Consider the following 60,948-nt stretch of genomic DNA (forward strand, 5'->3'; position numbering starts at 1 on the left):
GTAAGGTGGAAATCATAGAGAAAAGAAAACAAATAATAGGTCTAAAAATGTTTATGGATAATTTTATATGAGACAGTACTTCTTACCCGAAGGAGAGGGATATGATAAAAGTGATGGCTGGAATGAGGTTGGATATGGCGGTTGTAAACGTTACTGAAGTTAAAGCAATCGCTTCCATGTTTAAGTTTTGAGGCAATACTCCACTGCATATATATGAATTCAACGTAAGTACTCTACGTACATATATTCGTCAAATTGATGATAAACAAATATAGTACATCAGACAGAATAGGACACCAAGACCTCTAACGCAAGCAATACTATATCATTTTAGGAACTTTTTTTTTTTAACTTATGAGTGAAGTAATCATTAACATGTCGTTCCAACCTATTAATTATTATATAAAAGTTAAAATAAAATCGATCGACACCATGAATTTGATAATGCATGCCTTAATGATCACAACTGAGATATGAAGGTAAATTCACTCAAATTCGAATTAGATCAGTACAAGTTAATTTAGTCTAGTCAATCGGTTGGTCATGGGATGAAGTCAGTCCAAAATTGAAAGGTATACTATACACTATATGGCACTCCAGCCTTGAGCATGAAGATGAATGAGTCTAAAATGACGTTAGGTACAACATATATTCTATAATAATTTCAGCCTTTATTTATTCCTATGGCATCACACGTTTACAGATCATTCAATATGTTGCTCTGATTATATGAACAACGTTAAAGTTGTCGTCTCGTCGATGAAAAGAAGGGCAAAGAGATCTAGCTTTGAAAATCTAGATACGTGTTGTAAATCATGGCTACATGGAACAAATAATAATTGATATATAGTCCACAGCTGAATTTTAAAAATGATAATTAGGGATAATAATTAGACCTAAACTTAATAGATTCTCGTAAAAATTACTACATTGAGAGAGAATAATTGCCTACTTAATAAATGTGAGCTTGAATAAAAGAGATGATACGGTACGGCTACAATCTAACATATCCCATACTCACATTATTTTCAATATTTTTTATAATCAAAATGAATATATTATTAACTTAACATCAAATTTAACACAAGATGCGGCAGAGTTTAGAAACAAGAGGCATAGATACACATTATTTTATATATTAAATTCAGAATTAAAACTAATATTATAATTTCTGCCTTATAGTTATAGTCGTTCGGAAATCTAATCTTAATTACTAATATTTTGGCCTTAAAAAAATTGAAAACTACTCCCTCTATTTCAAAATTATAGTTATCTTAAGATGTTTTACATAACAAAAATAATAATAAATAGATGAAAAAAAATATTAATTTATAAATTTTGTTGTTCGTCATTAATATTATAAGACATATAAGTGAAAAACATAATTAATGATATATTAAAAAACAAAATAACAATTATTATGGGATAATTTTTTTCTCTTATTTGATAATTATAATGAGACGGAATAAATAACGCATATTGTTGTCAAATATATTTGTCTTTATTGCTATGTATGATGCACAACTGCTACCATATTGTTTTCTAATTTTCCTAGTACCTTGAAGCAGTTTAATAACTTTTTTTTTGTGAACTAAGGGTGTTTCTTGTCCTAAAGTTTACAAATATTTAAGGGATACATCTTTCTAAAAAGATGTTTTTTCATACATACAAGTTAATAATAAAACTCATACTCATGATCACATACTTAAATAAATAATAAAGTTATTTATTAATTATGTCATGTCACATCATATTAGTAGTTGTTTAATAACTTTATCTTTATTTGAGATATTAATAACAAAAAAATTGTTAACCAAAGTGTGGGTAGATTCATGATAATTAGGTATCCATAAAATACAAAAATAAATACCATAAAATAGAAGAAAAAAAATAGACACTAAAGTTGGTGCTACGTTGACTTAGAAATGGAAAATGGAGCATGACTTAATAAATTTTTTCCCTATAATTTTTTTTAATAATTTATCTCACAAATAGGTGTTGTATTTAAACTCGGGCATGCATGTACCCTAGCCAAATATGTCTCATCCATAACTTGGCCAATTCCTTTCCGAAAACTTTATGTAAAGAGAAATGAAAAACCAATTAATTGACTGAAAGTCCTAAAGAGTTACGCACGGTTACGAGTCTACGTGGACTCGTTGGAAGCCAAAGTGAACAACAGTAAAGAAGAGTAGTAAACGATACTGGAGGAGCATATCAATAAAGAACACATTACTTACCCAATTAAGCCGCAAAGAAATGCCTGAAACAGTATCCTCCAAGTCATCTTTGTCCTCGTCTTCCTGCAAATCATTGTCAACAAACACCACATCGATTTTATTATTATTTATCTTCATCCCTATTTCTCTCTCTCTCATTTCATGATGTTTGACATTTAAACATCTTCTTAGTTTCTTCGAGTAGGTACCATTTAACTACCATTGCTATTGCTTCTGAATTTATGTCAAACAGTCATGAAAATGAAAAGACACGTCATACAAATAAACTTCTCAACTCCTATGTATGTATGCATCTTAAGTGGGTTGATTATATTCTTCAACTCAAATAGCAGTCTCCACTAAAACTTCTAAGGCTTTTTAACTACAAGTAAAAGCAAAACAATCATTATCGAATCTCTCTATTTGACTGTGAAAAAAATAATCATTCTTTCTGTTTCTATCATTCTCCATATGTATGATTTTCATTTTTTACAGAAGAAAAAAGTAATAATAGAGTAAAAGTTGCCATCCATGGCTTGCTTTATTCAACTTATTATATATATATATATATGATAGCTAATTAAAACATGCACAATCATAAAATAAAAAATTGATAGTATTATATATACAAAAGATGAACCAGTTAAAATAAGGAACTAAGCATGTGGAATCTACAAGAATATTCTATATATATAATTTGCAGCTGATCATGAATGATATTTGTCTGTAATATCGATCATTTGAATAACCGTAACGTAAAACCAAGAGCAGAAGAAGAACCTTTCAAGAATGAAAGCAAGTGGAGCAATGAAAGCAGTTGCAAAAACATAACGGTAAGCAACAATGACACTCAAGTTCATGCCATCGTTAAGCGCGAGCTTGTAGAGAACATTGACCCAAGCATTTGCAACCTGCACCAGCACCATTAGCATAACTGGTTTTAATGCATGCACTACGTTACACATATCCATCTTGCTGTCACCGCCACCCCCACAACAAACGGCGGCGGCGTCACAAACTGCTGCAAAATAGTTTAAATTGATGACTTAGAGGACACACAAGAGAAAGAAAGAAAGAATGAAGAGAGACACGTTAATTCGTGTAAGGCACTTGCAATCACAGCTGTGAGGAGTATTATGTATTTATGGGCAGTCTAGAACTGTAGATTCCAATGCAGAAAAGATGTTGCAAGAGAAACAAATGATAATAATATTTCTTCTGTTTTCTTTAAGGATATTTAAGGAAAAAAGTATTTGGATACCCATACACTTAAAAAATAAAATAAGTGATTGATATAATTTCTTCTGTTCAAATGTCATAATTATTTCTTTAAGCCTTTAAAAGAAAATTGTACTTTTATTTATTTATTTAGAAGTATAAGATAAAATTAATTTATTATCATAATATCACTCTAAGATGTAATAAATACAGAGAATAATTTTTAAAATATTTTATCTTATCTTTTTTCAAGTCAATTTTTTTTAAAAATTATTATTTCTTTAAATAAGTTATTATAAAAATATTAAATTCTACAATTTATTTTAAATTTACTCTTAATCAATAATAAATTATGTTAAATTATTTTGTATTTTTAATAACTTTTCTACTACTTTTTGTGTTGATTACATCAATCTATTCTTATATATATACAGTATATTATTTATTTTGTCAAAATTATAAAAGTTGTTTATTTCGTATTATGTATATAGTATCATAAACATACAATAAACAATCTGTTTTTAGTATATTTTTTTTAACTTTATCTTCTATATTAATCCTTAACAAAGCAAGTTATTTAGTATTTAATCCATGTTAAAGACATTTATGAATTAAATAGGTAATTTTCATAGTACAAAGCAAAAATAGCAACGAGTGTAAGTTACATAAACTAAATTGGTCATTTACCATTTAATTTTTTTTATAGAGAATTAAAAAAAACAAATATGTGCGTTTATCATCAGTTGTAAATTTAGTTTTATAATAAATATATACTTTATCAAATAAGTAGTATTGAAATATGGTCGACCAAACGTGGTAGTTTTAGAAGAAGAAAAAAAGTTACACTACGCACTATTATTATTGATTTCTTCAACGTTATCCTTTGCACTTAATCTATTAGGTTGATTGATAATTTAAAGGATAAAATACTAGTTGTTTATAAAAAAAATCAGAAGGTTTAAAACACTTATCTTTCTAAAAAGACGTTGGCATAATACTAAATATACTTTAAAACAGAAACTTAATTTCAACTTCTTGACTATGATCTTTGACCCAACGATAGCTTGTATGGTTATTTCGAGCAGTTGCCTATCCAGAACCTCGTAATGAGTAAAATTGAAAGTAAACCAAAAGCAAAATGGTGAAACGCATAATATTAATACCTATCAAGAGACAGAGAGAAAGAGAGATTTTGCTAACTAGTAATAAGTAATTTTTGTCAGAGTGTTGAATAAAGGTTGAGAAAATTTAAAATTTTAAGAAATGATGATAAGACAAAATTACTCTTATATAAAAATATGGTATTAATATTTTATTTCTTAAAAACAATAATTATTAAGCACTAATTTAAAGAAAGACGATAAAGTTGAAAATTAAAAAAATATTTTTATAATATTATAACATACGATAAATCATTTGAAAAAGTTTTTTTTAAGAAGCAAACAAAAGATATTACTAAGAAAAAGGCTAACACACAAGATCATTTGAAAAAGAAAATGTCAATAACAAGTGGAAAAATGACCTTGTGCGATCAACGTCAGTTCTCTACAGTGCAAGTCAACAGCAGCTGCATGAATCTCCATTATGAATTATTGAGAGGTCTCTCTCGGCACCTCATCTCTATTCGGGTTCAACCTCAAATATCAAATGAGAATATTTTGATACGCTTTGTTAATTGTACATACAATTCACCATGAAATTATATTATTCTCCAGTTTAAACAATTTGAATGAATAGTTATTATTTTGATAAGTTAATATAAAACCTTTTCAAGTGCGTGCCACGTAAAATATTTTATTTAATCGCCGAGTGTTTTTTGGACAATAGTTAGAGGTTGTCACTTTCAACATAGTCTACTGTGGAATCTAAAAGGAGAAGCTAGCAAATGCCAATCTGGATCTTATATAGTAGTACTTTGTTAAACCACAATATACTGTACACACCAAAGGGTAAAGATCGACGTGTAAAGCAGCAGACAAAGGCTGAGGTTAGTGGGGATCTCAGAATTCCATTATTTTGTTTCTGAATAAACTAAAGAGAGGAAAAACTTTTTGTAGCCTCTAGCTAATGTGCTTCCAATTAGAGTGGCGTTGATTGTGATGCAAGGCGGTTGTAAATGCCAATAAGTAATACATATTGGTAAATTCTAGTTAAAAAGAACTAAGATGGGAAAAGCTGTCTAACTCTTAATCATACACGTTTAATAACTAAGATGGGAAAAACTGTCTAACTCTTAATCATACACGTTTAATATATAGAACCGGAAATGAGTTGATTCCAACTGAATTTCAATTCAATCCGATTTCATTCGAGTTTGATATAAACTCTTCTTTAAAATTCAAATTCAATTCAAATAATGTTTGCAAACAGCTTATTTAAAATTGATAGCCTGATTCGATTTATAATTATAATTATATTACATGTTTTATTTATTTATTAATATTAGAATAATTCAAAGTTATATGGATCAATGATGTGAGTATACTATTCAATAATAAAATTTATTATTTAATAATTTATATGAAATTAATACCTAAATTAAACAAGTGGAATTATACACATGACTCAAATTCAGTTTATTTATTTAACTATCTCAATTTTTAGTTCATTAGTTCCATAAACTAAGTCAACAAATTAATTATTAAATTGAGTTTCAAACAAATTTTGAATTAAATAGGTTCATCATTTTTCTTTTTAATGACCTTTTAAAAAATATTTAATTTTTTTTTATTTTGCAATATAAATGAATAATTTTTTCCAATTCTCTTTATTAAGTAACTATAATATATATATATATATATATATATATATATATATATATATATATATATATATTAATTGTTAAGTTGTTAGTTTTTTTGTTAGCATAAAATTGAACCAACAATCTATCTTCTTTTTGTTTCTTTCTTGATCATCTTATATGTTATTAAAAAGATTAGTGTATATATCGGCCGGGCAGCCTTCTTTTAATAGCATATATCAATGCTGGTCCTTCACTCATACGTACCTTTCCTCTTTCGGTCAGCATCCACTCGCCACAAAGGAACCCTATTTAAATGGACTTAATTTTCTATCAATTCCTGATGCACGAGCAACTACACCCACAAAAGCAAACTTAGCCTATTCCATTACAAGCAATAACTGTTTGGTAAATAGTTTAGTGATCAATTGCCACCTAAACCTTATGGTGCAAATGAATGACAAAGCCACTTGGCTTCATGCATATATGCATGTACACGAGTGGAAAACTTAGTGCCGCAACCCCAACCTCCAATTCCCTAGTCTATTTTTCCTTTCAATATTCATTAATTTCTTTTGCCTTTTTATCCTCCTTAATCTGGTAATTAATTGGCTTGATTCTGAAATCCTAAAATCTAGTTAAGCTGTATATCGTACTGATCCAATCATCCATGCATGCGTCACAACAAACAGCCACTAGTTGATGGGTTTGAACTTTGAAGAGCCGTGGAAGAAAGGTGAAACAAAAAAAAAGATCAAAAAGGACAAGATCAAATTATGTGATCGAGAACATAAGGTAACTATAAGATCAAATTTAAAAATAATAATATACAGTTCAGATTAAAATACTACTTAAAGACTTCAAATTAGAACATAATGTAATTATCAAATTTATGAAAGATTCTCTAAATAAAAGTTCAATTTATAAAATACCTTAATTATTATTTTCTAAAATATCTCAATTATAACATTAATTTCTTTTAAGATTGTCATTAGTTCGTTATCATTATAGTTGATACTAATTATGAGTATAATTGTGCGTTAGATTATATAAGAATTTGTAATTTTTCTTTCATAATTTTTTCTTTTTTAGTAAATAATTGTTAAATTAATATTATTTAAGTTTTTGTGTAGAGAATATTAAAAGTGATAGATTTATAATGCTTAATCAAGGTCGGCCAAAAATAATCCTAATGAAGGTAGGTTAAAATTGATTGTAGATGAAGTCAGCTCAAAATAACCTTGGTTGAGGTCAACAAAAAATAATCCTAGTCGAGGTTGACCATAATTAACCTTAGTTCGGTCAACCAAAAAAGAGGCTCGTCAAGGTTGGCCAAAAACAACCCCAACCGAGGTCAGTAGAAAATAACCATAGTCAAGGTCAACTTAAAATAGCATTGTCAAGGTGAGTCGAAAGCAACCTCAACCCAGCTCATCCAAAAGTAGACTTGGCCTAAGTCAACAAAACACAATCTCAATTGAGGTAGCCTAAAAATAGTCATGATCGAGGTCAATTGAAAATAGTCATAACTGAGGTTTATAAAAAATATCCCCTGCCAAGGTCAACCAAAAACAACCCTAGCAAGGTCAGTCAAAAACTGCCTTGACAAAGGTCAATAAAAAATTTCTGGCTGAGGTCAACTAAAAATAATCTAGCCGAGATAGAGAAAAAAAAATTCATCAAGGTTGTTTGAAAATAACCTTAGCCGAGATCGATTGCAAATAACCCTAGTTGAGATTGATTGAAATTAATCCCAACAAACTCATTTAAAAAAAAATTGGACAATTAAAAAAAATCACTTTTTAAAATAACATGACCAATGAATTAGTCCTAACTTTGACCCATATGAAATGAGATTGTCTTGATTTGAATCCTGTAGGACCCCTCATTAAGGATACTAAGTCCCCATTGAGTCATTTATGTAAGGTCAAGTGGATTGGTCCAATGATCTATAACCAAAATGATAATTCTAACTACACCATGATCATTATCACAATTACCATTGTACTTATAAATAAAATATACTTACATCAACTATACTTATAGAACTAAGATGTTTAACATCTCATTGCTCGTACGTACTTTCAAAACATCCTTTCTAATGCATATAGAATGGGATAGTAATGCGCGTGCTTATGACAGGGGCTTCCCCACTCCTCTTATACATGTTCTTCCTAATTGTCCTAGCCACTTGTATGTGTTTAGTTAAATCTTTTGATGTTTATGGTTTATGCCCTCACCTGGTGCCTAACTGAAGGGTATTTGTCGTATCTGATGGTTATAAAACTGTCGTCCCGTTAAATATTTTTGAGAGATGATATTGTATGAAAAATCGGCTCTAACCACTGGGCAGAGAGGAACATCCCCTCATTTGATTTTTTATGATCCCGTCCCATCAAGATAACAGACATGAATTTCATCTCCTCCCAAGTCGTATACACACTTTCTAATTAACCCTTTTATATTGCCATTATCTGAAATTAACATGCTATGACTATGCATCATTTGTCACTAAATGTCCATCACCATAAGTTTTTTGTATTAGATAGAGAAATATAATCAAACTGGTTTAGCAAAAGACCTTGACTTGCTAGAATAAAAAAGCATTTCCCTAATAACTAGATCGATTTGCAACTAATTGATAAAGAAAAATTGAAAATAGGAAAATTGACAAATAAAGTATTTTTGGATCGGCCGTGAAGTTTAAAAAACCATGTCGTCCCACCATAATTTTCTACCATACTAGAAAATAACTTTATTTAAGGGTGCCACGGTTTTTTCAACGTGATCACAACATTTCCAGACATTCACAAAACAACATATTGGGATATAACTCCAACAATAATTTTAACATTAAAATATTGTTCACAACTATTTTGTTTGTACAATGACAATAATCAAGTTCATACCTAAAAAATAATTCAAATTATCCAGATTTCTTACCACTAGACCAATTCTAGTGAATACATATCATTACCAAATGGTTATGATAATACAAATGTGAGCATCTACAAAGATTAATAACTTTGTTGGTGACTAAATGATCAATTTAGTTCCTAAAATTATATCTTGCTGTCACATTAATATTTGAAACTAAAAAAAAAATCAAACAAATGACTAATTTTTTTAAGGTTTCATGTAAATTCTTAAAATTAATCACTTTGCTTCATTTTTAGTTTCTAACCATATGTTATTATCATTTAAATCTTTGGATTAGGGATCAAAATGAAAAAAAAGTATTTAATTTCAGAGGCCTCTTAAATGAAATCCTACAACTTTTCAAGATTTTTTTTTAGTTTTATGGGCAATACAACAATGCAATGCAATTTTAGATACTAAATTAGTAATTCACTGTTAATCGGTTTAGGAATTTTCCCAATAATAAGTTACTTCTCTGTTATTTCAAAATATGAAAATAAAGAGAAACTACGCATGGAACATTAAATGCATGATTATACATAGTTCTTTTAACTAATCAAGTTTCTTGAGAGAGTATGGGTGGAACAAACAAATTAAAAATAAGAAAGGATTAATTGCTAAACTGATGCTTCTATCCCGTCGCTTGGTAATCTCCTCAAAATACCAAAATTTCCAACTCTCAAAATACACAAAAAGATCGAAGTCCCCCCCAATTCTCTCTTTTCCCTGAAATTCTTTTTGTTTGTTTTTTTCTTTAGATAATAAAATGTTCAATGGAAAAGGAAAATCAACTCCTCTTGTTTACTACATTCCTTCTACTTTTTCCGGGATTTTGCATGACTCCTCTTCACCCTTAAAAAGAATCATTTCCTTTCTTTTGTTGTGTGTACGTCTTCTTTTCAAAACACTTTCAAGAATGGGCCTTGACCTTTGTGGGAGAAGAAAACCAATAGTGGCAAAGCCCCAATCCACGTATAACGTGTCTTCCTTCTTTACACTTTTCCTTCCTTTCAAGCTCAACCACACTCCATTATTGTAGCTAGGGCATCTATGTTGTGTTGTGTGTTCCTTTGCAGTGGCAGTGGATTACTTGGATAGGCTTCAAGTCGTGTCTTGATAAAAAAATGTAATTGAAAGTGGAGACTTTGCAGGGACACGGAAGCTTGGGCTTCATGTCATGTTTGGCAGAGGTTCAGTTATAAATGCTGGGTTTTGTTGATCCTCCTTGGTTGTAAATATTTTGTTGATTGGTAAATAAGAATTTGGGCTGCCTTTTTTTTTCATGCATTTTTTCTTTTTTAGTTTTCATCCTTTTTTTTCTTCATTAGTTTTTTTATAAGATTAAAACTGATTTTTAATGATAATAAAATAAAATAAATACTCAGATAAAATTGAGTATTCATATTACACAAAAAAAAAACTGAACAATTAATCCGATATTGAATTGACCAGAAGTTAGCACGTAGTTTATCTCCCACATTTTTTTCCTAATTCTTTGGGTTTGGATATTCAGATATTAAATATAATCAAAATATAATTTAGGAACAAAATATATGCATGATTGACATCGATATGAAAAGAAATAACTATATATTATGTAAGAATAAAAACTAGTGAGAAAAGTAGAGACAATGTTCTCCAACTATTTTCTTATACACACAAGTTTCTTTGAACAAGTTTAATTAATTTGAAAAATTAATTTTAATTGGAGTAATATTAGCACAACTAAAAAATATTTGTAAATGACACTACAATTCATGTATATGTAAAAAGTTATAAAAAATTTCAATTATAAAATTACAATTTGAAGTAAAAACTCAAAAGTAATGTTTCCTCTTGATATATATAAATTTCTTTATATTTTTATAGTACTGTAATTTTTTGTCTATAAATAACATAATATATGCACACACATACATATATGTTTATATATAATGAGTGATTTATCAATTGTAAAATTGAGTGAATTTTGATAAGGCTCTATCATCCTGTCTTATATACTCCGTATTTTGATAAAAGTTATTGTTTAGTATATATGTAAAAAAAATCGCATATAAAATTTTTTTTTAAAAAAACTTGAGAATTAGACCATAGACCTTAGAGTGCAAAGGTAGCTCCACCCCTGTATATGCCTACTTATATAAAGGTTTCTTGTACCGTGATTCTATAGCATCAAATAGACTAAAATTATGAGTGAAAATAAGAGAACTTCCTCTCCATAAATGAGAAAATTAACAAGAGCTCTTTAATTTATTTTAACCTCTCTCAATCACATTGTCTCGTGAGATCTTAAAGAGATTCACAAACTGGGTGTGCATGAGATTGATTGAAATTTTTTTTATCAAGGTCGTTTAAAAATAACCTTAACGGAGGTCAACTGCAAATAAACTTAGTTGAGATTGATTGAAACTAACAAACTCATTTAAATTTTTTTTGGGACAATTGAAAATAAATACTTTTAAAAATAATATAACCCATGAATTAGTCATAACTTTGATCTCATATAAAGTAAGATCGTCTGAATTTGGATTCTGTAGGATCCCTGATTAAAGGGACTAAGTCCCCATTGGGTCAATATATAAGGTCAAGTGGATTGGCCCAATGATGTAGGACCAAAATGACAAGATTTCTTTAATTTATTTTAATCTCACTCAATCATATTGTTCCTGAGATCTTAAAGAGATTCACAAGCTGAGTGTGCATGAGAGGTGTTTTGTATCTCATCCCTTTAAAAGGTAAAAGGCAGATAGAGAAGTCTTCTGGGAAGAGATAGAAAAACGAGAGCCCGTCGTTATCTAACCCCATAATTTAGCATCATCATGCGTTTCAAACGAACCTGGATATGGACTTATCCACCTGATATGGGACCCATTTGATTCCCCACATCAATTGGCCCACTGCTTCTTGTACCTCATCCTTTTGCTAGCAGCACCTCCTTATTTTCAAATTTCCCAGGACTGTCATCCGTGGAACCTCGGTCTGAAACTGTTACTCCTTCTTCCTCCTCCATGGGTCATGATTCGATGTCGTCATCTTTGTGTCAAAGAGGTAAGTTTCAAGATATTTTTTCCAGATTCGGTTATAATTTTCATTCTAGATTGATCATTCTCAAATGCGAAATTTTGCATTCCAAATTATATTCTGAAAAGGCTATTTTGGAATGTCAAATTACATTCTAAATTAGTCTTTCTAAAAGGTTAAAAAGGTGTAGGAAGAAATTATGAAGGTGAGGAAGCAATTGCCTTTAGTTTGATGTTTGTCTTGGGCCTTTAGATTGTCATAAAAACAATAAATCCATCCCATCATTTGTATCCCATTTTGTAATTTTCCTTTTTCTCCTTTATAATTACGGCTACTTTTCTATACTTAATTGATTTTTGGTCCTTTCTTGTAGAAAAGAAAGGTCTCATCTTAGAGGATCACATATCTTATATCTTATATGTAATATACACTGGATTTTTGCGTATTTCTTTTGAGATAAATGAAAGTAACTAAGAAAGAGAAAAAGTACATTTATTACATACAATTTCACTTGTCAAAACTAACAAGCTCTTGTTTAAAACAATGTAAACTGGTGTTCTCCTAATACGTTATATTACTTGTTTATTTTATTCATTTCTTAATATATCTAATCGTAATTGTATTTAATTGTCATATTAGTAATGATATCAAACAAGCACAAAACTTAATTGTTAGATTAGTAATGAATCATTTAAGTAAAGCCATTAAGCCATGTGTGAATATTTAAGCAATGAAGATATTTTAACTTACTGATTAAAAAGTGCTTTCCATCTTCCAACACTACCAAAAATGCTTAGCACGTTGGTTTGATTGGAGAAGGATGGCAAGCTTTCCTTTGTTTTTTCTAATCTATCTATTCGTAGAATTTAAAATCATATGTTAAAAACTTGGGCATGTGAAGCATTAGAATTTTCTTCTTCTCCTCCGTTGTTTCCCTGATTTTGTTCATGTGAACAAGAGCAATGCTCTTGGTGTCCATCCGCCAATGAATCGTTATTATCCCTACCTACTTTTGCAACAATTTCATGGGTTTTATTTCGGTTGCTTTTATCTTCTTGTGCAGACCTCACCACTATTTCGACCGTATTAGATTCATTGTCATGGGGGCTTTGTGCTGGCACTAATTGATTCTTCTTCTTCATCTCTTTACTTTTACCCCATAATACCACATATAAGCCACACACAATCAGCACTGTTCCAATAGCGCTGAAAACAAATTCATTTATACAAAACGGTCATCGATCGTGGATATAAATTAATTTCTAAACATGAAAATTTGAAACCATAGTATAGTACTTAATCCCATCCCTTAATCATAAACGTAAGTGAAAAATAGTTTTAGACAAACAAACACACACACACACAATTTGATGAATGAGGAATTTTTACATGAATGAAATGGCTAATCACTAATCAGGTCCCCACATCTTCAATTGAAGGTTATAATAGTGCACATGAATTATTTTAGATATAAGAGATACTATTTATGTACATACGCAGTATTAAGCTGTCATTTTCTTAAGACTATAACCATTAAATGAATAATTATCAACCGTACGTAACTACTAATTAATTGCCGGCCTAAGCACTTGTTAATTGCACTTTGTGGGTGATAAATTAAGTTATAAGGCACTGTTTAAAACTAATTACAATGATTGCAATTCTGAAAATAACAAGGCACACATACCATCCAAGGTGTAGCTTCTCGTTCAACATCGTAGGACCAGCCAAGGCCACCATCACGAGCATCAGGGGGCTAAAAACAGAGACAAACAATGGGCCTCTCATGTGGACGCACCATGAAATCACAACCACCATCACCCCAGAAACCACAATACCCTACACCAGACGTTTCACAAGATTCATCTTTAGTCATATAAAACATAACCAATAATGATATTTCTAAATTATTTTCATTACACACCATTTTTACATTATTCTTTTAGGTAATGATTTTTTAATAAAAAAAACTCACGTACATTTCAATGCACATGCTTTTTATCTTTATTTTGATATGAAAAAATATAATTATATAGCATTATATAAACTTATTATTAATAAGCAAATAGCATACCGTATATGCTGCAGTCAAAAGCCTAATATTCCAACCCAACCTCCACTGGCTCCAGTCCCTCTCAACGCAAAGTGCAAACACAATGGACAGCAGTGACCCCCAAAGTGACATCAACGCCGTGCTTGAGTAAGGACTAGGGTATCTTTCAATCATCTTGGCCTGCACAAAAGTAATTCAAAATAATGTAAAAAAAAGTTAAATAATACTAGTAATGGCTAATTATTTGCCCAACATCCTTTGATAGAGTTGTGACCCGTGAGATTTTTTTTGGATACGTAAGAATCAAAGACAGTGTAAGAGGATTTAACTCACACATCCTACTTAAAACATCTTAACTGTGACTTTGACAGATAGTTGTATAAGTTAAGCACGTAATTAAAAGAATGAGAAGTGAACAAGAAAAGGGTTTAATTGCAAAATGAAAATGGACCTGAATGATGAGCCACAATGCATAGCTGATGCCACTACCCAGGGCGCACAGAGAACCCAAGAGGGTATCAGCCCCGGTAGTAGCGTGTGCGTGCGTTCCGTTTGGGGGATGCAAAAGGTTCAAATGAAAGGACCCCAATTCGATTTCCTCACCTTTAACGAAAGTAAGTACCATTGCTCCACCAATTCCAATTAATGTACCCACTATTTTGGCCTTCCCTGCTGCTGTTGTCAAATTTAATCTTTCTAAACTGATAACATTTCAATAACATAACACAATATTCCATTTAGCAAAATATATAAATTTTGAAAGAGAATTATTCGAAAAATAATAATATTTGAGGCTATATATACTTACCCGAAGCAAACGGCCAAGATAAATGTTATGCCTGGTAAAAGGTTAGACATTGCAGATGCAAACGTTGCAGAAGTTAAAGCCAGGGCTTGCAAGTAGAAATTTTGAGCTAATGATCCCCTGCATATTAAATCATAGGCTAGCACCTCGTCACTTTAAGTGAAATAATATAGTCAATTATTAAAAATAAAAAATATCCCCTGTTAAAGACAAGGAAAAAATATGTTAAGGTAGTGAGAATTTTTGCATGTCATGTGTTGGTTGACTCTTGTTCAGGGGAAGTGGTTCTTTTTTTTTAGTTTTTAACAAGTTCATTTTATTAGTTTATAACATAAATTACTTTAGATATATAAATTAAGATTTTTAATTAATAAGCATTCTTCTTTACTAATCTTTTTCTATTATTAAAAAGTACACTCACACATTTCGACGACTGATCTGATATCTAAGAAGAACCCAAAAAAAGAGTAATATGTTGATTTATTTTATAAAATATAAATGGTGTTTTAATCGTAGAAAGTTCCTGAAAAGTTGCCGCGTCATGGGAGACAAATGCAGAAGCAAATATGGTTTGATATTGAAACTCTAGACAAGAAGGATCGCGTAAATATAATAAAGCTACAATTACAGAAACTGATGGTGCAGAAAGAGTCACGCATGCTTAATTAAGAATTCACCCACCAACTGATATTGAAATTGACTTTTGTTTTCGCTGAAAATTAATTAAGTTTGATTAAAACTAAAGCCGAAAGAAGAGCATCCTCAAGGAAACGATAATGAAGGAGCAGATCAATAAATAAACAAGACATACCCAAATAAGCCGCAAAGAAATGACTGAAACAGTACCGTCCAAGTCATCTTTGTCCTCTTCTTCCTGCCAATCACACATGCATCAACGACAAAATCAGTTTGGTATTTGTCTTCATTATTGCTTCTTATTCGATCACTTTTTTCAACCAGCTATTAGCTCAAATAATCCATTATCAAAACGCATGCACAAAGTGAGTTTAATAATTCCATCGATCAACTAACAAATTAATTAAAACATATAGCGGTGCCTAATTGATATATATTTCTAAAACAAATAAAGATGTTGTGAGAATCTAGCCAGCTAATGAATTAATGAACCTTTCAACGATGAGAGCAAGTGGAGCTATGAAAACTGTGGCGAATACAAAGCGGTAGGCAACAACGACCCTCAAGCTCATGCCATCGTTTACGGCGAGCTTGTAGAAGACATTGACCCCTGCAAATGTTATCTGCACCATTACCATTAGCAGCACAGGTTTCAACCCCTGCACCACATTGCACACATCCTTCATCGTTAATTCCTCCCTAATTAATTTGTTAAATTATGATCACTGCAGTACGCTACCACCTCCCACCAATGGCAGCGTCACAATATATATATATATATATGGTGGGAATCAAACTTGCTAGCTAGCTAAGTTATTAATTATATTTAGAGTAAAGTGTAATAATGGAGAATTAGAGAAACGAGGAGTGTTGGTGAGGCAGTAGATGAAGGGAGAAGGGATATTTATGCGCAATGCAGGTTCCAAAGATGAAAGAGGCAGCGTTTGTTTGTTTCCCTCCTCACCTCACCCCCTACGTACGTACTACTGTCAAAATAGCACACGATTGCTTGACACTGCCAAAAGCGTCTTCGTGGGTCCAGCGCTTCTCCCTGCTGCCACTAACATGCGTCAGTATTCGGTGAACTTCTCTAGTAGCATGTTAAAAGCGGATTTGGCTTCTTTTTCTTTTTTTTTTTTACCTTTTCAAACTATTTATGGGCTACCCATTTAAAAAGACTTGCAAAACACTTGTATTAACATTTAATCGGGAACTTACTCTATAAAAATTATGAATGGGTAGGACAGAGACACTTTGAAAAAGGATAAGAGAGAAGCCAAATCCATTAAGAGGAAGGGTGTTTACAAATGGGTATAAATAGATTTAAATAATTTGAGTTTAGTTATTTATGTATTTGGGTTAAAAGTTAATTGAATCAATCAAGATTGTATAGCTGGGATTACAAGTTTAGATTTATAAATTCCATCAAAATTTTTAAAGTGGTTTAGTTTGATTTTAAATATTACTAATATTAAGACTCAAAGGATTCTTGGAACGTCAAGTGTTCACACTACTAATGTTTTTGAAACTTATCAAAATATTACTTTTAAGTATATTTTTATTTGTATCACCTTTTTTTCATATTTATTTTTTCTACTATGTTTATAATATTAGTAGATCATATTTTGTTCATTTATTTCAACAAATTTGTTTAAAACAAATATGGTTGGAACAAAGTTTATTGTAAGAAATTAATTTGTAAAAAATAATTATGATTCACACTGTCATAGATCTTGTTAAAGAATATTTTGCTTTAATTTATATTAGTCTATTCTAGAATATTATCTTATGTTATTAAATGAATTAATTTTACTACTTCTCATACATTTGATAATTATATTAATTGTATTAGATATTTAGATGAATCATGATATAAAATAGTAGTTCTAAAAAAAATATCAAATTTAAATAGGTAACTCGTTGCTTTGAATCAAATCAAATAGTTAATGAATGCTTGAGTTGAGTTTAAAAAAAAAAATTATGAAAAACCAAACCGACCCCTAATTAAAAGTTACCACCAGGCAAGGTTGGTCTAATTTAGTCGGACTAATAATATACAAATCATTGTTTATTTTAAATATTTAACTAATAATTCTCATTTTTTCTTTTAAAAAAATATCTCATTTTTTTCTTCCTTCATATCATATTATGAATTCTATTATGTCTATAATTTTTCTTTTCTTTTTTATTTTTCGCTATTACGGGTGGGAATAGGCCAGACCGGTCTACAGGGATCTACGACCTGGCCTACATAAAGCATGGCCTGAACTGACCTATTTAATTAAAGGTTAGGCTTAGACTTTTTTAAAAGCCTATTAAATTAAATAGATCAGGCTTAGACTTATTAAAAAGCCTTAGTCTGATAGGTCGACTTATATATATATATATATATATATATATATATATATATATATATTATTTTCTGGGTATCAATATATAATATTTTTTTGAATACAATTAATTTTCCTTGAACTATCAGAATTTGATGACACATTACTGCTCCTTCCTATAATCAAAGACTTTAATTACAATTTAGGTGTGAGCTAACTTTTTTTTTTAATTTTCCTATTATGTTCCTACCCCATAAAATATTAGATATTTATTATGAAGAAGAAGGCTTTTAAAAAGGTTATCAGGTCAGGACAGACTTTTAAAAAGGTCAGACCGAGTCAAAATAAAAGTCTTTGATAGGCTATAGGCCAGGCTCAGGCCTCAAAGATTCATCGTAGGCTAGACTCAGGCTTTTGAAAGCCTGACCTGACCTATTCCCACCTTTTATATTATTTAAAATTATGTTAAATATTTAAAGATAAAATTGTCATTTACAATAATTCTAAAAAAATCATAATTTGTATAATAAATTTTAGAATGAAGAAAAAAAGAAGAGAAGTTTGATTATGTAATGAAAGTGTGATAAAAAAAATAGAAAAAACATTATAATATAAATGACGAGAAAGTAGAATATAGATTAACAGTGTAACATACTTTTATCCTAAACTACTATCTATGATAAATTTCTTTATTTTTATAATAATTATTTTAAAATTTTTATTAAACATTATTTTTAATAGGTTGACGATATACTAACATTATATTACATGTTTATTAAACTCATAAATTATTATGTTTCAAATTTTAAATCTACTTTAAATATTATATATATATATATATATATATATATATATATATTAAAAAAATTCATATAATATTTTTTAAAAAGTATTAAATAAATATATTTAATATTTTGAAAATATTTAAAATACTTAATTTTTTATTAAAGGAATTAATATATAAAAGTACACGAAAAACTATAATTCTTCTTTTTTTATATTTTTTTATTTATTAAGTAAAATATTATATGCATTTATGTTAACCAAAATTTAATGTATTTATTTTTATTCAATATTTACTTTATAAAATATTAAGAAGACTTATTAAAAAATGTAGCATTATTGAAGATTTATTATTTCTTTATTCTTTTATTAATTTATAATAGAAATTATCAATATCAACCTTAAGACTCATTAAAAGAAATTTAAAATTATATTAGATTTAATTTTTTTAAGGTATGGATAAATAAAAATACATGATTGGGATGGAATTCTCTAAAGTTGACTGACCAAATTTTCTGACAAAGATTAATCATTAATAAAATTGATAAATTTTTTTACATCAATATTATAATGTCATAAAACAAACTTAAGACTTACTTGAAGAAATTGGAAGTGGAAATTTTATTAGAAGATATTTATAATGAAAGACTGGATTAATTTATTACTTTACAAAATATTTGATAATTTTTAAATGGATCCATATGTTTTTTAAAAATTGTAATTAGGTTTATTTAATAGTTTGTAATTAAATTTTCCCTTTTTATGAAAAAATTATTTTATGTTTTTTAGAAGTTTAGTTCAACTTTTCCTTTTCTTTTATAAGATGTGTGTTGACTTAACTTCTTTGTCTAAATAAAAGAAAAGTAAAATAAAAACAAATCAAGTACTACCTAAGATTCTATTAAGTTGGCTGAGATATGGAGGCTTATTTTTAATAAATTAAATCATTTAAGAAACATCTGAATTATTAAATAATTTATCTAATCTTAAACTATTTAACTATTAATAAGTAGTTGTTTTGAATGGTCCTAGACTCCGTCTCCTTAACTAAAGTCTCAAAAATCTTGTAAATGAAAAAAATATAATTGAGAATGAAGATCTCATTAAAGATGACCAGTTAAATTCTTGACACAAGTTAATAATTAGTAAAAACCTTATAGATATTCCGCACCAATATCATAATGATAAAAAAAACTATTTAACTAACTCATATACTTTAAAGTAAGGAAATAATATTTCGTTTAATTTCACGGAAGCCTAATATAAAAACCCAATTAAGTATAATTTATAAGTTTATAAGGGATTCAATTATGAACTTTTAAAATAAATGAATCCACTTAAAAAAATCAAATAATTTAAAGATAAATATATTAATTAATCCATATATAAATATAAGAAACATTTAGAATAATTTTAAATTTTATTTTTTTAAGAGATTAATTATTTAAAAGCCTTCGGGAGTAATGATAGAAAAAAATATTAAAAATAAGATAAAATAAAATAAAATACTGCTGTTAATTAGTCTTTAGATCTAATTTTAAATATTTAAAAGTAAAAAGATTTTATTAGAAGGAAAATTTTTATTATATGAAAATGTAAAACAACATATAATTTCAGTATTATTATTAAATGTTTAAAATTAGCCTTCAAGTTTTGATGTTAATGAAATGGAATAAAAAAATGTAGATCAAATTTTTTTTAAAAGGCATGGAAGGACAATAGATCAGGAAGATTAATTGTTACTATTTTGGGTAAAATATATTTTCAGCTTTGTACTTGTGAAACTTGATTTTAGTCTTTAAAATTAAACTTTGACAGGCAAGGAAATTAAACCCTTTTTTTTTAACTGACGGACAAAAAAACCTATAATATAAAACACAATAAATATTATTTTGTTAATTAGTCTCTTTCGGTCTTGGACAATTTTTCGAGTTTGTCATTTACATCTTAATCTGCCATAGGAATATAAGAAGGAAATGCCCTTTTGGATGTTATGATAAAATATCTTTATTTGACAAGGGTATCATTATTTAAAAAGTTAAAATATACTCATAATTAAGTTAATTAAAATATCCTTTCAAAAAAAAGTTTATTAAAAATATTTACATAAAATATATAAAGGTGATATAAAAAAAATTAATGATTTCTTAATTTTTCAAGATGACTAATATTTTGAAGAAGAAGAAGAAAAAAAATACTCAAGGAAACCTATAACACTAGTACTTTGTTAATTAGTGTCTTTGGGTCTTTGGACAATTAATATTTGGAGTTTGTCGTATGCATCTTAATCTACCTTAAAATATAAGAAGCAAATACCATTTTGGATGTTAAGCACACAGATTTGGATAACATCCATGAAGACACACTAGACCGGAACGAAGGACATGAAAGGTTGCAGAAAGGCTATGGTTAGTGGGATCTTAGAATTCCATTAATTCCTCAAGAATCAGAAGAGGGGCGTGTGTTTTGAAGCTATCTATTGCAGCTTCTGACGTGCTTCCAATTAATTGGAATTTGGAATGATGTTGATAGCGATATAAGCATGTGCACACTTACAAGTGCCACTAAAAGACATTGGCATGTTATTGGGAGAAAGAACTAAAATTGGAAAAATTGTTTAGTTCCTTCCTCATCACATGGCTGGTCTTCATTATACGTTTAGAGTTTAGACACTGCGCATTCTCTTTTAATTGGTTTGGCGATTCCGTCTAAGCTCTTCACATAAATATCCTTGATGAAGCAAAGTGCGGCGTACGGCAAACGATATATCTATGATATGTGTGCTAATCATTCATATAAATATCATTGTGTTTCATCTTGTTTATACCCTTTAAAATTAGATCTATTTTAAAATTAGTATGATGGTTAGAAATTACTATTAATAAATTATACTCAGTTTGACTCAATTTTACTCTTATAATATTATTATATAATCATTTTTCCAAAATTTATTTTAATTTTATATATTATATTAATGAGTATTAAATAGTTGCACTGAGTTTAAAAATTGAAATTCTTTTTGCAATTTGAATAAATTTAATGATTAGCACACATATTTTTTTAACGATATACTGCTATTAATAATAAGTATCATGCGTGACTCTTAATTCAAGTCTCATGAAACAGATGCTTTTTTTTTAAGATCATTGATTTTTTATGGGATATAATTAATTTTTTTAATTAAGCTGAATGGAATTTTTATAAGTAACAATTTTTTTCTTTGAATATTTAACATGACTGTGTATTAATAACTTAAATTATTTTAAACCCTTAAGTTAAAATACAACAATTTCATGTTAATTGATTTTAAAAACTTAATGATATCAAACTACTGTACTTCTTGATTAATATAGAATGAGTTCTATGGCATCTTGTTTATATCTTATTCATGCCTAACATAAATAAAGTTTAAATTTTTAAAACTTTTGACGAATAATAAAGCCATTTTAAATCAAATATATATTTTCTTATTTGTATTTCTAAATGTTTAGAGCTAAAATTTAATTATTATTCAATTTTTGGTAAATAAAAGTATTATAAGTGAAATACTTAATTTATAGACTCGTGGTACTTCAATAAAATGACCTATTGGTAGTACTGTACTACGAAATTAATCTTGACAGCTAGAAGGATTATGTGGTTTGGAAGGCTTTGGACGAAGAAATTAAAATGCAAAAGATGCTTTTATTGTGAAGAGCACCTTCATGATAGACTAGAGATATGAAAATGTATTGGAACTAATTAGATGACTTTGAGATCTACGTACCTTGCTCTTAAACTCGTGTGTTTGTACAACTAATTCGTTTTTCTTTTTACTAACTTTCTTTGAGATTAACTCGTCATGATCATGGAAATCTCCAATCAAAAGTATTATTCCTTGACCTGTCCCTTCCAAATTTATCTTATGATCTTCCCATCTTAACCCCTTGAAACTCTATAAAGTAATGGGTGTAGAATGACTGAATGAGTGATGATTCACTCAAACAAAACGTGGTGGCTTCATGATAGTGATGATAATTAAACTGTTTAAATGAAACAAATAACATGTGATCAGATTATCAAACTCAGCTCTTTCGTGCGTATTCACTTATGCTATATTCACATCATTAATTTTTATATTGATCAGTAAATGAATGGTAGCTAGTGTCGTATTAATTAGAATTTTAAAATAATAGGGAAATACTGTAGTACACTTGCGTGATTAAGTAATGAGGTAAGCAATATACTCCAGTAATAAATAAGTGGCAAAACGTACGATGGTAAAATAAGTACAAAACCAAATAATAAATAAATGTCCACTTACCATTTCGATTAATGTATTGCCTTGCACACTCAAGATAAAGTAGCAACTAGCATGTCTAAATTAATAACAAAGCCAATTTTGATTGTACAAGCATGTTTCCCTCGCTTTTCTGTTGCATTTTCTTATCCAAATTTACATGTTTAGATACGAGTGGGTGGTTGTGAAGAATTTAAAGAACAATGAAATACGTACTGTTTTGTTACATCACATGAAATAAAAATAATCAATATTGTATTTTTCCCTTTCATTAAAGATATTTTCTACCTTTAAGAAAGAGACTCTTTTTTTTTTTTGTGAACACAAAAGAGCGCACGTTGACCCTTTGAAGTTCTCACCCCATTTCTTTCTTTTGGTAACTATTATATTCCCTCTTTATTTTTTATTTTACTTTTGTTTCACGTTAATTCTGTGTTGTGCTAATTAACAAACAAACGTCTCATTTCCATTTCTCATTATCTTACGTTACCCTACCCAGCTGTGTGGTCATGTAAATACAATATAGTTAAATATTTTTTTTTAAAAAAATAACGAATCTCCACAATAAATTGATTTAATGAATCCTCTTTAAGCACAAAATGGAAAAGAAACACATTTGTATATTTGGAGTATCACAATCCTTTTAGGTTTAAACTAACAACGTTTGCACGTTCTCAGTTCTCAGCCTTGGCTGCGGGTTTCTCTTCATTGGTTTCAGGCTTTGCATCCTCTGCCTGGGCTTTCTCTTCTTTCGGGGCTTCAGCCTTCACCTCCTTGGCCTCAAATTGCTCTTCTTTCTTTTCTTCATTCTGTCCATACATTATATATTTGAGAATCTCATGACATGAATATACAACCCCTCAAAATGATCAAATTAAAAGTATATATATATGTATCCTCTGGATCAAATTTTATATTGATCTTTATCCCTCAGCCTCTAAACACAACATGCCTGAGGTTATGTTTAGAGGATGGAGGATGGAATACTTTCCGAATCAGATTGGATCATGTATCAACCCTCATTGCTAAACCCTTATGCACATCATACTTGAGACTAAAAGGTTGTGTATCCTTAGGATTGGATCCTATAATCACCCTGATCAGTCACCCCATTTTAATTGAGTATACCCATCCTTATCAGATCATCTCCACAATAATAAATAACTCCTCTCAACGAAACCTTTTCCAATATATGTTTGTATTCTCAATAATGATTACAAATATCCTAACAAGTCTTCCTAATTAAGTAATTAAAATTGATATGTTTATAACAAAATATAATACTTAGAATCAAATGATTATATAATATCAATGTAAAATTTTTTATATTATTAATTAATTAAAAATTATCCCTGATGTGATTTTTAAGTTATTTATGTAAAAGTTAGCAAAATTATTATAAATATTAGTTTGTGATTAAATAACAGTATAAAACTGTTTTATATTTTTTTTATATAATAGATATTGGATTTCATTAAATATTACATATTCTTGTCAATTGCATTTGAGAAGTGAATGAGGTTCACATGGTAAGATGCTTCCTCAATCCAGTATTAGTGTATAACTTATGATTAATATGCATTCACCTTAATTTTAATTTTTGTAAAACAAAGATTATATACATTAATTCTCTATCTAATATATGTAACTGGTAGAATAAAACAAGAATAAGAGTGTAAAATGTAACTAATGTATATACCTCATTGAGCAAGGTGACAAGAGAGTTGTCAGCAGAGGCGACAGGGGTTTCCTCTGTCTTGGCCTCGACGACATTTTCCTCAGCCTTGTTCTCTTGCTGCTCAACCTTGACCTCCTCGGCGACAGGTTCTGGCACCGGCACAGGCACTGGGGCCTCACCTTCGTTGGTCTTGGGGTAGCTAGCACAGTTGCCCATGTTTCAATTTATTAGATTATTAGATGTGGGAGAACGAACCAAGCAAGGTCTCTTCTTGATTGATTGTCCTCCCTAAGGTTATGAGAGAAACAAGAGATTATCGACAAGGAATGTTTTTGCATGTCAATTCCTACGTCAGTTTTATAAGGCTCCTTTGGGACATTTTGGGTGGTGGAGTTATTGTTTTGTGGCATGCAAATTTTTTAGGATGCCCATATTTAATTCGTGCCTTATATTTAGCAAATGCTATTAACTCTTCTTTTTTTATGAAGTTTGAACCTGACAGCTGCGTGATTGGCAATCACAGGCTGGGTTTTGTAGTTAATTAACCAATCAATGGTTTTTCATGACAAAAATGAAAACACGACGCACTCTTTTTTATTAATTAAGAATTATTTTCTTTGATAATTAAATTCGGATATAATCTAAATAATTTCATTTCAGCATATTAATTATTTGTATATAATCACTTGATTTACATGTCAGTATGTTATATTATTTTTTATGACATTATCTTTTTTTCTAACTTTTATGTTATAATAGGTGATTGAATATCAACTTTAATATATTAAAATTAAAGTTGAATTGTTTATATAATATTTAAATTTAATTTTTGATCAAATTTTATTTAACTCTAAGTTAAAATACCGTATTAATCAGAATCATTTTTTCGTTAAAGAAGCAAAGGATTAAGACAAAAGAAAGAAATATGCATGCGTCGTAGATAGACCATTTGTATTATTTTAATTTTGCATTGTCTTTCCAAAATTTCCCGCAAATGTCGCAAGGTCGCTTTACAGTCTCTTATTGCTTTACATTTTGACCGAAGGTAAATTTCATTCATTTTAGTGTAACTCCTTGGGGTTTGCAAAACTGATGTAACCCCTTGTTGCGGTAACAAGAAATGTGATACGTACGTTATAAATCCCATTTGAATAGATTGACTCCATAATTCTAATAATTTAAATCCAATCTAATTCAATTGATTTTATTTCGTTTAATTAATTTTTATTTTTTATTTTTTAAATTAAAATCAATTGAATTGTATTTAATTTAAATTATTAGAATTAAGGAGCATTAAATATTAAAATCAATATATTTTCTTTTAATATGTTTTCTTTTTTTAATTGAATTTAAATATATTTTTTTAAAGAAATTATTAATGATTAAAAATAATCTTATGTTACAATTTAAGTTTGTGATTATAAATCTAAAATATAGTTTATATATTCAAAGATGTTAATTTATCATAGTTTTTACTTTAAAAGCTAAAATACTAATTTTATTTTAAATGTAAAGTAAATCAATTATAACTAATTCAATTATTGAATTTATATTTTTTAATCCGAACAAAGTTGATCATCCCATTAATTTTCTTTTGTTTTAAAAAATAAATGTATACATTGTTTATTAGATCTCTCATTTACTCTTGTCTACGGTGGCGGCTGTTTATCAATGAACATCAGCATCCTATGACAAGCAATAGTGGTTTCGGTGCTCTGATCCGCGACGGTGATGGTAATCGCCATTGGATTATTAAGTTGATTTTGGTCGAATTTTAAGAAAAAAAATAATAAAAACCCAATTAATGCAACCCAAATCGAGGGATTTATAATGTTGTGCTAGCTGCGTCGTGGCAAGTTTTTTTCCATTCTTTTGCACATTGAATGATTATCGATCTATAATTGCAACTTAAGGATGTTCTAAATTAAAGACAAAAAAAATCCCCTTAACCTTTTTCAAATAAACACAAATGTTCCACCTAAACTACCCAATTAACTGCCAAGAGTTCAAGAACTAGTAATCATCTTCTTTGGATGCAGCATAAAGCTCTTTCATTTGCTCCATGTCATCGTAGCTGCCAAGGAATACTGGTAATCCTTCATGTATTTTTTCCTGTGAAAGCCTGACCTCCTGCTTGCTCCATCAAATATGACATTGGAAAGACTTCATAGAGAAGCCTGATTTCACAGTGAAATTCCATAAATAAGTCATATAACTCAGAAAACAAGTCTAGATTTGGAAAGTTGCATGCGCAACTGTGTGGGAGAGAGAAGCAAATTCAAAGTAGATCATACCGTAGCTTTCCGTTTGGACTCTTTACATCAGCAGGGTACATGAAGATGCCACCATAAAGCAAAGTTCGATGGATATCAGCAACCATACTGCATTACTTATCAATGTTAGAATGAACACATTTCCTTCATTCACCGAATAAATCTTTCCTTTACTTGGTATCTATGCAAGTAACACATAGTAATTAAACAAATTTCAAAGCTCGATTTAATAGTCTAACTTTGAAACACTGACACGCAACCAAAAAAAAAGAAAATATATATATATATATATATATATATATATATATATATATATATATATATATATGCAATGTCTGCAAGGATTAAAGGACTCTAGAGTGACATATACACATCTTGACGCTGCTACTACGTCCCATTACATGGAAGAACATTTAGAATTTCCTGTGAAAAATTCTAATAACTTGATATGCCAATTTAACTGCCACACACACACACATATATATGTATATACCTTGATGTTTGGGTGAGTCAATATGAACTTCACTCCATTTCCTTTGCTAAGCACGAACTGCAATTCCATAATTCAATCAGCATCAGATATTCGTGACTAGAAAAAGAAAACAACCTCCATTTAAAAAAAATATAGTAGTAAGAGCTTCCATACATACATACATTGGTGTGTGTTTTACCGTGCAAGAGCTTCCATACATACAGTAACCAGCTGCTAGCATTTGGTTCCCAGGTTGCAATGCATCTTCAAGACTTACTTCAGCCTCATTCTTCACCACGTAAATACCAAAGATCTATATGCAGCAGGGAAAATGTTGGTTACTTATTATAATTTTCTGTTTTGCAGTTTTCAAATGCAGCAATTATGTTTGGCAATTGAAATTAAAAATTCATACAGTTCCAATAGAAACCCCGCAGTCAATGTTTGAGGATCCATCCAAGGATCACACACAACAATGTATCTGCAAATCAAAAATGAATTTGTTACTTTGATAAGATAATGTATTTTAACAATACCACTAAAAGATGGAGTGTTGGTTGGTTCTAGAGCTTTGAACTGACTTGCCACGATGTGATGATGGCACAAATATAGCCTCTTCAACCTCTTCAGAAACAAGAAGGCACTGAAAAGACAATAAATTGCATTTCACGCGAATCAGGCAAGAAAAGATGCCAAAAGGGTTGCATATGAATCAAACTCAAATTCATATCAAGAAAAAGGATAACATAGAAAGCAACAACTAGAAAGAGACTTACAGATTTATGAGACACCACACTCTAACGCATAACCTTAAGGCTCAAGTTTATGGGTCTGCTCCTCACTTATATGGTGCTCAACTTTTTCACTTCTACCCGATGTGGGACTTCACCTCACACTTGTAACCCAACACTTACTTACTCTGCGTCCACTACTGATTAAGGCTTTCACAAATAATTCATTTGAAAGCACATCCAATTTCTTTTGCTCCTCACCCTACAGGAAGGTACTTCAAATATGAGAAAACACCAAAGCTTAAATATAATAGTGTATATAGAAAAACAAATCGTATGATTTTGTATTTAGATCATCCCAAAAATCTAACTGAAAAAGTGAGGATTGTCCAACTTATATATACTGTTTTAGTCATAATACTAGTCAATGTGAAATCTCAAGCATGAAGTATATAAGACTGAGCATATGCAGATAACAACTTAATAATGGATGTCTCGACAAGCCTAATAACAATCTCAAGAATAGACTTTGACATCATATTAAAATTTGAATTTGGATCTAACTCAGTTACAAGAGCAAACTCAAAAGTGATAATTGGCCCTACTTATAAACACTATTTTAGTCATATCAATGACTATTTCCGAACAGAAACAGAGAACTCACTTTAGCATTGGTCTCTCCAGCATAGGAGTTTCGCCAATCCCGCCTGCCAATAAAAAGGGGTCATGAAAATATGTTCCAAGAAGAAAATTTCAAAACATGAGAACATAACATATTAACATTGTTTTCCCTACCTAGTCCAGTGTTTATGATGGGATATAGTAGTGGAAAAAAAAAATACCTTGTTAACAGCAGAACAAACGAATTTGCAGTTAAGAAGAATGTGATTGAGAAGGATGGTGAAATCGCCACGTGATTCGGGATGCTTTCAGAACAAAGCCTGTGATAGTCATCAAATCAGTTCTGTTAGTGTCAGCTTGGTGATCCATTCTTCTTCCCTTCTCTCTTTCTCAATAAATTATGAATTCCCTCTTGTCCTTCTTCTGTGAATACCAGCAGCAATATATGCAAATGAATGAAAGATGATAAGGGTATAAGACTTATTCCAATATTTCGGGATTCAAAACTCTTATAGGTGTAGAGGATGAAGATGAGAATAAATATTTCCTAGGGAACAGTGGAAAAAGTGAGAATTTCGGGCATAAGAAACTCAAGTTTTGTCAACGAGATGATAGGAATGACACATGGGTACCAAGCTGTTATATTATGGACGAATTATTCTCATAGCATAGCTTTGAGTGAGAAGGAAAAGAAATACTAGCATGAAGGAAACAAATAAGAGATTTAGATACACATGAATGATTTTTTTAATGAGTAATGATACATAAAAACCTATTAATCTTAAATACCTCACCAACATTTATTATTTCTCTCTATTTGTTTCTTTCTTACCTATATTTTCATCTTATTTTTATCATCCAACAGCTTGATCAAAGACTCTTTGATCAATAATGCCATACTTTAATTTTTATGTAATTTCAGTGTAAATTTGTTATATTATCAATTAATTATAAATAATCTTTTAAGTATAACTTTTATAAAAGTCAATAATTTTATTAAACATGACAGTTCTTTATTAGATAATAGATAACAATGTAAAAAAAAAAAAAGATAACATGACAGTTTTTTATTAGTCAATAATATATTTAAATTGAATTCATATTTTTAATAATATCAAACGTTCTATTTTTCTGACTGAATCCTAATATTCAGCAGGATTAGAATGACAACTTCCTCGCCTTGTCTGGGTCACGCTAACCCCCACTTCCACGAAAGATTATAGAAAAATAGAAGTGATTAGAATTAAGCAAATCTCGTAAGGAAAGGCCAGGTGCTACTTGATAAAAGAAAACATATACAACAATTTGAACAAAAAAAATAAATAAGACACTTGTCATTTCACCCAAATCAACTTCCATTAATTTGTTTATGATTTTCCATTGATGTCCAAACGGGGGAAATAACTCCAATAGTATACACGGGCAATTTGTGAGCATATATTAGACTGAAAAAAAGAAATACTCAATAGCTCAAAAAAGCTTAGACTGCAAGTGACATAATAGATGAAATCATTTGTTCCTTTAATTTTAAGCTATGGTGTTTTTTTTAAGCAACGCTACAGTAAGCAGTCTTCACGAAATGCTTGATATTTCCTTTTGTCAAAAAATACATATATTTTCCAATTTCCACCTCATCTTTTAGGATCCATTTGGTAGAGAAAAATAAAATAAAATAAGACAAAATTTTTGAATTAAAATAAAATATAAAAATGTGTCTCATTGTAAGATTCATTTTTCTTCTTTTTTATTTTCTTTCTCTACAAACAAACGGAATCTTAAAAATCATCGTCCTTTTAATCATTTGATAACAAATACCTCAAATCACCTTTTAAAAATAAATTTTTAGTTTATATTGAAAAGTTAAAAATATTTTTAAATAAATAAAATTCGAACAGAAGTAAGAAAAAAAAACACTAAGAAGGCATTTGATAGGAAGAAATTTTTTAATTTTCAGGAATTTTAAGTAATAGTTTCTCATTTTAGTATATAAATTTTTAAAAAATAATCTAAAAAACATTATTTAAATAAATATTTATAACACATTTTTCACAAAATTATTCATATATACGAAATTGCGAGCATAGTTTAAATGACATCATCCTTATCAGTTCATCTAACACTTCCATAAAACTTTGAAACATTTTTTTTAAATATAGTAAAGAATTAAATTTAAGAATATACTAACAAATATTTTTAGTACATTATTAAAAAATTGTAAAATATACAATTTAATTTTTTAAATATGTTAAGTATTGTAATTATTAAATACGTTTAATTTTCAATTTTTTTAAAATCGTTCAGCAACTAATTAATAAATCATTTCAAAATATTATAACAATATATTTTAAAGAACAATAAAATAAGGTTAATAAACAAAGCTTATACATCATTATTAGATTAATTAAAAGATTATTTAACAAGTTCCTATAACATTTTCCATTTTTTTTTATAAAAACTTATACACTTCAAGTAAATTGTAGTAAATCCCTATTAATAATTGACTTCAAATACAGCTCGAGCATTTCATTATTTTAATTATTACCAAAGTGGTAAATGATTCATTAAGGGGGGAAATCCGGGTAAACCAAATGAGATGGGTTTAACCGTATGTCAAGGTGAGGTTGATGGATCGGGCTTGAGCCCCATCAAGGCAGGGTCTATTTTTTTTATTCATAATGAACTTTATTCTCGAATATTGGCAAGGTGCATACACACACTATTGTATTGACAAACCTCGATTCCTTGTCAAATACATGCCACAGGCTCATACAAATAAATCTAATCATATGGTGTATAAACGATTAATCACCTCAAACAATAAAAACATTCTGATTTCTGAGTGTACTGCAAACATAAAAACCAATTATGCATATAATAAATATAAACAGAAACTGACTCAAAAATCCCTGTGAGAAAAGATGCTTAGACTATCGTCCTCCTAACTCGAGGCACCTAATTCTTGGCCACAACATGAAAATCGAATAAAAGGAAAAACCAAACCAAGCAGAACCTACAAAGTTCCAATACCATCCGCCAATTGCATAAAAAGTCTGGCTTCCAAAGTGACCTAACGGAGAAACTTATAACATACTCAACTTACAAATCCATTCATTAAACTAGATATATCTATTAAAAACCCAAAGCTTCAAATACCAAATAAGTCAACCAAACTTTACTGAAATATGGCACAGGACTGGGTGCATGAAGAACTTGATCACCATCCAGCTCGACTTGACCCAACTTTAGAAGCACTTCCGATGAACGATGGCTGGCCCAGATTCATCATATTCACCCTTGGAGATCCACATCTACATATAAGAGAACAAAGTACACACTCAATACCTGCCTTCCATAAACTAATACATTTTACTTGTAAGAACAAATGAGGGGGGGATGTTGAGAATAGCAGGAAAAAAACATCAGTACAAACCTGTTGGAAGGTGCTAAGTGATGCCAAGATAGAACCACCAATCCAGACACTGTACTTTCTCTCAGGAGGTGCAACCACCTTGATTTTCATGCTACTGGGTGCAAGAGCACTAATTTCCTTGCTCATGCGATCAGCAATTCCCGGAAACATAGTAGACCCTCCACTAAGCACGATGTTTCCATACAGATCCTTCCTAATATCAACATCACATTTCATGATGGAATTGTATGTCGTTTCATGAATTCCAGTAGCTTCCATACCAATCAGAGAAGGCTGGAACAGTACTTCTGGGCAACGGAATCTCTCAGAACCTATTGTAATGACCTGTCCGTCAGGCAATTCATAGCTCTTTTCCACTGCAGAACTACTCTTAGTAGTCTCCATTTCTTGTTCGAAATCAAGGGCCACGTATGCCAATTTCTCCTTCACATCACGGACAATTTCCTTTTCGGCAGAGGTGCTGAAGGAGTATCCTCTCTCGGTAAGGATTTTCACCAAGTACTCTGTTAAATCACGGCCAGCAAGGTCCAATCGAAGAATTGCATGAGGAAGAGCATACCCTTCATATATGGGCACCGTGTGGCTCACACCATCACCAGAATCAAGCACAATACCTGTTTAATACCAACATAACAAGACAAACCAATAAGGAAATAATGCTGGTCATAATTAATGTAGAAATGCATGTATATCCCACTCTTGTACGTGTGGAATTAAGTCTGCTTTATAAACAAAATTAAATACTGCCTCATATCAAATCAGAACTCAGACAAACAGGAATTTGCTCAGATAATAAGCTGACCTAATCCAATTGAAATCACATGTCCACGGTATAGTAAATAGTAAATCCAAGATCAATCACAGAAACAAACCTGTAGTACGTCCACTGGCATACAGAGACAAGACAGCCTGAATTGCAACATACATGGCAGGCACATTGAAAGTCTCAAACATAATTTGGGTCATCTTCTCTCTGTTGGCCTTGGGATTGAGTGGTGCCTCGGTAAGAAGTACGGGGTGTTCTTCAGGGGCAACACGTAGCTCATTGTAAAATGTGTGATGCCAAATCTTCTCCATATCGTCCCAGTTGCTGACTATGCCATGCTCTATAGGATACTTCAAGGTGAGTATACCCCTTTTTGATTGGGCTTCATCACCCACGTAAGCATCCTTCTGACCCATCCCAACCATTACACCAGTATGGCGTGGTCTCCCAATAATGCTGGGGAACACGGCCCTAGGAGCATCATCACCTGCAAAACCAGCCTGCAAACATCGGAGAAAAATATATATATCAATATCATATTTAACAATGAATACTAAGCAAGCACAGAGTGAACAGTCTTCTTCAATAGCACAAGAAACACTCATCGATTGGCTAAACATCTTCTAACCTTGACCATTCCAGTTCCATTATCAACAACAAGAGGTTGAATGTCCTCAGCATCAGCCATCTTTTAAAACCTGTAGCAGAGAACGGGAAAGAAGTTGTTTAGGAAATAAAAAAGAACGAAACCAAAGAAAATATGATGCAACAATTAAAAGCTTAAACTTCTAGAGAGGCCTTTTTCACTATCACTCAGTTATGCAAAACTACATCAACTACTACTCACAATTATTTCACTTTTCGTTCAATCAAGAAAAGGAACGAGTAATACCATCATTTTCATGCAATTGCAATAAAAAGATTTTTACACACTCGAAAGATCGGAAGCATGCATAGCAGAACATATCCACAAGACTCGTAAATAAAAATAAAAGATACACACATAATTAACAAGCTAAGCAAGAATGTCATCTTCCAATTTGATCATCTATAAATCGCATAAAAACAAGCCGAAAATCAAAACCGATGCATCAGAAAACATCTCACCACAAAATTAAGCAAAAACCGAAACCTAAACACACAAGATGCAGCTACGAAGTAGATCCACATCAGCAAGGGCAAACGAAGTCAAAAGAATTCCGATCCAGAAAACACAACAGAAGTTTACGGATCCAGTAACCAAAAACAGCATGTAAGCACAAAAATTCATCCAAAATATCAGGTGAAAAACACAAATCACAGAATTGGTGATTGAAACGCACCCTGCGCAAACGAAACACGATTTACAGGGGGAAGTTGTTCGGTGGTGGAGCAAAGGCAAGAGCAGCAGCAGCAACAAAAGAGGGAAGTGTTTCGCGAAAGAGTTTAACTGAAAAAGGAAGCTTTTATATTCAGTGAAGAGAGCTAAATGAGAGCGAAATGAAACTCAAATGCAAATTAACTTTCGCAGTTTTGAGTGTTTGGTTTTGAGATAAATCTATTCCAAGCAACCCGAGACTACTGTGTAAAAGGTTGGAAAAGAAAAAAAATGGTTTCTTTCGGACATCAAACAACAAACAAACAGAAAAACAAAGTATTGTGCATTTTTTTATGGAATAGATGGAATAGTATATAAATATGTTTATTTAATCGATAAAAGTATTGTTATTACTTGAGAATTGTGATGAGAATAAAACTTGGACATGTAATTTGACCTGAACTAATGTCTTGACTATGCAAGTCAAGGATTCAGTTATAAATATTCTCCATGATATATATTATTATTATTATTTGTAATCTTTTATTATTTTATTATTCATGATTAAGTAAAAATAGCGTTTAAGATCGAGTGAATCAAAACTCACGTAATTATTAAATTCCACATTAAGTTAATTTATTTGATTAATTATTAAATTAAAAATACATTAAAAAAGACATATGAAAATTTATAATTTAAATAACTATTTTAAACTAAACTATAAAAAAACTCACAAAAAAAAACTAAAATAGAAAAAATAAATAAATTTAAGTTGACCGTATATTCAAATAATTTGAATATTCCAGAATTCCAGATATTCAAACTCAACTATACCGAACCATATATTACCATACAACTAAGTTCTCAGCCGTCCATTGTTTGTGATGTTCGTTTGGACGGTGTGTTTGGTCTGCTGCCACGTCACCCTTGATGGCTACGATAGGCCCGTGGACCCTATTAATGCCGACCAATTCTTAAAAGTTTTTCCGTTGCCCATCAGATCCACCTCCTCGACATCAAATAATTATTCAACCCTTCTATGGAATTATTTAAATCAAAATCAAGATTTAAGGAGGAAATTTTGTTCTTAATTAGATTAATTCTCAATTCACTTCAAAAAGCTTCTCACGAGTTGTAGAATTTAAATTGACTAAATTATGCTACACCTAAAAGTGTTGTAAATATATATAAATAAAGTTATAAATGAAAGATAAATTATTGAAATAAGATAAATTTGACTGATTTGGTTGGTAACCAAAATACATTGTTTTTTCAACTATTTATATGATATAATTGACATTTATTTGTTGTTTTTCCGTAATGATAACTATCCATTATCTCATGTTTTTAAGTCATCGTGATTGCATGCACATTCATCATATATGAAAATCGCTTTGAACTGTCTCCACATTTAAATCCTGCTACCACCTTTATTTATTATTGAAGATATAAAATTAGTTTGATGGTCGGAAAAAAAAGGAGAGTTTTTTCTACTGATCAGACATCAATCATGAACTATCAACTAATTAAAGTGATTGTCTTAGCAATTATCTTTGTCGACTAACCCAAATTGACTATATGTTCAACTGGATGTAAATTCCTATATGTTCAACTCTCGGGAATCAATTCTGAAAATGCCAAATTATTTTAGTGACAGTGAAGACAAAATATATTGGCGTTTTAGCAAGGATGGCAACCATAGTGTGAAGTCAGCCTACTATCATGCGATGGAGCTAGTCGCATATTGGTAATACCTCTCTTCAGCTAAATGGTGATTGGAGATTGTTATGGAGTCTGGAAATCCCACATAAAATAATATAAAAATTCATTTGGCGGATTCTTCGGGATTGCCTTCCAACCAGGCTCAGACTGAGTTCTAAAGGTGTGCAGTGCACTACTTTGTGTCCCTTATGCGAAAATGGTTTAGAATCCTCATGGCATTCTTTTTTTTGTTGTTGTTGTTCTCTTGCTCGTGAACTATGGTTGCAACATAGATGCATCTATCTTTGTGGATTCCATTAATCTCTTTGGCATTGAAACTTGCACTCGAGACAACACCAGTGTTTTTTCTGAAAGCAGATACATCCTTCCATCAAGGAATCACGAAGTTGAAGCCTACTCTCTTCTGACTGCTATCATATGAGCTGCAGACTATGGATATGAAAATATTGTGTTGGAGATTGACTGCAAACAATTACACCATAAATTTCTTTCTAATTATCTACCTCACACTCACATCCTCCAGACATGCAAACAACAATTCCATCTCATTAACAATTCTTCTTTGAGTTTTTTTTAAATACAAGACAATTAAATAGTTCATATCTTATCTAGGGTATCTGAATTTTTCAGTTGTCCATATGCCAAGAATTTTTTAGCACATTCCTCTTTATATTAATTTTGTTATTAGTAACGAAATTAAATGAGTTAAGCTTGTTGCAATTAAAAAAAAATATCTCTTTTTTTGTCGTGTGCACTAGAGCACGATATAAGAAAAAAAAAACATATATATAAATATTTTACGTTATATAATTAAATATTTATTAATTATATAATATTGGACCTTGAATTAATTTTAATTATAAAACAAATAGGCATAATCAACGTAAACCCCAAAAAATAGTGACCATTCATAATTTCCATTATTTGCATCCACGTCTCATACTAACTATTTCAGCTTATTTTTTCGTCTTATTTACCAATATAGAAATCTTTCTCGTGGGTTCCAAAATTTCTCTATCCTTAGAGCATCATCAACCATCTTTATAAAAGTAATGATCAATTTATATCTCTTAATTTTATACAACTCAATTAATTCTTTTCAACGGACATTTGTATCAATAATAAGTTTCTTAACTCACAAATATTTTATTTTTCTCTCCTATATTTAATACAAAATTAAACAAGTGATAAATAATACTTACTTATATAACTAATTATCTCTAATTTTAAACAATTCGAAATCACATATAACTTATTAAAATAATTTTTTTTTTGTTGAGTAACTGATTAGCCAACTTCCATTGTCGTTGCTCTTATTCTTAAAATTTAAATTAATAAAAAACCTATTGCGCCGGCTTGATTAAGAAAGGTTATATTAGTAAAAAGAACATGAGGTGGATTTGTTTTACACTAGCTTTTGTAACTTTATTTTTCCTATTAAATTTAAAGATAATATTAATCATAATATCTTGCACATTATCTCTTTAAATAAGGTCTAAAGACAAAAAATAACTTTTAAATAATGAAGATTTTAGATTGACAGAAAAGAAAAACTTATACTCGTCATTTGTTTCTAATTTAATTAAATTTTTGACAGCTAAATTTATGTGGTTATTTTAAACAATTCTTTTTTCTCTTGATAATTAATATATAGCAAAACAAGCCACATTGTTGATAAATCTATTCAGTTTAATGTTTTGCTAAATTAAGAAAATATTAGTGTGTGTTTTGATTATTTTATTTTTTGAATAATAAAATTTTTAGGCCAAAATTATATGTTTGGTCCTTTATTTTTTAATTTTTATTTAATTTGATCTTTGATGTTTTAAAAGTTTTAATTTAGTCCTTCAAGGTTTTAAAGTTAGTCAAATGGTTTTTTTTTTAAATAATGATTGTTTTCGATCTTGAATCTTCTTTTTAACTAATTTAAGATGTAAAAATTATCTCATTAAATTCACTTATATAAAAATTATGAAATTCAATTGATGTACAAATTAAAAAGGGATCCAAGTTGATGAAAATAGTATGAAATAAGTTTCATGAATAACTAAAAAAGATTTTAATATTAGATCTTTTAATTCCTTAATAACTGGTTGAATTTGTTTTTTACCCAATTTAAAATGAAACTCGTGACTAATTGTATGTTTTACACTAGCTCTTGAAATGCATGCACACACAAAAACACAAAAACACCAGTGGTAACTTAATTTTTCCTATTAAATTTAAGGGTAATATTAATCATAATATCTTACACATTATCATCAAAGTCTCTCTTAATTAATTAATGTGATAAGAAATTTATATATTAAGGATTTATTTATGTAAGTTTATCCAAAAGTATTTACAGAATAAGAAAATAAGAAAAAAAAAAAGAGTTTTTGCATAAGCTAAAATTAGTTTTTGCACCTGTTTTTACATTCTTATTTTGGTATATCGGTAGTACCCCTTGTACTTGTACCATTTCAATAGAATTATATATACTTTTTGTTTGGCTTATAAAAAAATCACTATAAGGCATTTATTTAAGTTATTTATTTATTTAAATTATTATATTCGTTTTGAATATGAAACATTGTATTTAACATCGAAGCCACCACTCACCGGTGGTCCATAAATTTTTTGGTAGTATATAACTTTTTAATTAATAAAAAAATATAACTTTTATTTTAATATTAATAATTAGGATTTTGATTTTCCGATGAAATCTGTATAAGCTTTGACACTTTGAGTAAGTTATGAATTAATATTTGATTTGAGATTAAAAAAAATGATTTCTTCTCAAGATATATTTTATGAAAATCAAAAGGAAATCACCCTTACAAACTCAACTTTGTATGTTGAGAATTCAACTACACTCGTTTGAGTATTTCTTTGAGTAATTGTAATATATAGCTAGCGGCGAAAGGTGATAAATATTTAGGTTAACCGGGTGCCACGTATCCATATCGGAGCTTTCATGCTTCTAACCAAAAGACAGATTGTACATCGTGGAGCGATCGTCACCTTAAATAATTTGTCCGCTCTCTGTGAATGCTGAACGCCACATATTTCAGTATCATTCCATACGTAAGTACTCCTTTGTATATCTAGACTATGTATGCATCTTTCATTGCACATTAGTTAATTTCCTCCCAGGTCTATCATCATGGTCATGGAGCTTCACAACCACACCCCTTTCTCTATTTACTTCATTACCTCCATTCTCTTTATTTTCTTCGTGTTCTTCAAATTAGTTCAAAGATCGGATTCCAAAACCTCCTCTACCTGCAAATTGCCCCCAGGACCAAGGACACTACCTCTCATAGGGAACATACACCAGATTGTTGGCTCACTGCCGGTTCATCACTACTTCAAAAATTTGGCAGATAAGTATGGTCCATTAATGCATCTAAAACTAGGAGAGGTGTCCAACATCATAGTCACTTCCCCAGAAATGGCCCAAGAGATTATGAAGACACATGATCTCAACTTCTCTGATAGGCCAGACCTTGTATCGTCTAGAATAGTTTCTTACAACGGTTCTACCATTGTCTTCAGTCAACATGGAGACTATTGGAGGCAACTAAGAAAGATATGCACAGTAGAGTTACTAACAGCAAAGCGCGTGCAGTCTTTTCGGTCCATAAGAGAAGAGGAGGTGGCAGAACTAGTTAAAAAAATAGCTGCAACTGCAAGTGAAGAAGGGGGGTCCATTTTTAATCTCACCCAGAGCATTTACTCAATGACTTTTGGGATAGCGGCACGAGCGGCTTTTGGTAAAAAGAGCAGATACCAACAAGTGTTCATATCAAACATGCATAAACAATTGATGCTTCTGGGAGGGTTTTCTATTGCTGATCTCTATCCTTCTAGTAGAGTGTTTCAAATGATGGGGGCGACGGGGAAACTTGAAAAACTGCATAGAGTGACAGATAGGGTGTTGCAAGACATCATCGACGAGCACAAAAATAGAAACAGAAGCAGCGAGGAGCGTGAAGCAGTGGAAGATCTAGTTGATGTTCTTCTCAAGTTTCAAAAGGAATCGGAATTTCGCTTGACTGATGACAACATTAAAGCCGTCATCCAGGTTAGTAGTATTTGTCTTGTCAAATACGGGAAATACTTACTCTAAGAAATAATTCTGTCAATAATAATAAAATAGATATATAATTCAAACAAATAATTTATTTTGCCTATGTAACCTCAAACCAAAGCGAGAAATTAAATTGTTCGACTTGTAACTTTTTAGATAGAAGATCAAACAATTTATGACTTGGTTGTGTGAAAGAAAATATGCATACCACTTTAGTTAAACAATATTAATCTATTTGCAGGACATATTCATTGGTGGAGGCGAAACATCATCTTCTGTTGTGGAATGGGGGATGTCAGAATTGATAAGAAACCCGAGGGTGATGGAAGAAGCACAAGCAGAGGTGAGAAGAGTGTATGATAGCAAGGGATATGTGGATGAGACAGAATTGCACCAATTGATATACTTAAAGTCCATCATCAAAGAAACCATGAGGTTACATCCACCTGTGCCATTGTTAGTTCCTAGAGTAAGTAGAGAAAGGTGCCAAATCAATGGATATGAGATACCCTCTAAGACTAGGATCATTATCAATGCTTGGGCAATTGGAAGGAATCCTAAGTATTGGGGTGAAACTGAGAGTTTTAAACCTGAGAGGTTTCTTAATAGCTCCATTGATTTTAGGGGCACAGACTTTGAATTTATCCCATTTGGTGCTGGAAGGAGGATCTGCCCCGGCATTACATTTGCCATACCCAACATTGAGTTGCCACTTGCTCAGTTACTTTACCACTTTGATTGGAAGCTTCCCAATAAAATGAAGAATGAAGAACTTGACATGACGGAGTCAAATGGAATTACTTTACGAAGACAAAATGACCTCTGCTTGATTCCCATTACTCGTCTAGCTTAAAATGTATGAACAATTAATGTCATAAACTATTTAAGTTTTATCTTTTACTACTTTCAGCATTTTGTAATTGGACAATGTCTATAACTAAATTTACACTACTAAAATAATGGTATTCTACGAAGCGCATTCAACATCGGTGGTTCCAAAAGGATAGTATCATAGATCACACTGACCTGTCCTTTTCGAAGACCATCTGCAGGACATTTAAGTGCTTCTTTTAGAAGCTGAATAACATAGGAAGAAGATTCAGGATCCAGAGTTGTATCTGCCAACACATATGCTTTTAGAAAGCTTCAAATGATCTCTGAATCGCAATGGATCTGTCAGCCCGTGCCACTGCTTCTTCACGATAGCCAGTGTCATATAGGATCCATCCTTCATAAATTAGCCTCTCTTGCATTGGGCTAGAATGGTTTCTGGGCAACCGCAAACTGTGCATTGCAGCCTTTTGATAGTTTAATCTGTGAATTTCACAAATGTGAGGAATTATCTTGACATTGTAAAACAGAACTAAATTTGAATACATAAAATAGCTACATTGTAAATGTAACAAGCTAGTCATTGTCAAACATTCATACTCAAGTCCTAAGGATCCTTGACAATGTGACAATAAACACAGTGAGAATAAAGTTAAAGAGGAGATATTTTTAGTTGAGTTGTAGATATACTAACCTCAATGGGAGTAGAGACTGACGAAACTGTAGCACACTCTTTCCAGGCTCATTGTCTAACATCTGATGTATAATAGCCAAAGAACCAATATCATCAACACACGACCATTGTTGGTATAACTGCATCCAGCAATCAGCCTGACACTTTTGCTGAACTTCACAGTTTAGAAGTTGGAGCAAGTATTCCCCTTTGATCTTCCCATGTGAAGTTATGTAATTTGGTTCAATGGTTAGCAGTGCCCTAATATCTCTCATTGCACTGTCATAGTCCTCAAGTGCAACATACAACCAACCTCTCAATTCTAAGCAATCAGGGGAGGGTTTGAATCCAATAAACCTATCTAACTCGGGTTTAAATCCAATAAACCTATCTAACTCTATAATCCCTTCCTTTATCTGCTTCTCTTCCACTTTTGCCAGTGCTCTATACTAAAGATGACCATTATATATGGATATTATTTACTAAAGATGAAATTAAAAGAAGCAAGCTTAAGGGCTGTACGCTGTAGAAACTAATTAATGACCATTATATCAGAATGTATTTTTAATCTATGAAACAAATTAATGACCATTATATATGGATATTATTTACTAAAGATGAAATTAAAAGAAGCAAGCTTAAGGGCTGTACGCTGTAGAAACTAAAAGCAAAAGTTTTTAGTATATAATTTTCATTAACATTTGAACCATTATATATTGTAGAAATTAAGAGAAGGTGTGACTGAAAATTGATTGTAAGTTTATTTATTGAGAACGGAATTTAATTCCTAGGATCAAATGTTAGGATTATTGTTGTTTCTTTTACGTGGTATTTTACAGGATCAGTTAATCATCTTTTCTTTTCGTATCAAAAAATCCTCAAGGATAAACCAAATTATTTAAATCCTTTTACATACAAGTTTTTGTTAAGGAAATAATTATTTCAGAATTTGATTACCCTTTTATTTAATTATTTGAAGGAGAAACTCATAAATAAATGATAATATCATATTATAATATTGATATTAATGGGCACCGTTTACAATGTTAAAAATGGAAGATATATTTAAACCTGGATGCTAAGTGTCGGTTTTAACACCGTTTGGGTGTAATTTTTTTCAAATGTACTAATTGATGAAGTACTTTTTAAATTATTATCTATTTTGAGGTAAGTGGTATAAGATTTTACAACTTTTGTATTGTATTAAAGTCGTATTTTTTTTTTTACATTTATAATTTTGAAGTTATAAATGTTTTTTTCGTTAATGTTTTACTTTTTTATGTTAAAATTTTTTTTAAAAATTGTTAATAATTTTTTTAAGTCAATTATTTTTTGAAAAAATTATTTTATAATTTTTTTAATTTGATTATTTAATAAATAAATGTTTCTTTTTAATTTTTTAGTTTTATTTAATATTTTTATATGATTTTATTTAATATTTATATATTTCTTAATATTTTTTATTTAATATATTTTACATATATTTTTATTATTTTTTATTTAATATATTTTTTATATTTAATATTTTATAATTTTTTTTCTAATGTTAAGAAATTTGATTTGTTTTGTAAATGAAAAAAGTAATAAAAAATACTTAAATCAAATAATGAAAAACAACATAATATATTAATATAAAATAAATAATACTTATTAAAGAGAAATATAATATGTTAATTAGTGTCCTAATTCCTAGGACATTATGTTGTTTTTCATTATTTGATTTAAGTATTTTGCATTATTTTTTCATTTAAAAAAAATAAATTCTTTAACATTAATAAAAAATATAAAAATATTAAATAAAAAATATTCAAAAAAATCTATAAAATATTAAGTAAAATCATATAAAAATATATACAAAATATTAAATAAAATTAGAAAAGTAAAAAAATATTAATTTATTAAATAATTAAATTAAAAAAATATTTACAATTTCAAAGTGGTAAATATAAAAAAAATTATGACTTCAAAGACATGAATAAAAAAAAATAATTGAAGTCATAAAAAAATTTATGACTTTAGTTATGAAAAAGTTATAACACCTATTACGAATTATCCCAAAAATAAATAATGATAAATTAGGAAAAAATTACACCCGGAGGTCATTAAAGCCACTAAGATTCTACCTTGATAAGATTGTTGTATTGTTGATGTGAAGGATAATGTGCCGGTTGAACATTTGAATATTATTTGAAAAGGCCCTGGGGATGGACACTATTTATTTTCCTTTACCATTTTTTGGTTTCATGTATATAATATAGTTCCATTTTCGGCAATTTGGCAGATGTTACTTCCACCAAAATATGAGTACATATTTGAGATTTTTATAATAACAACTGTAATTTTTAATGTCAATACGCACACGTACCTTACACGAAACAACGATAGTATAAGTGTGCATTGTGATTCAACAAAAAGAAAAAGAAAAAGTGTAGATCGTGAAAGAACATTAAATTTTCCTTCATTTCCTTTACATGAAAGAACATATATGTTAGCATTATATTTTGTATATGACGAATTGGCAAAGACTTAAGTTTTTATTGGACTGTAATAGAAGTTTAAATTGTGAATATTTTTTTTTTTGATGATTCATGGTGCACAACACACGGTTTAAAAAAATTCCGACACCTTAAACTTTTGATGACACAATGTGAGAGCCGTGAGATGCTAAAGCTAAATATGAGTGAAGAGAAGATGAGAATCTCGACTCTCTGATATTATTATATCATATAAAGCATTTATTATATATCTTTCGTATACCCATTGGAGTTCTCTTCCTTCTAAGTATGAAGCGTATTAGATTCAAAAATTACTCAGTGTCCTACCTGTCTCCCACTACCCTATTCTCCTTCCCTCTTGGCTCTCCATCTATAATTAAATTTCTTTATCCAAAGGCGTGTGCTCTCCACACTTCATATATCCTCCTATAACTTTTATTAATATTTCTCTTGCAGCTAGCCATGGCAAACAATGTTCAACCATGCCATGACCTTGATCCTAGAGAAGCCAAAAGCCCTTCAAAGATGTTAAACTTGGACGTGGAAGCACAGTTGAGGGAGGAGGAGAAGGGTTTTGACTATGCGAAGAGGGCACAGTGGCTTAGAGCTGCTGTTTTGGGTGCCAATGATGGGTTGCTCTCAACAGCATCCCTCATGATGGGAGTTGGAGCTGTGAGGAAGGATGTTAAGAGCATGATACTAACTGGGGTGGCAGGGTTGGTGGCTGGAGCATGCAGCATGGCCATTGGAGAGTTTGTTTCTGTTTACTCACAGTATGATATTGAGTTGGCTCAGATGAAAAGAGAGGGAAACATGGATCAGAAGGATAAGTTGCCAAACCCTTATTATGCTGCTTTTGCCTCTGCCCTTGCCTTTGCTGTTGGGGCAGGGGTGCCACTACTTGGTGCTGCCTTTGTCAATAGCTATAAGGCTAGGCTGGGTGTGGTGGCGGCTGTTGTCACCCTTGCTTTGATTGTCTTTGGAGATTTGGGGGCCTTTTTAGGGAAAGCACCCAGGGTTAAGTCCACTTTCAGGGTTTTGATTGGGGGTTGGATGGCCATGGCAATTACTTTTGCTTTAACAAAGCTTGTTGATCATCTTGGACTTGGAGTAGTTTGATTTGATCCTTATGCTCGTGATTTCCATCACCTTTTTCTTTTCTATATGCCTCTGCCTAGCTAGCTATAAGATCTGGTTTTATTAATTAGATTTTTTTTTCTTTCTTTCTTTGGTAATTACAAGTGTATGTTTATGAAATGAGTAATACTGTTTGGTATAAAAAATATACGAATTACTCACCGTGATTTACAGTAAAACACCCTAATTTTTCTTTTTCTTTTTTAACTTCCAATTAACCAATAGAAAATGTGCACATGTATTCGTGTGAAACAGCGGGACTCTGATCGAAATGAGAATTGTGATAATGGTTTCAAGCATACTTCATAAAGATTTATATGGAAACCGGAAAGAGTTGAACATCCACCCCAATTTTGGATAGATAGGAAAGTAAAACATGTAATAAATCAGGTAATGAGAACGAAAGGGAGAGATGAGAAGAAAAATAGAAATAGAGAAGAAGATGGACGAAAAAATAAGTGATCATAAGCAATTGCAGGTGCTCCAATATTCCTGTTGGAGAAACACATGTATACAGTACGTAGTTTTTCTTTAGGAAGCTATTTCTAGATAATTTTTTCACTATTGTATGTGATATGAAGTCACAAAATTGATTCCAAACACTTTCTATTTTATATTTTCAAACAGAGAAGCACACTTTAAAGTTAGACATGATTGGCTAAAGAGAAAGGTGAGTGACACAACTAAATAGAAGATAATAATCTGATATTAGTTTCGAGAACTGTCAATTAAACAGAATAACACATAGAATAATCTTTAATCATTCCTTTGTTAAAAAAAAAAAGTTAAAAGTCATTTAACGGTCACCACAAATAGATGTCGTTGTAGAATGAGTAGATGAAGACTCTGATGTGTTCAAGTAGAAGAAATATAAGGACATTTCTAATTTAAAATTTTAATCACTTTTTTTTATTAAATCTCGTTTTGAAATCTTAGATATTTTTTTTTAGGTTTAACAAGAAATTCACCTTTTTTTTTTCCTCTCTCACACGCTCCCCCATCACTCACCCTGTCCTCCTTTTTTTTTTTTTTTCTTTTTTTCTCTCTTATGTTCCCCCACCACTCACTCTCTTCCTTTCCCTTTCTGTTTTCTCTCATATTCCCTCGCCCCTCACCCTCGGTCGCACTACCCACCATTTGCTCCCTTCGCGAACCCCACCACCCTCACCTCCCTCTATCCCAAACCCATACCCTCACCTTCCTCCGCCGCATGACAAACCCTCATGCTCTCCTCCCTTCAACGTGACCCCCCACACTCTCCTTTCTCCCCTTCTCGACTATCATCTATGTTCTCATCAACAACATGTGAGACAAATTGGGTGTTCATCAACCCAGATTTGTCTCTTTTTTTTAATTTCTTTATTTCATTTTTACTAGTTTTTTTTGTTCATCTCCTTCCTTCCTTTCCTTCTATTTTTTCCCCTTCATGGCAGTTGTTACCCGCAGGTCTTTGCTGGATAGGAAGATAAATTTTTTCTTTTTTTTGAAACAGTACAAATCTTGGTGATTTTTATAGAAGAATCAAATTTTCACATGGAATCAGTGTAGATTTGGATGTCAATTCTAATAGTAAATTTTAAGATCAGATTTTAACTTTAAGATCTCCTTCCAAGAATCACTATCCTTATTGGAGATGGCCTAAAAGATTAAGAGCATGTCTTCTACTTATAATAATTGCGAAATTTGAATTAAATTAATAGTCAATTTTAATTAAAAATGATTATAATTTCTTCTCTTTAATGTTGTTTTTAATCAAATAATAAAAAAATTAATATCATTTTAATTTTTTATGAGCAAAAGTACAAAAAAGAAAATTTCAAATGTTTTAAAAGAAAATTGATGCAAAAACTAGAAGAAAAAGTTTTTAAAAAAAGTTAAAAATTGAAATATTTCGTTTAGCGTATAAGACAAACTCAACACACTCAACAAGTTTTCTCAAGACTTACTTAGAGAAAGAGTGAATCCCTTTTTTCCCCATTATCTTTAATAGGAGAAACCTTCTTTCTATATTTATTATCATTTTTTTCGTCTTCTATTCATCTCTTTTTTTCTATTCACATCAAATGCTAAAATCCTTTTTATTCTTAATTTTATTGTTCTTGTCCTTTTAATTTTAAATCCTTCTTTCTTCTATCCGTTGCTAATACCATCTTTATAAATTTGACACTTGCACTTTCATCCTATTTTTAGAATTTTAACAAATTGATACAGTTACCAATAAATTAACAACTTACATTGAGAAAGTTAGAGGGCACCTGTCTCTCTTTGATGATAAAAAAAATTTACTAAAAATTTACCGCTCAAAATTATGATCTCCACTGTCACGTCTATCTCTTTCTCCAATCTCAACTCGTTTTTCTCTTTCTTCTCTTTAATAACTATATTGTTTTTTTTAATTTAATATTAATTTTATTTAATTATATTACTTGATACATAAATTTATTTATTATTAATATTATTATAATTATTAATACTTATAATATGATGTCAAAACTTATGTATTACAAATTAATTTACAAAATAATATTTTGATTCTATGTCTATAATTTTATTTACAAATTTTTTATCAATTAATATTTATATAATAATGTTAAATGTTTTTACAAAGTATATGATGAAATATATTAAAATTAATTTATCAAATGTGTATTACATAACAATTTAAAATTTCTAATTCTACTCGAATTAAGTAAAATTATTATGAACTACAAATCTTTTTTTCTAAGTATTTAATACAGTTTGATACTTAAGACTCAACATTTTTTATGAGTTAGGTTTAATCATTATGAATTACAAATCTCTTTGTTTAATAATTTTACATACAAAATTTTTGTTCATTAATATTTATAAAATAATGTTATTTTTTACATAAGCATATAATAAATACAACATAACTAATTTAATAAATCTATTTTTATTAAAAAAACAATTTAAAATTACTTCTCCAATAATATCCTAAATTAAAGTAGTTTCTATTTTTTTTAATGATAGAGACCACAAGTATTCTTCACACGAAATAATTTTGCTATGAATATCTAACCAAACTACATACCCAAGACTCAATAATATTTTTATTTTTAAATCTTATAAAATTACTTTTACTAAATAATTTTTTTAAATGATTTTATAAATAAATATTTTTTGAATAATATTTATTTTATGAGGTTAAATTTTAAACTAAAATTAATTTAAATCTAATTATTTAATATATTTATTGTAAAATATTATTTTTGATTCTATGATTAATAAATATATCAAAATTAATATTTTATAAATATTTTTATTATAATTTTTTAAAATTATACTTCGTCAATAATATCATAAGTTTTTTTTTTATAATTGATATCACATGTATAGAAATCACATAAATGTTGTAATCTTTTCGACATAAACATAAACAAGATGAAGAACTGAGTTGAATTATATTAATAAGATTCTGTTAATTTAGAAATTAATATTATTAATCAAATAATGAATAAATATACTTGATTTAATTTATAATTTATTTTATCAAATATATAATTATCCAAAATTGAAATTAAAATTATTTTATATTAAATTATTTTAAAGAACTTAATTAGTTAATTATGTCAGTCTAATATGAATATTTAAGTTAATAAATAACTATATTTTAAATATGTGTTAAAACGGGAATATTTGGTGCATTCACACGGATACCTTGCTAGTATGAAAGAAAAATGGTATCATTTGTGGCAACTCTTGAGTCTTGATTAATTTAGACATGAGTTTGTAAGGTGATATACCAATTAATTTGAGGAACTTTTTTAATTTTGTTTATAAAAAGCTTTTAATTTTATTTTGAAAAAATAGAGAATATTTTTGTTAAAGTGTTACTGTATGCATGGACAAGTGATGTCAAATAATGTAAATTCCATATTTTATTTCTGTTATTCCATACTGTAGTGTTTTTTGTTTGTTCTCATCCAATACTTTGTGTGTGATTTTAAGTAACAACTCATATTATAATGTCTTTCCAAATACTACTTGAAATTAATAATACCTAACCTTATAACTTATCATGTTTCTATTTTTAGTAAAAAGTTCCTCTAAATATTACATATTCTGTCCCAACACGGAAATGAAATCAAGTTAGCCTCTTTAATATTTTCCATTTTTAATATTACACTACTTATTTTAAATATTATATTATTTACTTTAATTTTAGATAAAACATTTGATCTTTTAGAGAAAATATTGTTATTTTGAAAACCAGTGAAACTTTTCATTGTGTTTTTTCATTTATGTATGGTTGATTAGTTTCACAAGCTCTAACTTCTCAATTGTTATGTACTCCGAAGAAAAAAGAAATATGCTAAGTGATAACTGATAACTGATTTCTTGTTTTTATCAAGGAATAGGTGAAATGAAAAAATATCGAAAAGCTAGCTAATACTATAAATAAAGTTTTCTATAGTTGCCTTGTAAATATATTATTCTTTGGTGGTGGAGTGTCCGAAGGATAAGTAATGCATTTTCACAAAATAAATAACATGGGAGCCCACAATAAAGTCATCTTTAGTGTTTTTTTGAAAAGTAATGCTAACTTTAAAGATAGTTACTGCTTATAAAACTGCTGAACTGGCTTTTTCTTCTTCATCATTCGGCTACAGTCTATAGGTTACACACGTACCTTTATCAATAACAATATATAAAATGGATATTCTCTTTTAGTGTCCATTTTTACTTAGTCAATTTTATCTGTAAATTAATCAAGAAATTATCAGCTCATGTGTAACCGCAACAACACAACAGAATGCATAGAGTGGATGAACATTTAGTTACAAATTCTTTTGCCAACGATTTTCGAGTTTTCAATTCGCAAATAAAAAATCCACTGGTTTTTGAAGACTCCCTATAACTACTACTATGCACGATAATACATTTCATTCTTTGCGTGAAACTGGTCTCTTCTCTCACTCACACCCTCTTCTTCGTTTCTTTCTGTAAAACTCTCTTTTCCTTAATTTCTTGTTGATGGCGCTTCCTTCTTCATCGTTTTTTTTCTTCTTTCTAATAATATTACATATTTAGATTATGTGTGTGCTTTGGTTGATTGTCTGTTACTTTTTCGGATGTGCATTTCTTAATTTGTAAGTATTGATGCACTGTCAGTTAGCATGTTCTTGGTGAGAGTAAAAATAGAACAATGACCATTGGTGGAGTGAAGATTGATAGGACATTTTCCTTAATTTCATTTTTATTTTTTTACTTAAACTGTTCCCTTGGACATGAATGTATTGCAGATGTTTCTCTTCATTTTATATAATATAAGAATACATTTTCAGTCTGTATTTTCACTATCAAATAATCTTATCTTATTAGTAATATAAATTCTTTAATTTTGTTTGATGGAACCACTGAGCATTAAGGAAGTTTGCTGCTGCTAATGAACATGACACCAGTAAGCCATCAGCATATGAAAATAATGCAGTGAATCAATTTTCATCAGATGCCATAAATTCTATTACTGATAGTAAATACATTGTCCCTCTAAATGTGACATTTTAAATCCATTTTTTTGATAATTTTTTTACTTAATGTAGTTCTACTGTTCATCTGAAATGTAATTTTAATTAGGTTCTTATTTTTAAAATATTTAATTTGGTCCTTTTATTTTTAAAAGTTTTTAATTAAGTTTCTTATTTTTTAAAAAAATTGATTAAATTTAGTAATATTTAAAACTAAATTTGACTGCATTTTTTTAAATGTTTGAAGTTAACAGAATGAAATGAAATGAAATTAAATTCATTCTACATAACATAAAATCTAATTAAACTTTTAAAAATAAAGAAATTTATTTTAAAAAATAAGAAATCTAATTAAATCTATTAAAAATAAATGGATCAAATTGAGCATTATGGAACGAAGAATAATTTATCTAATATTTATAACTTTTTTACATCTATATATATTATTCACATTTTTTATACTATAATATAATAATAAAATAAATTATATAAACTTTAGTCCAATATAAATACAAATGTAGACGTATGTGTTTATGCTGGTATTAATAAAAGTTGTTTCAATTCAATCTCGAAGTCTTAGTTAAGTTGTCGTAGTGGAATGATATATAATTATCGAAAAAAGAGTCTTAAACTTTGGTTCTATTTTCTAATATCCATAATTGATATGATGCAAGCAGTATAACACCTTAAATCTGAATTAGACAAATATTATGCTGTTTTTGTTTTTAAGAAAAAGAGAGAAGTGAGATGCATTTCCCCTTTTTTCCCGCTCTATATTTTAGTTGTATATGTTTTATTTAATGAGCATAAAAAATATTGTAATGAATTAAAAAGTAAAATTAAGAAAGAAAGAGGCACAAAAATGTAATTGAAGTATAATTTGACCAAAACTGGCAAATCGGATGCAACCCTAATTGAATCCAAGCAAGCAGGGGAAGTGGGGGTATTATTTGATCAGAAGTACAAAGCTCTTCAAAACCCAAACAACAGCTCCACCGACCACCCCTACTGCTCTGCTCTGCAATGTAAGCCTCCAAGCTTCTCTCTTTCTTTCATTTCTCATCTGCTATATCTATTCTTTTTCTTTGATTATATATGTCCTCGCTTTTCAAATCTAGGGTTTCGAAATTTCGCTGCAATTTTCCTTCTTTTTTATCTAGGCCTTTCCTTTGTTAACCGATTGCAATAATGGGCTATTTAGCGCACGCTTGGTTGCCACAGATTTTGTGTGGATTCGAACGTCATTTGGGGGTTCTCTTTGAATTTGATTGCCACTGATGTTGTTTGTTGCTACCTAATTCGTGATAAATAGTCTATATATTCGGTGTTTGTGTTGAAATGATTGCTCGTGTTTTGATTTACTTTATGTTGTGTGTGGGATAAATTCCTTTTAAAATGATGCTTTGAATGAGTTTTTTGATGGTCGGGTGCTCGATTCAATAAACATAATCTCTTAGGATAGGACCCAGACAAATAGAGTGACTTGACCCCTTTTCATTGGTAAGTTCTCTCTTATCCGTTTCATATACCTGGTTCCCTGCACTTGGTTGCGAAAGCTTTGAGTTTTTTTTTCTTTTCCCTTGTATTAATGGTTTTGCTAGTGCCGATTTAAAGTTGCCACATTAATAATTAATGTGTCACCAATTAGCTTGTCTGCTTATGAAAAGTTTGCCATATATTGGAATTTGGTTGGTTTAATTTTGGTACTTCAATGTAATTGTGGAGTCACGGTCAATAGCTTCTGCTGCCTGCTGAGTTCTTCTGCTTGTGTTATTTTCTTTTTTATGGCATTCTCTCCTATTTATTGCATTTCATTTATGTTTGGATTTTGTCATGATTCTAGGGCCGACGAGGAACCTGTTGATCAGAAGAGATATCTTGAAGAGTCTTGCAAACCAAAATGTGTAAAACCATTACTGGAATACCAGGTGTGCTTTTTTGAAGTGTAGAATAATAAGCTGTATCATTTGAAGATGGTATTTATTCTTAATTTAAACACTATTCTTTTATTTTCTGGATTTTAAAATCAGTGATAGACTGTCACTGTAATTGAACTTTACAGTTATTGGCTAATTATATTGTCCCTTTTGGAGTAGTATAATTTATGACATGGTCTACTAATATATATATCTTGAGAATCTATAGTGGGGTATGTATAAGAAAAAAAGGGATGAAGAGAGTACTAGCAAGATTCAAGAAGTGAAGAGAACAAAGAAATGCAATGTAGTGAAGAAAATATTGGAGTTTTCTGGTGTCTTTGGCTTAGGGTATATGATCTTATTATCTGAATGTTTGATAGCTATTGAATGGGCCTGATAGTGATGAAACTGGATTATTATGTTAAGCTACACAATGATAATCCTTGCTACTTTTCCTTTATTCTGATGTATTTTGCTACTCTCTCATACTCTATGGCGAATGCAACACTTCTGCTGTGTTCTTTACTCTCATACTCTATGGCGAATGCAACACTTCTGCCGTGTTCTTCAGTGTGTATGGGGGGGGGGTAGATTCTGCTCCACGTTTAGAAAGTTTGTACATAAGTGCTGGTAGCTGGATTGCTAGCATGTGAATAAGGGTCAGTTAGGGTAAACAGCTTCATTAAGAGCTTATTGAATTAGTGCTTATCTGTTAAGTACTTATGTATAACTTGTTTCTACAATTGAAGAGGAAATTGGGTTAAATTGTTTTCATTATCTATGCTGGGGAGCTTGTTTAAATTAGATGAAAACAGCTTATGGACATAATATAATCTATTATTCTATTTTCATAAGCTCTCCCAAACAGCATTGTTAAATAGCCACTATAGCACTATTGCATTGCGGAATTCCTTGCATCTGGGGTCGCAACTCTGTTTACTATTGCAACTGCTATGGGTGTCGAGGTTGTGGCATGCATCCTGAATCCTCTTGTAATCTCTTGCACAAGTACTTGTCACAAGATAAGTCTAAATACGCTGTAAATAAGCTCTTCTATACGAACCCTAAGTATTTGTCACATAATTATGGGAGAGTTGACACAAAACTACAAAAGGAACTTAATAAGAAGCAAGGCCTCAAAATTACAGCTTTGAGGACTTGGGGTTAGGGTGAAGATCTTTAGGCTCATTTTTTTTTATTGAAAAAAGTAAAAGATTACATGAGTGGGGGCTTCCCTCTTTTTTTTTAATCGGCTCCCCTCTTTGTAGTAGAGAACTAGTGCTCATTTATCTTTTGTGGCACCTTAGATTTTGACTTGTTAGTTGAATAGATAGTTGACACCCTGAGTGAGTGATAAATTGTCAAATTTTTGTTATGCCTTAATTTTTTATTTCTTCAAATTAAGTTCTTGCTTGGCCGATAAAAGTAATTGTTTGAATTGCTACAGGCGTGCATTAAAAGGATACATGGTGATGATTCTGGGCAGAAACACTGCACTGGACAATATTTTGATTATTGGTCTTGTATTGACAAATGTGTAAGTATTATTTTTTAGTTAGTAAATAAGCATCGAGTCATTTGGTTTGCTTGTGTATAACATCATAATCCTGTAATGCAGGTTGCACCGAAGCTATTCACCAAACTGAAGTAATGGAGAAGGATTTGATGGCTTATTATCGTTGCATTCTGTTCTGTTTTCATTCCCAGATAACTTCGTCTAAACATTCAATGTTATAATAACCAAACTATATGTCCTGTATGGATAATATTGTGTTTACTGTGAAGTTTTGAGCCTATGGAGACCTTAGATTATGATTTAATAAGAACATTATGCCAAATTTCAACTTCCGAGATTTGGGAGGACGTATTTTGGATGGATCCAACGTTGTTATTGGGTTTTGAAATAAGTTCTCAAGTGTGGATTTTTTTATTTATTTTCTGTTTACTTGGCTGGCTAAAAACGTAGCCCTGCACCATAAGATAGTCCTCCAAATACATCTACTTGAAACAAACTATAGGTGGCATTTCAGAGATTCTTGAGTGCCTCATTAATTATTATTGTTTCAGGAAATGGCCAATTTAGTCATTGAAATTGTATTTTGCTATCACATCAGTACTTGAAATTAAGAATAATTCACTTCAGTCCTTAATTTTTTTAGGATTTTATTTAAGTTCCTAAATTAATTTTTTTATTTTTATTTTGATCTCTAGTCCAGGCACTCAGTCATAATAATAAAATATGTTTAGGGACTAAAATAGACAAAAAGAATTAATTTTAGGGACTTGAATGAAAGACTTGAATATCTTTTTGATACACCTCTCTCTCTCTATCCTCTCTCTCTATATATGTATATAGTTTATTACCTAAAAATTATTTTTTAATTATTTTACTACCTAATATTTTTTAAATTTTATTTTTGGTATCTACATTAGTCTAAGTTTATTAAGTGATAATATAATATTTTATTAGTCTTTCACATTATTAGTTAATTTATGATGTAATATTTTGTTAGTTTATCACATTAATATTACTTAACAGATCAAAAAAGTGTGAAAATATGATGTAGTAAACTGAAAAGTGATATATTACAGTTATAAAAAATATATTTAAGTCTAAATGAAACTTAAAAAATTTAAGAAAAATTTTATGTGGAGCAAAATATAGAAAACATGTTTATGGTGTCTTAAAAGGTTTTGTTTCATGGAAACACGTTTGTGTGTATTCAGTTTATCACTTAAAACAATGCAAATGTCTCTGTTGTGTATTTTGCTCCAAAGAATTGCATTTCTGTAGGGTATTTTTGGAATTTCAAACATATTAGTTGAGATTGTGGGAATATCAATTTTCTGTTGGGAATAACAGTTTCCAAAATTTAATATCCCAACCTACATTTGCTGGGCTGCGGGCCGAAGAAGTGATCTCATGATTTCTAATGCATTTCCATCCTAATTTTTAATACAAAAATTCCATAATTGTTAATTAAAATTTTCTATTATCAATTTGTTCATGGTTTCAAAATGTATTTGCCTAAAGAAAATCATGAAATAATAAGCACTCTTATAAGTCTGTTGCCTTCGCAAGAATAACTTAGGTTGGAGAACGCTTATTAACATTTGTTGAATTTTAAAAACCGTGGTAAAAATGTCTCAATATCTCAATAATACCACTACACATATAAGTTATAGAATGAAGTGCCTTTGGGTTAAGACAAATATATGATCATAAGTTCTAATTAAGATTTTCTGGTCTCTATATTTGCTTTATCTTTGACTTAAAACTAAGGAAACGAAATAAATCAGAGCATCTCCTACGCAAGCCTTCTTTTTGCAAATTTTCATCCTTTTGTTTTAGCTTTACTTTGGTTACAATTACTTTCAACGGGGAAACCAAACAGTATGTTAATAACAGGCCAAGTAATGGGCAAAAACAATAATAATAGAGGCAAGGGAATATTGACAGCAAAGACGATTCTAAATGTTATTAATTGCATCAAAATCCTGATAGAACATAGTGACGTAACTGCATAAACACTCCAAAAACCAACTACAGCAGTAAACTCTAGATGGGATGCTGCAATTACTTGTGCAAAGCACAAAGGCAATTCTTTTCACCTACATCTGATGATATACAGTAAGGTTGATCCTTTCCATCTTGAAACCAGGTAGCACGCTTGTCCAGAAGCTCGTTCAGAAAATCATCAAGCTTCTCAATAGTGATGTTTGGCATCACCACCACATGTGCGATATTCCCTTTGCATGCTAACTGCCACTTGCGTATAAATTCCTCATCATGTGGCCTCTCAAACACAACCGTGCTGCTCAGTTCATTAAGCATTGCACCAATCCCAGCCTCAACAAGGCGGCCTTTGAAGTAGTGGGCATTTCGCAAGCATTTCTGTACTTCTTTCTGAAAACCTCTATATCCTTTCCGATTCAAGGTATACCAAAGGAATATGGGAGCATGGCCATTCCGACTACCCATGATCGTGGCATCCCTAGAAGCAAGGTATTCCACATCCCTGGCAAGAGCATTTACATACTCCAATCTTGTTATCTGCACACCACAAGGCATGGGACACCCTACAAATTTGTGGCCAGAAACACTAACACTGCCAATAGGCTTCTTAAAAGTAACTTTTGGAGCCTGAAAGCAAATAATATAGAATATGGTGAGGTTCACATAATTACAGGAATAGCTCTCAATTTTTCTTGTTTTAGCAACTACTCAGATAAACTGTCCAAAACATAAGATGGGTTGGTCAAGTAGCCTGAAATTTTAATCTTGTCCATTTTTAAATATAACCGGTTTAGAACAAAATGAACATTCCCAGTCTGAAAATGAAAGGAAAAAAAATGGTGCAGTTTCATGGGTATGTAAATAATCAATGACAATCATGTTTATACATTATATAAAGTGGGTTGATCAACAAACTTTAAAGCATACATGTTTCTACTATCATTTAAAAATTATGACTTTATACCAGGAGTGAAAAATGCATGATAAAATGAGCCACCATAAAATAGAAACGTTATGCATGGAAGAACCAAAATGATGTTCACTAATACAAAGTTTACATCAAAGTTTTCTAATAGAACAAATGAAGATAGCAGATGAAAATTTCATCATTATGGTAACATTTGCACATACTAGTTTCACGAAAGGCATCATGAGACCAAACAAAGCCCCATCACAATGGATGTAGAATCTGTCATGTGAAAATCCAGCTTCTTCAAGTTTCTTTATGACCAGATCAAGATCATCCACAGCCCCTTTCACAGTTGTACCTGCAATTGTCTCAGTTGGATGAGCCAGAATCAACAAAGTGAAGAGGAGGGGAGACATGGGATGGGAGAGAGAGAAACAATGATGAAGAAACTTGCCTATGTTCACATTTATAATTGCCGGCTTATCCTGGTGACTAAGAAGCTTGGCCTTGAAATCATCACAATCAATTTCCCCAGACCAAAGAGTATCAACCTTCTCACATTCCATTCTATACATTCGAGCAGCTTTAAACACAGAATAATGTGACTCCCGTGAGGCATACAAAATCCCATCTGGAAAGACCTCTCTCCTGCTCATGTCATATATAACCATATTAGATATTCTTTACAAGCTTAACAAATTTTGAAGTTAAACTAGATAAGATTAGCTGAAACTAACCCAACTAGGATGCCATGGAGATTGCCTTCTGTACCACAGTTTGTTATATAGCCCCAGTACTCATTTTTCTCCAGTTCCCACAATCGGGCAAACCAATCCAAAACACCAACTTCAAACTGCCGGGAGTGGACACCATAGTTGCTTTCAATAAATGGATCTCCAAGGTTGTTTATGGAAAAGTGCTGAAGTTGCGTGAGTGCACCATAATCGAAATCCAAATTATAGGGGTAGCCTGGAATAAATTTTTCATAAATTAAGTACGAGGTAGACTTAACTCCAGAGGTTAGTCAAAGAAGTATATTGGCATCAAAAGTTATGCAAAATCCTAATAAAATTATTTCCTTAATGTATCCTTTTGTGTGCTCAGTGCACCAAGGCAATATCCAAGACAATTTGGAAACATCATAGAGGAAGTTATAAATTCATTCTGAGCAGAAGATAAGAAATAATAAACAAGGGCAGAGTCTATTAAAAGAGTTTAATGCTTTTCTTGGTGCAACATTGAGACTTCAAAATCAGGTGCTATTCAGCTTCAGAAGAAGCTAGATTAGTTAGTAATGAAGGCACATAATGTCAAAGTATCAAACACTGCAATTTCATGCAGACACAATCAAGCCTCCTTCCTAAAACTTAGAAATCATAGATTATCCTCCCCAGTATAAAATGATGAGGGAAATAAAACTATGTGAGTGAATGACCATCCAACTAAATTGATATGCATCCATGAACCTTGAAACACTGAGAATCGTTTATCCAAGTATCTCTCACAATTTGAAAACCCAGGATTTGAATTTATGTCCATGCATAGAAAGCTCCTACATTGTATTGATTCATCCTAAGATTTTAGTTCAATTCAAATTTGATGGGATGCAAGTTCATGACGACCATCAGGGGTTTTGGAATGTCAAATTTTGGAACCATCAGGTAAGTCCAGATTTCAGGACACACATTAGGCGTTTGGTAGAGATGATACTAATTCTAAGGTGTTTTCATGGTTATGCCAATTACCACTAAAATTGTAGTACAGAAGTTGTTTTTTATGGACTAGCATATTGTGAGCTGTAGCATATTTTAATGGGTGAAAACAGAATCCCATACTGTATTCTTTGTTATATATATATTTTAATGTTTTTACATTAGATTTGTGAAACATTTTTGACCCTGAATAATACAGGTAGGTTAAATGTGTCCCACAAAGTTATGACAAAAACTTGCTGGGATTTCCACTAGAGATAAAAGTGGAACATAAGCCAATCAGAGGATGACAGGGAAGTAGGTGAGCTAAGAATGAAGTACAAGTACAGTGCCAATTGGTGAGCGCTGGTGCTGGGTTAGGTTGACACCACCAATGGAGCTAACTGACTTTGCCGTGTGTCAATTGTCTAGTCATAAATCACAGTGCCAAATCTCTCATATGAATTAAGCAAAATCCCAAGGGAAAAAAATAAAAGCAGTATAATGATCTGAATAATTTGGTTGGTTTCCCTAATAGAACGTAACATAAATGTAGTCAAGAAAGCAATAAGATCAAAAGAGCAAATATTGTCAAACCTAAATGGTGCTTTGTCCTTTCAGTCAAGGCTCTTTTGTATCTGGCCAACACACTTGCCATATGAGCTTCCCGGTCCCCAGTGATCTCGTCATCTGCCTCGGGCTCTGTGACTTCTAGACATGTGGTATGAACATTTCTTCCCAGTACTATTTCTCTTTTTTCTTTTCCTTTATTGATCTGCGCCTCCTCCTTCAGAATGCCATTGTCTACAACTGCAGAAGGCACGGGATCTATGATTACAGCTGTTGCATCAAAGTCCTCAGGCAACGGTTCAACTGCTCCGTTGATTCTCAAACCCTCATTCAAAGCGTCAACACTTCCAACCATTTTGTTACGAGCAACACGAGAACACCTGACATAAATGGATTGCAGGAGTGAATTATAAAAAATGAAACCCAGCCACCCTCTCAGTTCCTTTCCTAGTATATTTAAGGAGCACAATACATAACAAATAAATTTTCCACTTTAAATCAAATACTTGGCGTGCAAGCAAGACTGCGCAAAAGGAAACAGCACCTTGACCGGAAACAACACTTCATACACAGATCTATTAATTTTCCTTGAAATCCATATTCTAAAAAGAATAAATTATACAGGCCACCATAGGGAACTCAGCCACCGGAAACAGAACAAAGATCAAGGTTAAAATGCTCAACTTCCAGAACCATAGCAGTGAGTATTCATTCCTCAAGCACATTGAAAAATATCAACGCGTTTTTGCGATATTTTATGCATTCACAGAATCACAGCATATATGAATCACATGCATATGCATAAAATATACAAATTCAGAGAACCGCGACCTAAGCAATGAGATGCAGCAAAATCCAGAATCACGGAAAGAAGAATGGGATAGGTACGATGGTTAATGCATGTAGTAGGAGCTGGAGCATGGTTGAAAGATGATAGATCTGAAAGAAGAGAAACTAACCACAAGGAAAGAGAGAAGCGGCGAAAGAATCGGCCTCTGAGATGCAATAAAACGGGGCAAAGAGGCTGACGCAACTCAACTTGCCTCCTTATATAGCTGCCTTCATCAGATTCCCTCACGCGCTTCAACTGACACGCATGTCTGTCATGTCCAACGCCGCAGTCCCCACAAAGATTTCAGAATCTACAAAACTCTCTGTTAGAATCTCTTTCCCTTTTTTTTTTCTTCTTAAAAAATAATACTACTATAATAAAGTGTTGAACTATACTTTTACTTTTTTGATTTTGAAAATTATTTAATAGTATTATTTTAAAAATAAATAATTTTCAGCGGTGTGAGAAAAGAAGATGTGATGATGTCGAAAATAATAAGTATACATGCAAAGATAAAAGACAAATAATTTGATATGGTTAAGAGAGAGAAATTTTTTGCGTAGTTATGAGTTGAAAAGTAGAGGGTGAAATATACATCTAAATAAGAGAAAAAGAACACATTGAAAATGACACATAATTGAGAAAATGAAGAGACGGTAAGTAAGACAAACAAAATGGATTAACCTATCAACCCAGCCCACTATTGAGGAGAATAGCATTGGAATTAATCTACAACTCCATTTTTCTCTAATACACCTTTCTTCTTCTTCTTTTTCTTTTTAAAAAAAAATATTTTTTTCTAAACTATCCTCACTTCTT

At 30.5% G+C, this 60,948-nt stretch overlaps 8 protein-coding genes, 1 long non-coding RNA gene and 1 pseudogene across 9 annotated transcripts in view; 3 read left to right on the forward strand and 7 right to left on the reverse strand.

Annotated features, from left to right (window-relative positions):
* The window catches only part of LOC114386852 (WAT1-related protein At1g68170-like), a 5,704-nt gene extending 2,348 nt beyond the window's left edge, over window positions 1-3,356 (reverse strand). The window contains exons 1-3 of the mRNA XM_028346905.1: window positions 3,000-3,356; window positions 2,241-2,303; window positions 87-203 (exon numbers count right to left, since the gene is read on the reverse strand). Coding sequence (XP_028202706.1) covers window positions 87-203; window positions 2,241-2,303; window positions 3,000-3,190 — 371 coding nt within the window. The 5' untranslated portion in view covers window positions 3,191-3,356. The remainder of the gene's footprint in view (window positions 1-86; window positions 204-2,240; window positions 2,304-2,999) is intronic.
* Window positions 3,357-12,726: 9,370 nt separating this feature from the next.
* On the reverse strand, window positions 12,727-16,573 carry LOC114386851 (WAT1-related protein At1g68170-like). Its single transcript, XM_028346904.1, has 7 exons — window positions 16,104-16,573; window positions 15,787-15,849; window positions 14,979-15,095; window positions 14,622-14,871; window positions 14,192-14,350; window positions 13,805-13,956; window positions 12,727-13,323 (listed from the first exon to the last, which is right to left on the reverse strand). Exons 1-7 carry the CDS (start codon window positions 16,295-16,297, stop codon window positions 12,990-12,992), a joined length of 1,269 nt encoding a protein of 422 aa, XP_028202705.1. The 5' UTR covers window positions 16,298-16,573; the 3' UTR covers window positions 12,727-12,989.
* Window positions 16,574-23,561: 6,988 nt separating this feature from the next.
* Window positions 23,562-25,007, reverse strand: LOC114386612. The gene is made up of 2 exons (XM_028346642.1): window positions 24,703-25,007; window positions 23,562-23,812 (listed from the first exon to the last, which is right to left on the reverse strand). Exons 1-2 carry the CDS (start codon window positions 24,895-24,897, stop codon window positions 23,678-23,680), a joined length of 330 nt encoding a protein of 109 aa, XP_028202443.1. The 5' UTR covers window positions 24,898-25,007; the 3' UTR covers window positions 23,562-23,677.
* Window positions 25,008-26,528: 1,521 nt separating this feature from the next.
* LOC114385769 lies at window positions 26,529-29,435 on the reverse strand (annotated as a pseudogene).
* Window positions 29,436-31,579: 2,144 nt separating this feature from the next.
* LOC114386794 (actin-101-like) lies at window positions 31,580-34,476 on the reverse strand. Its single transcript, XM_028346841.1, has 5 exons — window positions 34,297-34,476; window positions 33,603-33,672; window positions 33,081-33,474; window positions 32,209-32,822; window positions 31,580-32,086 (listed from the first exon to the last, which is right to left on the reverse strand). Exons 2-5 carry the CDS (start codon window positions 33,660-33,662, stop codon window positions 32,021-32,023), a joined length of 1,134 nt encoding a protein of 377 aa, XP_028202642.1. The 5' UTR covers window positions 33,663-33,672; window positions 34,297-34,476; the 3' UTR covers window positions 31,580-32,020.
* Window positions 34,477-39,073: 4,597 nt separating this feature from the next.
* LOC114386729 (cytochrome P450 71D10) lies at window positions 39,074-41,049 on the forward strand. The gene is made up of 2 exons (XM_028346766.1): window positions 39,074-40,059; window positions 40,307-41,049. The coding sequence occupies exons 1-2, from the start codon at window positions 39,139-39,141 to the stop codon at window positions 40,916-40,918; spliced, it is 1,533 nt and encodes a 510-aa protein (XP_028202567.1). The 5' UTR covers window positions 39,074-39,138; the 3' UTR covers window positions 40,919-41,049.
* A 407-nt stretch (window positions 41,050-41,456) lies between these two features.
* Window positions 41,457-42,020, reverse strand: LOC114386730. Its single transcript, XR_003661171.1, has 2 exons — window positions 41,957-42,020; window positions 41,457-41,926 (listed from the first exon to the last, which is right to left on the reverse strand). It is a non-coding gene; the product is annotated as an uncharacterized LOC114386730 (long non-coding RNA).
* Window positions 42,021-44,211: 2,191 nt separating this feature from the next.
* On the forward strand, window positions 44,212-45,375 carry LOC114387608 (vacuolar iron transporter homolog 4-like). Its single transcript, XM_028347810.1, has one exon. The coding sequence runs from the start codon at window positions 44,527-44,529 to the stop codon at window positions 45,181-45,183; it is 657 nt and encodes a 218-aa protein (XP_028203611.1). The 5' UTR covers window positions 44,212-44,526; the 3' UTR covers window positions 45,184-45,375.
* Window positions 45,376-51,551: 6,176 nt separating this feature from the next.
* Window positions 51,552-54,539, forward strand: LOC114386775 (cytochrome b-c1 complex subunit 6-like). The gene is made up of 4 exons (XM_028346819.1): window positions 51,552-51,715; window positions 52,534-52,618; window positions 54,057-54,146; window positions 54,228-54,539. Coding segments are annotated over exons 1-4 (210 nt in total). The 5' UTR covers window positions 51,552-51,713; the 3' UTR covers window positions 54,261-54,539.
* A 1,647-nt stretch (window positions 54,540-56,186) lies between these two features.
* LOC114388152 (serine decarboxylase 1-like) lies at window positions 56,187-60,409 on the reverse strand. The gene is made up of 6 exons (XM_028348483.1): window positions 60,257-60,409; window positions 59,325-59,677; window positions 57,774-58,005; window positions 57,491-57,684; window positions 57,258-57,394; window positions 56,187-56,753 (listed from the first exon to the last, which is right to left on the reverse strand). Exons 2-6 carry the CDS (start codon window positions 59,650-59,652, stop codon window positions 56,187-56,189), a joined length of 1,458 nt encoding a protein of 485 aa, XP_028204284.1. The 5' UTR covers window positions 59,653-59,677; window positions 60,257-60,409.
* Between the last annotated feature and the right edge of the window lie 539 nt (window positions 60,410-60,948).

This window comes from Glycine soja, chromosome 15, assembly GCF_004193775.1.
Source record: "Glycine soja cultivar W05 chromosome 15, ASM419377v2, whole genome shotgun sequence".
In the NCBI taxonomy this organism is placed as follows: Eukaryota; Viridiplantae; Streptophyta; class Magnoliopsida; order Fabales; family Fabaceae; genus Glycine; species Glycine soja.

Bases quoted from the DNA above. Each gene is read 5' to 3' on its own strand.
- LOC114386851 (XM_028346904.1), bottom strand. From the start codon at position 16,297: ATGAAGGATGTGTGCAATGTGGTGCAGGGGTTGAAACCTGTGCTGCTA. The intron at 14,872-14,978 runs GTAAGTATATAT...AAATGTTATCAG, and splicing joins ATCTTGGCCGTTTGCTTCGG to TTTAGAAAGATTAAATTTGA. The intron at 13,324-13,804 runs GTATGTGTGCCT...ATTTGTTTTCAG, and splicing joins GAGAAGCTACACCTTGGATG to CGCTATTGGAACAGTGCTGA.
- LOC114386612 (XM_028346642.1), bottom strand. From the start codon at position 24,897: ATGGGCAACTGTGCTAGCTACCCCAAGACCAACGAAGGTGAGGCCCCA. The intron at 23,813-24,702 runs GTATATACATTA...ATGTATGGACAG, and splicing joins TTGTCACCTTGCTCAATGAG to AATGAAGAAAAGAAAGAAGA.
- LOC114386794 (XM_028346841.1), bottom strand. From the start codon at position 33,662: ATGGCTGATGCTGAGGACATTCAACCTCTTGTTGTTGATAATGGAACT. The intron at 33,475-33,602 runs GTTAGAAGATGT...CGATGTTTGCAG, and splicing joins ATGGAACTGGAATGGTCAAG to GCTGGTTTTGCAGGTGATGA. The intron at 32,087-32,208 runs GTTTGTACTGAT...TCTTATATGTAG, and splicing joins CACTTAGCACCTTCCAACAG to ATGTGGATCTCCAAGGGTGA.
- LOC114386729 (XM_028346766.1), top strand. From the start codon at position 39,139: ATGGTCATGGAGCTTCACAACCACACCCCTTTCTCTATTTACTTCATT. The intron at 40,060-40,306 runs GTTAGTAGTATT...ATCTATTTGCAG, and splicing joins ACATTAAAGCCGTCATCCAG to GACATATTCATTGGTGGAGG.
- LOC114387608 (XM_028347810.1), top strand. From the start codon at position 44,527: ATGGCAAACAATGTTCAACCATGCCATGACCTTGATCCTAGAGAAGCC.
- LOC114386775 (XM_028346819.1), top strand. The intron at 52,619-54,056 runs GTGTGCTTTTTT...GAATTGCTACAG, and splicing joins AACCATTACTGGAATACCAG to GCGTGCATTAAAAGGATACA. The intron at 54,147-54,227 runs GTAAGTATTATT...CCTGTAATGCAG, and splicing joins GGTCTTGTATTGACAAATGT to GTTGCACCGAAGCTATTCAC.
- LOC114388152 (XM_028348483.1), bottom strand. From the start codon at position 59,652: ATGGTTGGAAGTGTTGACGCTTTGAATGAGGGTTTGAGAATCAACGGA. The intron at 57,395-57,490 runs GCAAGTTTCTTC...AGACAATTGCAG, and splicing joins AATTATAAATGTGAACATAG to GTACAACTGTGAAAGGGGCT. The intron at 56,754-57,257 runs GTATGTGCAAAT...ATTTGCTTTCAG, and splicing joins TGATGCCTTTCGTGAAACTA to GCTCCAAAAGTTACTTTTAA.